Here is a 70,834-nt window from a genome sequence, read left to right on the forward strand (position 1 = left end):
GTTACCCAGGTAGGAGGTGGCGAGTCCCCTCAAGGTGAGCACTCAGGGGCAAGGAGAGCCACAGGGTCTGACAGGCTCCAAAAACACAAGCACAGTCGGGAGTCAGGAGGAGGCTGGGTGGTCAGGTTGTCTTCAAGTGGCTTTGCTGCAGGACGCCTCTGCTCTCCACCCGGGGTACCTAACTACTGTGATGGCTGAGCCGCCCGCGGGTTCTGCTTGCTTCCTCTGTGGCCCTCTCTTCCCCTGCCAGTTCCTGCTCAGTCACCGTGTGTCATGCTCTCCGGCTTCAGTCAGACTCACGCATCCACCATAGCCCTCTCCCAAGGTCTGACTGGCCTGGGAAGCTGGCGGGCTGCATGGATGCGAGGCCTCACAGTGGGCAGAGGTTGCCAGGCGTGAGAGACTCCCGAGCAGGACAAGGCATGCAGGTGCCAGGCTCCCTGAAGGGGGCAGCACAATGGGCAGAGACCTGGCCAGACCTTCCCAGCAGGACCAGCCACATCCCAGGACTGTGAACACCCTGTGACCCACAACCACAGTCCACTCCACTCAACTTTCCACTCCAACAGACCCCTGAGCTGAGAGGGGTGCTCAGCTCCTCACCTCCACAAGGAGGCCATGAGGCACAGCGGCCACTTTAGCTGTTAGAGATATCAAAACCAACTAGTTTTTGCTAGCGGCAGGACCAGACCAGACACCTGGCTCCCAGCTCTAGTTTTTTACCAGGCGTCACCATGCAAAGTTCCCCTTACAGCCAGCTCCATGCTCTGTGCCACTAAACTGTGAGCCAAGATCCCTACAGAGCCGGGCACTGTTCTTAGGGTCTCAGGTTTTGTTTGGGGTGATAGTGCAGATGCAAACAAAATAATCAGGAAGTGATAAAACAGTTCTACGGCCAGAGCTGGGCGACACAAATCAGGAGAAGCAAATAACATGCAGCTGTTTAGACTGCGCCGAGCTGTAGGTGGAAGACCCAGTGGCAGTTCAGAGACGGAGCCAGACCGCCTGGGCATCCTCAGCACAGATGTCCCTGTTTAAGTTTCTCCAGAAGTTTTCTGTGTGTGTTGCTTTCTGAATTTAGTGCAAAATCATCATTGGGGCTAGAGAATCCTTTTAAAATTTCATCCCCCCTTACTTACTCTTTCTACTCCCAAACCCCATAGCCATATCACTTATCTCTGAATAAAAAGACCCACAACAACAACAACAACAGCAACAAAAAACTACTGTTAGGGCTAAATTTTGCTTTTGAAATAAAGGAAACCGCAATGTCACTTTAACATCATGCACAGGAGAATTGTCTCCCACTCCTCCCCAAGTCATGGCAAGGAAGTTTTAAAATTTATTCTTTTTATTTTATTTTGTTATTTTGCGGTGCTGGGGATCGAACCCAGGGCCTCACTCATGCTAAGCAAGTGCTCTACTAGTGAGCTACACCCAGCCCCATTCCACCCCGCTAATGAATGAATGAATAAAACAAGGTCATCAATAAAGAACAAAAAAGTCAACACACTTCTCTAAGAAGATGGAAAGGGCCAGTAACAGCTGAGTTAGCAGTAGAGTCAACCTGCGGGAGGCCCATGTGGCAGCCCCAGGGCACCTGCAGTCAGAGACAGCCTGCACAGGCCAGGAGCAGAGGCACCAGGCGAGGCTGGAAGCACAGGTATGTGGTGTGTGAGACCAGAAAGCTGACCGTGATGCTCAGAAGGAGCAGCCCCAGGCCCAGCTCTCACTCTGCAGGACAGGACAACACCCTCTCCAGCCATGCAGCTTGTCAATCATCCTGGACCTTTGGGAGTGAAAGTAAGGGGCCTGGCTGTGGGCACATGTCCAGCCACCATACAGTGTCCTGAGCATGAGGTGCAAACTATGCTGCCCTTCCGTCAAGGCCAAGGGTGTGCAATGAGAACAAGCAACAACAAAAGGGACACTGGGAAAAGACCAGAGACAAAGGGTGATTTGATTTTGAGAATGGTAAGATTTGGAGAAGACAAAATTTTTGCTCCTTATATCTAAGAAGTCAAATTTCTTTAGTGAAACTTCAAATGGTGTCTATTTGCAGATTCTGGTGCTCAAGAGGAGCAGCCTGTATTTTCTGCCGCACATGAGGACTGAAGGTTAGAATGAAAGCCTGTTTCAGCTCTTGCCCTCTCTTGGGGAATTTTACCACTACATCAAATCTTTACATTTTGTGAAACTCTCCTTATTGCTAAGAACGACTTTGCTTTGGATGTAGTCACGGCTCTTTTGCACTAAGCCACTGAGCTGAAGGTGACAGGTACTACAGGGCAGTGGGGTGGGCAGTAGCCTTGGAAGTGTTCCCTTGCAGGGTGCCAGAAGACCCCAGGCATGGGCCAGCTCCTGACACGCCAGCCCCACCATTTCACCTGTGAATTCAGGTTCAGGATGGAAGTCCCCGCTGGTCTCCTATCATGGCAAAAGTGGATGGAAAATAGTCTTCATGTTCTTTGAGGGAGAATTTTATCATTATTTCTTTGATTGTGGTGAAACTACGCAACATATGATTTGCCTCCTGACCCTCTGAGTGCTCCTCCGTGGTGGTATTATTATACATCGTCCTGTGCAACAGGCCTCCACACCAGCTCCTCTCTAAAACTGAAATCCTGCACCCATGAACATCGGCTCTCCCTTCCCGCCCTCTCCCCAGACCCTGGCTGCCCTGTCCACTTTCTGTCTATAAAGTCAGCCAGTCGAGGTGTCTGCTCAAGAGCGTGATCGTGCAGCATTTGATCTTTTGAGACAGGCTTATCTCACTTATATAATGTCCTCAGGGTTCACCAATCCTGCAGTACGTGTCAGAACTGCTTTCCTTTTTGTGGCTGAATAATATTCCGTTGTATTTACATACTATATTTGTTTATCCATTCACCTGTGGATGGATTTGGGCTGTCTTCTCCTCTTAGCTACAGTGAACAGAGATGCTGTGAGCATGGGTGTGGAAACAGCTCTTACAGATCCTACTTGGGATGCTCTTGGGCGCGTATCCAGAGGTAGAATTGCTAGACCATATGGTAGCTCTATTTCTAACTGATTGAGCTGCCCCCCCCCATTGTTTTCCACGGAGGCTGAACCTTTTACAGTCCCACTAATGGCACAGGAGCACTAATGGCACAGGAGGTTCCAGTTCCCCCACACACTTGCCAACACTTGTTACCTTTATAGCAGGCAACCTAACGGTGTGAGGTGACATCTCATCTTGGTTTTGACTTATATTTCTCTAATGTGAGTGATGTTGGGCATTTTTTTTCATGTGCTTAGAGGCCATTTATCTTTGAAGAACTGTATCTATTTAATTCTTGTGCCCATTTTTTTTAATGGTGTTATTCAGATTTTTTTTTATGTTGTTGTATTGTGGGTTCTTTTTATATTGTGGGTATTAACCACTTATCAGATGTTTGATTTGAAAATGTTTTCCAATGTTACATAGATCGACTTTCTCTGTCCATTGTGCCCTTTAATGTTCAGCAGTTTTGAAGTTGGATAAGGTCCCAGGTGTTCATTTTGCTGCTTCTGCTTTTGGTATCATATCCAAGAAATCATTGCCAAACCCTGTGCTATAAAGCTTCCCCCATGTTCTTTTCTAGAGGTTTCACAGTTTCAAGTCTTACCTTTAGATCTCAACCCCTTTTTAAGGTAAATTTGAGGCATTCTGTAATGACGGGCATCAACCTCATTCTCGTGCATGTGGCCACCCAGCCTTCCCGAAACTGCTTGTTGAGAGGGCTGTTCTTCCTCCACTGAAGGTTCATGGCGCCTATATCAAGGGTCATTCCGTGAGTTCTGTTTTTTTTTTTTTTAGCTTCTTCACCTGATGTAAATTATTTACTGAGCCTCCCTAAGACTAAGGAGCAAAGAGCACTTTTCTAAAATGTCTTTCGAATTGGCTCAACAAATGTCTTTCTTCTTCAGTAGTTTTAAAGCAAACTCACACAAATATAAAAGACACATCTCGATGAGTTACACCCTTTAAAATTCATTTGGACCCTAATTAAATTCTTTTTAACTGAACTCAATGAAAAAATCTGGATTTCTACAGATGGAAAAACCAGTAATCGTCATTTGTCTTAATGAATCATCTGGACTTCCTTTTACACACCAGGGGTGTCAACGGGAAGGAGAATGCCTATGTTTGCAGTGTGTTCCGACTCTTTCACCCAGTGTGGCCGGCTGGGCACCAAGCGGTCACTGCTGGCCTGTGCTTAGGTGTACCAGACCCACGGTGGGTCTGCAGCTCTGTGCTTCTTTTCCGGGACTTGCCCTCCACATGCAGGGACAGAATGTTTGCCTTTGCCTCATTCCCAAGGGCCACTGCAGGTCCTGCCTGCTTCATTAACGACTTCGGTAAGTTCGTGGGATGCAATGACTATGCAAAGGCAACATGGGCACCTTTTAAAGGTCAGTGCGATCTCTGCACATGCTCTGGAAGCACAAAGTCCTTTCATAGATCCACCACATCTAGAGGCTCGGTGTCAATTTTCCTGAACCTGGCAGTATGTGTGTGACCAAAGCAATAACCATGACTGTCTTATGAAGCTACCACAGGAGGACCATGAAAACACTGAATTAGACTTCTAATTTCATTTCTTCTGATTTCTAAATTTTAATAACTACCTTAATAACTAAATTTTAATATCTACTTTAAGAAAATGAGATATTTCAGATGATAAATAATGACCATCATGCTCAACGTTTGATTTTGTAATAGTCACCCCGATTTATTCTTAAGAATGGTTACTTTAAAAGCTGGAGAAAAATTCCAGTTCTGTGCTGTACAGGCATCATGCCTGGGACTCGAGCTGTTTGCTTGGAGTGGGCCTCAGAGTCTTGCAGGAATGTGCCCATTCCTTCACCGCGTCCTCCTGACTCTGTCCAGGTGTCCAGCACAGAGAGGCAAACTAGCAGCATAAAGCTGAACCAGAAACGATCTCCCTGCTTGGGGGTGGACAGATTTGAGAGCGCAGAGAACATGAACAGAAAGAACAAAAAGCCTTCAGGACCTTGTGATACAGTGTCTTTCACGTACCATGCTTCATATTGCAGAATATATTGGGAGGTTGAGAGGGAAAAACTGCAAGGTACATAACATATTTACCAGGGTGTGAACTGCGGGAGATCCTGGGAGACAGGACACTCAGCCTCCTGGGCATCCTTACCCCAGAGAGCTCTCCAAGGCGCTCTGGTGGGGGGAGGGAGCTGGGGCTTTCAGCCGCTCTGCCTGGAGCCAGGTTGCTCAACCCATCTCCCACGCAGGGTCCAATGGTGGTTCTGCTGCAGTTTTCCCAGATGCTCTGCTGGGTTCCTATGGTGATTATAACTTCTTGCTGCCTTCCAGTTATTGTTTTTCCGGTTGCACTATAACTACTTCTGTGGAGTTTCTAATAATAGAAAAAGAACTGGGAATACAGTAACAGGTCATAATTCACATCTGGCACCATGTAAAAATCAAGAAACAGCATTCCAAGGTGTGATATCACGTCCTTCTAATGTCCCCAAAGCCAGTTTCCATCTATGAATTTGACAACTCAGACATGTATTGATACGAGTAATACCCGAGGGATGAGAAGCAAAGCCCTTCTATTGCACCTCTGGTCACGGCTGTGTTCAAGACTCCAGAAGATGAGCAAGCTGGGGTGTCGGTACGTGGAGAAGAGATTCTCTCACAGAGGAGAACAAATAGAGTGTGTGATTGCCTTCGTGGGCATCTGCAGAAAAGTAACATGGGACGGCACAATTTAATATAAATGCCTTCAGAGTCGCAGCCAGGCAATTTCCTCTGCAGGCAAACGTGGCTGTCGAAACCGACCATTCATTTTCTGCAGTTAAGAGGGAGGGAAATAATTTCAAGACAGAACAACAACTTTGAAGTTTAATTTCCTGGTTATAACATCAGACTAACTAAACATGCTTCCAATATTACCTTAGAGGCTCCTCATTTCCCAGATTCACCACAGAAAACAATTCAACAGAGATTTAGAAGATTCTAATCAAAGATACCCAAGAGGAAGGGAAGCCGTGGGGCGAGAAAGGGGGAAGGGAGAGAATAAAGGAACAATGAGGAGCCAAGGGCTTTAGAGGTCACCCCACTCCCTCACTGCCTCCATGAACAGTGGCCTTGATTAATAATTGCTGCTCTGTCTCTCCACCACAAGAGGAGCCAAGTGAGAGCGCCATGACATAAACATACCCCAAGCCTCCCCCCACCACTGCCCCATCTCAGAACGCGGAGCTGCTGATAATGGGTTCAAGCTTCAGAGCAGAGGCTTCCAGATTGTTCCATCTGATGCTGAAGTCTTCGTTTACAGTAATGGTTAACAACCCTCCTGTGCTAGTCTTACGCGTGCTACATCATGTCACATTACAACATCATAGTGTTTTACATATGATACAAGCATAATAAGTAAATAATTTGCTACATAACTATTTATCAAAGTGTATTACATATTATCATGTAATGTAGATTTTATGTTTGTATAGTTAATTTGTCCTGCATTAGATAATATTAGTCCGGTTTTAATGCTTAAGTAAACTATTTCCCTAAAGCTCTCAATAGGTTGCCTCCACTCTCTCAGAACAAGCCTAAGGGGTACAGGTGTGGTATTGTGGTACCCATTTTGCAGGTGAGGAAAGTCCAGGATAGAGGAATTGAAGTCAAGAAGTCAGTTGATGTCAAATCTGTTCTCTAAACCGCAGTAACCTGGGGGTCGCTCTCTAGTTATACCCAGGTTCTGGTCCCACCATCCAATACTGGATTCCAGAACACAAGAATGAAAAAGATGCATACATGAATTCAAAAAGACTTGAAAACAAATTTAGCTGTGAGAAGTCAGATTCATCTTTATTTAAAGTTTTCCATGGTGATTTGGCTTTTGTGGCCTCGGCTCCGACGGTGGATTCTCCTCACCCACCAGAGAAGTGCAGCTTGGCAACAGAGCGTGGTCATGAGTGGCAGACGTGGAGGCTCAGGGACAGTATTGGCATGTCCTCTGCAGGAGGGCCTTTCCTCGCACCCCCAGAACCTTCAAGCCCCGAGTATTCTAAGCCAGCCTGAGGGGCAGGAACCAGAGCTGGTGGCAGTCACGGCTCGGGCTCCCACAGCCACAGCATGCCCCAAACACTGTGGTGGAAGCAGGATGGGGAGTAGATTCCTAGGCAGGGGAGACGGAGCGAGGCCCAGGCAGGGCGGTGGATGGTGTGCCAGCTGCTTGGCAGGCTAGCCACAGGTAGAAGGTGCGGGACAGAGGTCACCGCTTCCCAGGAGCTCACCTCCTAATGTGAGGAGTGGGTAATGCATTTTCTAAAATTATGTAGACATGTACTGAAAAAACATTAAACCTGGACTTGGGTTTCATTTTCATATTTGGCAACTTGATCAGAATTTGGAAGGGTCTGCAGAGCCATCACATACAGCTGAGATGCTGTTTGTCCCATGGATTCCTAAAAAGACCAAAGCCATTAGAATAAGTAAAGGAGTGAGTTGATTCCTGTCTCCCTCTTTCATCTTTGTCTCTAAGGTTTTGTAGATAGTTTACCCCACAATTTAGCCCCCCAGTGTGGATCACACTGTATAAACTAGCTGAGAATCCTTTCTTCCAAAATGCATGGCCCTGGTTTCAGAGACCACGAAGCTGCTTTGGTGTCGATGACGGCAGGACCCTGAGCTTCGTCTCCCTCAGCAGGTGTTGGCCTGAGGTCCTTACAGCAAAGGTTGTTTCCAATTAATCTGAGCCTCCCACCCCCGTTGGTTAAATATTGTGAAGAGAAACACAGCTGTAGCGACTTCTCTTAGCATTTCTTTTCCTCTCCCAAAACTGACCCCCACCCATGTTGCGCTCTTCTGTCTCTTAAATAAAAACAAACATGATCCCCGATTCCAACTCAACTCTGTCTGGTATCGACCAAAGTCTCCCCTTTTCCTCCCTATACCTTCTTTTAAAATTGAGATATAGTTCACAAACCACAAAATTCATAAAAATCTGTTAGCATCTTCTCTCCAACACAGAGTGGAGGCAGGCGGGGACGCTAAATATAGACATTCCCATGCAAGGAGAGGAAAACTGCAAGGAAAAAGTCATCAGTCTCAAGCAGTTTCAGAATCCAGCTGTCCTGTGAGCAGCCTCCAGGTCCTCGGCTCTGCCTGGGACGGGGGCTGTACCCCGTGGGCCGTCAGCTCTGCTCTTGGGCTGCCCGCCTTGTCGTGGATCCTGGACATGCTGGTCTGACTTGCCCTTCTTCCCGCTGGTAGAACTCTGGAGTCCAGTGGCCTCTTTCCTTCCAAGTCTCCAGAACATGTGAGCACTGGTGTGTTAATGTGCACTCACCCTCTAGGTGAGGCTTGCCCACAGGCCTTTTCTGGGTGATTCCACATCTGCTTTGGCTTCTGCTGAGAAGGCTGAGTACACCTTGAGTCACACGTCCAACTCCTTCCAGGAGTCCCAAGTGACTGAATGCTATGATCTTTAATTTCCTCAGAGTCATGAGCAGAAGCTGCCCCGTGACTTTCTCTCCAGGACTCGCTTTCCTGTAACCCTACCATGAGCATTTCTTGCAATCTAGAATTTCCCAGACCAAGAGCTGATTTCTAGTGGTTAATTGTTCTTGCCTCAGTTTGTCTTTTTCTTCTTGCATTTTACAAACAAGACTGCCACTTCAACGCTGCTTGGAAATCTCCACTTAATGTCCAAGTACATAAGGTGCTAGTTCTGCTTTTCACGTGATTAGGGGACAAACGTCAACTGTGCAGTCAAGCTGTACCCAGGTTCTCTCCCAGCTCCCAGCAGAGCCAGCCTAGGTTCGGTTCTCTTGGCCAGGGCAGCTGGGCCCTGCGGGTGCGGGCTCCTTTTCCCAACGCGAGCCTCTTGTGACGCTGTGTGCTCTGCAGGGCTTGGTTGGGTCTCTCTCCCATCCCATCATTTCCTTCTGAGTCCTCACTAACAGAATTACTAACATGCACTATTTTTGAAAAGAATTTATTCCAGGAAGTTAAGGCTTTTTCTATCATTGTCCTCAAAATTCTTCCAGCCATCCCTCACTGCCCCAATGCAAAGCCTCTTCAACAGGTTTAGGAATCTGTTAGGGCAGCACGCCAGCGTGGGTCCAAAATGTGTGTGTTTCCTACAGCTGCTGTGAACAAACCCACCACAGACACATTGGTTTAAAAAGGCATAGATTTATCAGTGAAGAGTTCAAAGGTCAGAGTCCAAAATGAGGCTTTCAAGGTCCCACAGTATCGCTGCTCGGTGTTCTTCCTGGAGATTGTAGGAGACGTCAGTTCAGTCCCCTTCCTGACCTGTGGAGTTTGCTGGAGTCCTTGGCTCCTGGCTGCCTGTGTCCACGGTCAGAGCCAGCCATGCAGCATCCCGCCGGTCCTGCTTCTCCCCTCAGCACTAACCACGGCCTGGAAGATTCTGTGACTCCAAGGACCGTGGATCAGGTTGGGCCCACATGGATGATCTGAAAGAAGCTCCGGGTCTCAAAGTGCTCAACTCTAACACATCTGCAGTCCCTTATGCCAGGCGAAGATTGATTCTCCAGCTCGGGGGTTGGGACATGGCATCTATTCTGCCAATAACATCTTTCATTTCCTTCATGTCTATGCATCTGATGTTCTTTAATGCTACTGGGAATGTTTTTTAAATTTCAATTTTCAGTTATTTGTTTCTTCTCATTTTCTGAATTTTTATTTGTTGTTTTTAGTTATACATGAACAGTAGAATATATTTTGACTTATCATACATACATGGAGCATAACTTCCCATTCTTGTGGTTTGTGCAGGATGTGGAGTTACCTGGTCATGTCTTCATATAGGAACACAGGAGAGTTATGTCTGAGTCATTCCACTGTCTTTCCTTTTCCCACCCCTCTTTCCTTCATTCCCCTTTGTCTAATCCGATGAACTTCTATTCTTTCCCCACCCTGCCCTCAGTTATTTGTATTAAGTGAAAATTCAGTTGATGTTAGTGTGTGAAACTTGTAAGTAATGATCTTTTTACATTCATTTATTAGTTAGTTCAGGTTGATTCTGGATTTCTGTATCTTCTATGTACGAAGTTACATCACGTGAGTGCTGGCGGTTGTGAGGTTCATGAAGGGGTGAAGCTGACGTTCCTTTTTCTTTTCTGATTGTGCTTGCCAGGCCCTCTGGACCAACACCACGTGGAGGTGGTTGGTGGTGCCCATCTGCACTTCCCGGTAGGGAGGGAAGACTTGAGCCTTGGCTTCCTTAAGCCTGGACACTGTAGGAAGACGAGCTCCCAGGGCACCTGTCTGCCTGCTGCCTGTTATTTCTATTTTGCTCTAAATCCTCACCATGAAAGAGTGTCACTTTTTATAAAATACAGTCTGCATCTTTTGAAATGATTATACAGTATAAGCTTTTCCTTTATCCTGTTAATATGGCCAACAACATCGATTCTCTTACATCATCGATTCCTGGCACGAACCCACCTGAGCACATGGTTCTTTCTTGCACTGCTGGGTTTGATTTGCTGTGATTTTGCGGCTGTGTCCCTGAGGAATACTGGCATAATGGATTTTCTTGTTTGAAATGTCCTTGTCTGGTCTTGTGTGGAGTCATCTGGCAAAAGGGGCTGCGACGCGTTCCTCTGTCCTGGCTTCTCAGTCAGGCCCACAGGCTGGGGAGTAGCATCTCACTCTGGGCAGAGCTTGGGCAGCATCGGAACTGGGCTCCAGTTTCAGGGGACTCCATCCAGGTCAGGCTTGCCAGATAGGGCCTCCCAGGACTCGAAGTGAAAGCCCAGAAGCTGCACTTCCTGAGAACCACCCTTTGGATGGCTTAAAGCTGCCCTCTCTGTCTCCCGCTGTGCCCTGTCAAACCAGGCAGCTGCTTGAGGGGACAGAGTGGGAGCTAGTTCTGTTTTTCCATGTCCCAGGGGGACTTGGTTTCTTACACCCAGCAGGGGGAGATTCCATTCAGCTGCTCTGAATTAGGGCCTGCTTCCTGCAATGGATTTGGGAAAACCATGAGAATATGGGGGAAAAAAATAGCCTAGAATCCTATATCCTCCCCTGGTATCCAACCTGTGACACCCCCTTCAAGCGACTGCCAAGAGCCCTTCCCTACATCTTGTCCCTCTGCTAAATCTGATCCTTAGCCAGAGCCCAGGAATGGCAAATGCTGCCAGGGAAGAAAACAGCTAGCAGTCATCAGCTTGCCTAGAATGGGAGTTTCTCTCCTCAGAACATTAGTTCCCCTGATACTGTCTTTTCTGGCTCTCTCATGGCTTGAAAAGTTGATTCTTGAAATTTGCCCCTTTTTACTTAGTGTCGTAGGTGAAATATTGCCTTCCTGTCTTAGTCCATTTTGTATTGCTGTAACAAAATGCCTGAGACTGCGGACTTGCCAAAGAAAAGAAATTTACATAACTCACAGTTTTAACTGGAGAGCATGACAGCAGTATTCACTTTTGGTGAGGGCCTCGTGGCAGAGAAGATCACATGGCAGGGTGTGTGCCAAAGAGAAAGATCATGTGGCAAGAAAGGAAGCAAGAGAATGCACTGGGAAAGAAAACTCTCTTTATAACCTGCTTTCAAAGTAACCCATCCAGTCTGGGGAGGTCAAGCCCACTCCTGGAGGCGAGCATCAGCCCTTTCCAAGTGTGGCACCATCAGCCACCTGGTAACGCTGACGGGAGCACACATCAGCTCCATTTGGGGGGCAAAGCAATTTTGTAGTGTCCATTAAAGTATAAAATGTACACATCTGTCCAAACGGAGATTGCATTGACACAGCTACCTTCAAGACAGCCATCCTCGTAAACAAACGTTGGCTGCAGCATAGACAGCAATGAAAGAAGGACAGCTTAAGGATCCTCCATGCAGGGATGGTCACCCTGTGCTAGGTCAGCACACCAAAGTTAAGAAGAATGGCCGTGCTGATGCAGGGGCATGCCTGAAATCACAGGGACTCCAGAGGCTGAGGCAGGAGAATTACAAGGTCAAGGCCAACCTTAAAAACTTAGCAAGACCCTGTGTCAAATTAAAAAAAAAAAGGGGGGGGGGTCAGGGGTGGGATGTAGCTCAGTGGTAGAGTGCCACTGGGTTAAGTCCCCAGTACCTCAGAACGGATAAACAAATAAGCAAAATGAAGAAAGAAAAACAGACATGCTACACACTGGCAGAAATAGCTCTGTGGCCAAACGTGAGCCGCAGAAGCATGTGCACTATGACAGCATCAGAGAAAAACAGAGCCAGACAACAAATTCACAGGAGGACTAGGGGTGGAAACCACCAGGAGCAGAGTGAGAGGCACCACACCTGTGGTTTTCAGAAAGAGCAGTGGGGTGCCGCCTCCCTGGAGACCGTGCCCACCTGGTGGTGAGGGTGTGCATTGCAGAGGCCCTGGGGACCATGAGAGAGAGAGAGAGAAGGGAAGGAAGGAAAGATGCAGCAGAGAAAGGAAGTAAGAGGTGTAGAATTAACTCCCCTATGAGAGCAGGAGACCCCACACTGCCCATGAGAGCAGGGAGACCCACACTGTCCATGAGAACAGGAGACCCCACACTGTCCATGAGAACAGGAGACCCACACTGCCCCGTGAGAGCAGGAGACCCATACTTCCCATGAGAACAGGAGACCCACACTGTCCATGAGAACAGGAGACCCACACTGTCCATGAGAACAGGAGACCCACACTGTCCATGAGAGCAGAAGACCCACACTGTCCATGAGAACAGGAGACCCCACACTGTCCATGAGAGCAGGGAGCCCCCACACTGCCCATGAGAACAGGAGACCCCACACTGTCCATGAGAGCAGGGAGACCCACACTGTCCATGAGAACAGGAGACCCCACACTGTCCATGAGAACAGGAGACCCACACTGCCCCGTGAGAGCAGGAGACCCAAACTGCCCATGAGAACAGGAGACCCACACTGTCCATGAGAACAGGAGACCCACACTGTCCATGAGAACAGGAGACCCACACTGTCCATGAGAGCAGAAGACCTACACTGTCCATGAGAACAGGAGACCCCACACTGTCCATGAGAGCAGGGAGCCCCCACACTGCCCATGAGAATAGGAGACCCACACTGCCCACGAGAACAGGAGACCCACACTGCCCCGTGAGAGCAGGAGACCCAAACTGCCCATGAGAACAGGAGACCCACACTGTCCATGAGAACAGGAGACCCACACTTCCCATGAGAGCAGGGAGCCCCCACACTGTCCATGAGAACAGGAGACCCACACTTCCCATGAGAGCAGGGAGCCCCCACACTGCCCATGAGAACAGGGAGCCCCCACACTGTCCATGAGAGCAGGGAGCCCCCACACTGTCCATGAGAGCAGGGAGCCCCCACACTGTCCATGAGAGCAGGGAGCCCCCACACTGCCCATGAGAACAGGAGACCCACACTTCCCATGAGAGCAGGGAGCCCCCACACTGCCCATGAGAACAGGGAGCCCCCACACTGTCCATGAGAGCAGGGAGCCCCCACACTGCCCATGAGAACAGGAGACCCACACTTCCCATGAGAACAGGAGACCCCACACTGTCCATGAGAGCAGGGAGCCCCCACACTGTCCATGAGAGCAGGGAGCCCCCACACTGCCCATGAGAATAGGAGACCCCACACTGCCCCGTGAGAGCAGGAGACCCACACTGTCCATGAGAACAGGAGACCCACACTTCCCATGAGAGCAGGGAGCCCCCACACTTCCCATGAGAGCAGGGAGCCCCCACACTTCCCATGAGAGCAGGAGACCCACACTGTCCATGAGAACAGGAGACCCCACACTGTCCATGAGAACAGGAGCCCCCACACTGCCCATGAGAACAGGAGACCCACACTTCCCATGAGAGCAGGGAGCCCCCACACTTCCCATGAGAGCAGGGAGCCCCCACACTTCCCATGAGAGCAGGAGACCCCTCACTGGGTGCAAAGTTGGAGGCGTGGGAAAGACTCCGGGCCGAGGGAAGTGTTTAATGCAGCAAGCCATGTTGGGCCTGGTTGGCGGGTGTGCCATCCATCCTGCCCATGGCCAGGCCTGCTTGCTTCACCCTAGACCTGGTCCTGATGGGTAGAATGGCAGCTGAGAGGAGGGCCTCCAGATCACTGCCCTCCCCTTGCTTTGAGAGGTGAGGGAGAGAAGACAACTGGGCAGAGATACAGAGGCTGGGAGCTTAGTAAAGATCAGGGCCAGAAGCACAAGCCCCAGAGGGTTGGCCCTGAGGCCATTCTCGTGCCATGGGAGGTTGAGGTGGGGCGAGCACAGGCCTTGCTGTCTGGATGGACAGCTGGGGCAGTGCCAGGCTGACCCTGTGTCCAGGGGCACAGAGAGCTGCTCTGCTGGGGGAGTCAGCAGCCAGGATGGTCAGGCCAGAGTCAGACTGTGGCCTGTGATTTCACAAATAGCAAGGGGACACTGGTGAGCTGGCATGGAGGCTACCACGGCGGTGTCTTATCTTCCGGGGGGGTGGGGGGGGCCAGGCTGTGTGTGACCATTTTATGACATGGTCCAGTTAACCATGGGTGTGTTCATGGCATTCAAATTGCTAAAAGAAATTTCTCAACTGGGTACAGTATCATGGGGTGGAGGTTCACCCTTCACCTGAACAAGAGCATGGAAAGAAGGGCGGCCGGGTCATGCTTTTGATCACTGACATCGCCACGGGTGATGGACTGGTGGATTCAGGAGCCCTCAGACAGTGACCACCGGGCCTTCGGGTCTGATCTTTTCCTGTTCCCCCTGTGGGAGAGTCCCAGCGTTTCCTCTGGAGGCTCCTGGGAGGGCCTGGTCTGGATGTGAACAGGAGCGTCCCTTGGGGACTGAGCAAGACACGAAGCTGGGCCTCCTAAGATGCCTGTCTGGAAGAAAAAACAGGAGACCAAGAAGGAAAAGTGGGGGTTTTGAAGTTTCCATGGAGAGGTGTGTGTCCCAGAGTAGATCCTAGCCAGCTTATGTCTTAGAAAAATGTTATTTTAAACCACATGAAATGGTTTGCATTCAATCATCACTGTACCTGTGAAAATAGCGGTTTCATATGATCCAACTAAATATTGTAAAATGTCAGATACCAAAAAGCCCAAGTGCTGGATGTACGGGTTCATCATGCTTTCCGTGCCCAACCCCTGATTTGTGTCTCTGCTTAACCGCATGGGAGTTCTGGGCTCTGTCCTTCTCATCATTCTGGCCAAGCACATTTGAGTCAAAGACAACCAACTGCAAAACCCTCTCCTTCCCCGACTCCAAGCCTGAAAGAGCCAAGTGCACCAGAGGAGCGGTTCGTGGGGAGGTTTCTACTGGCTTATTCTCTGAACTGGAGGTGGCGACCCAGAGACTCAGAGCCGCTGACCGAGGCCCATCTGTGCCACGCGATGGTCACAGATGCCGAGGGTGCTCCTTGCCCAAGAGCAGCCCCCTTTCCCTCATCCTCATTGCCGGTCACTTCTGACTTCCACTGGTATCCAGGTGGTTTTCAGCAAACAGCAAACACCTTTCTCCGAGGTGTGAGAGTCCTTGAAAGAGGAGGAGGGGACAGCAGCAGGAAGTCATTACCAAGTCCTTGGGTTTCACTTTTAAATCCATCGCCAAGTGCACCTCTACATCTGTAAGCAAGCTTCATGGCCCTGTCACTTGCTCTGTGACCTTGCGGCTCCACGGACTGGCTCCTCTGTGACAATGAAAGCGCGTTGAACCAGGATGCCCTTGACAAAGACTTCCCCAAGGCTTGGGCCACTGGGCTGTGGGAAGCGACTCACAATGCCTGGCCCGGTTCCGCGGTGATCATGGTGAGATTGCTCCAGTGAGTCCATCTCATGAACGATGTGTATGGAAATCACCCACCAACTTCAAAGTACCAAATAAAAGTGAAACTAGTGATAGGAAAGGGAAGAGGGAAAACATTTAAAGGAAAAAGAAGGTCTCTGAGCAATGGGCTCACCGAGGATGGAGACTCCCAAGCACCCCTCCTCAGGGTCGGGGATACCATCCTGCCCACCCTGGTGTTTGGTGTACAGTATTTTCGAAGCTGGAGGTGAACGTGTTTGGATTTTTGGACCTAGTGAGGAGTGGGGGTAGGTGGGCTGAGGGGAGCCAGTGTTCAATGTGGGTCCTGCAGGTGCAGAGCTACCCCTGCTGGCCAGTTGGACAGCGGCCAGGACCGTCTGAGTCTCAGTGCCACCTGCCCCCATGCTGCTGCCTGGCTCCGTTGCCTTGGGCATCTCCAGACCAGGGGGTTCTGCCCTGCAGGACTGGCCACAGTGCAAGTGGAAGGCAGACCACGGCGGAAAGCCCCTCACCGAGGGAATGCCAGGAATGCACTGGGAAGACAAGGCCTGGAGGAATCAGAGGGGAGGTATTAGAATAAAGAAGTAGATGGGTTGGCTCTGACCAGAGGGTGCCAAAGGATAGATGGAAGCTCTTCACAGGAGAGGAGCCATGGAAACCCCAGTTCCAGGAGAGGAAGGCAAGGGGTCCCTGGGCGGGGGCTTTCCACTGCGTTTCTCTGAGGATCAAGGTTGCATTCGTGATTTCTGAAGTGGCAGAGCCCTTCTCACGGCATCCATTAGCCTGCCTGAGTTGCAAATGGGGCGTTGGCTCAGGCCTCTGCCCATCCTTTGCTGGATAGCTCGGGTTCTGATTGGCTCAGGTTTCCCTAGTAAGTTGGTTTTGTTCCACTTACCACTTCATATCTAACACCGACATTCACCTCCTGCTTAAACCTCCCCCTTCTCCTCCCACCCACCCGACCCCTCCTTTGCTCTCTCTCCCCATCACCACGAGGTGCTCACAAGACTGGGGTCCCACCAGCTTGCCCCTTGCCCCCTCAGGGATTCCTGTCCTATCTAAGGTGGAGTGAACTGTAAACCCCGTCTAACAGTGACTGGTGTTCGGCAGCTGGTTTTCTCTGAAGTAAGTGTTCTCATGTTGAGGACAGCCCTCCACATATTCCTCTTAGACTTACCTACGCATGTAGCGTTTTCTGTCCTACACCTTTATTTCTATAGATCCCCAAATCCCATGACATTTCTATTCAGCCTGAAGGACATAATTTAGCTTGTCTTGAATACAACTCTGCTGGTAATCAGTTTTCATTGATCCAAACATGTCTATTTTTATCCCTCTTTAAAAGATCATTTTCACTGGACATGGACTTCTAGGTTGGCAGTTATTTTTTTTCCCTAGCATTTTAAAGGTGCCCAATGTCTCTGGCCTGTTGTTGATCCCTGGATACAGTGTCCTTTATTCCTGCTACTTTTAAGATTCCCTTTTTACTTTTTTTTTTTTTCATTAGTTGAACTATGGTGTGCCCAGGTGTGGTTCTCTGCATTTGTATTTCCTGGATTTATAGAGCTTTTTGGACTTAGGCAGTGTTTCCCAGTTATTCTATAAGAAAGAGCCATTCCTTCCTTGTGAATGGTTCTGAACTTATGAAGATTTGGCTAATATATTTTTTCAGATATTTTTACATCCTCTTCTTTCTCTCTCTTTTCCTTCAGGGGCTCCAATTCCTTACATGTCAGACTGCTTACATGTCAGATCCACAGCTATCTGAATCTGTTTATTTTTTTCAATCCTTTTTAAAATCATTTTTTCTTCTTATTCTTCAGATCATACAATTCCCATCTCAACTTCACAGACTCTTCCTTTCATTCTCTTCACATGTTTATAACCAGCTGCTTTAAATATATGTATTTTTTTGACCAAGTCAAATGTCCCTGCTGCCCTGGGCTCAGTCTCCACTGAGTGCTTTCCTCACAATTCTGCTCAGCGCCTGCCCGTGTGGTCAGCAGCTCTTCTGTTGCATATGGATGTTGTCAGTAGTAGTTGCAGAGACTCCAGAGTCTGTTTTCTGTTTCCTGTGGGTGCTGAGTCCTGTTTTAGGGCTCAGCTCGACCCCCCCGGGAGCTGTGTCTGGTGAGTCTGGGGGCACACGAGCCCAGGCAGTCACAAGACTTTATCTGGTGAGAATCGAGCTCCAAACTCTGCCTCCCACGTGTCTTCTCAGGATTCCTCCCAGCTTCTTTGGGCCAGCTAAATCAGGTGACTCCAGGTCTCCCCGTGTTTCTGCAGCTGCCGAGGGCACTGGGAAGATGATCCTCCAGAGAGGCTGGGACTCTGCGTTGACCAGCACCGTGCCTCCCCAGCACTGCCCTCCCTCAACCATCCATGTTTCCCTCTCAGCCCTGGGGTGGCTGCCCTGCTGTGTATGTGTGTGGCAAGCCCTGGGTGACAGGTTCACAGATGATGCCCCCAGGCCCCTGTCTCCAGCCACGTCCCCGCTCTGAGCTCTCACCCCCTACTCAGTGAACTACTGTGATTATACTGTGTGTCCCCTCTCCCAGGGAGGTTGCCCGTGCAGTGGATCATCCAGTTTCCCAGCTGCTTTGTGTGGAAGGTCACTCTGGTGCCAGTTGTTCCTTCAGAACTGGGAGTCGAGTGGCCCTGCTGAGCTGAGGAGCTAGCCGGGGGACGTGAACACAGCGAAGCTCTAGAGCGGTGGAGAACGGCAGCGAGGCCTCATCTCATGTGAGAAAACAAAGTCCCAGAAACTAATCCAGATGTTCAGGCACTCGGTAACTTGAGCCAAAGGTAGCTGGGAAGGGAGCCGGGAGGGTGAGGGCTCAGGCTGGTTCTCCTTCCCCACCTCTGAACTCATTGTAAAAGGGTCTCTCAGTAGGTGGCAGCTCAGGAACCCTGGCCGGTTCTTCTGTTTCATCCTCAGATTCTGGAGTTTCATGGCTAACGTGTTTTAAAGCTCCTACTGACATAAGCATCTGCTCTGGACCTTCCTGGGCTGCCTCTCCTTCCAGGATGGCTGCTCCCAGTGGGAAGTGTGTGAGCCATGGGGGGCACCAGCCAGTGCCTGGTGTGAACGTGGCTCTTCTGTCTTGGCTGAGGACCCCCCACACACACCGTGATCTCATGCTGTCAGGAGCTCTGTGCTAGTCCCTGGGGAAGCTGTGAAGGGAGGAGAGGCACTTTCCCTGTCCACCGAAGACTCGACGGGAGCCGACTTGTCATAAGGGCAAGCAGAAGCCTGCAAAGCCACAGAGTGTTGATTCCAAAGTCTCAAACCCTTGAGATGAGCTGAATCCATGAGGGTGTTCCTGAGCTTCATTTTGTTGTCTATAAAAGAAGATTAGGCAGCAAAGAGAGGGGGAAAGTCAGAAAAGAATTAGACAGGAAATGTGAATGAAAGGACAACGAAGGCAAAGAATTCCAGTGTGTGACTACACAAAGAGGAGGTGCAGATCTACAGACATGTGTTTCTATGTCATCTGTGAAATAGACAGGGACAGGCCCTGGCTGCTCCACCTGGAGGAGCAGGCCTCTCTGACTTTGTGAACCTGCTGGGGCTTTAAATGAGACAAAATGGGAGCTGCTTGGCCCAGCGTCTACCCTTACGTAAGCAATCAGCGTATCATTGCTACGGTGTGCTTGCTTCCTGCTCTACGTCTAGCTCATCGGAGGGCTGGATTTGGGCCAGCAGCTGGCCCGTCCTGACTCACCCAGTGCACTGTGTTGTTAATGCTCCCAAGTTCTGGGCAGGTCTGAAAGAATCTAACCTTTTCCCCAGTTAGGATTATGTCTGGTGAGCCGAGCGCACCTGGTTCAGTCCAGGTGTACAATATCCCTGGAGAGACCCTTGCAAAAGTAGAAGCTCCTTAAAGAAGCAGGAAGAATAAGAAGTGAAAAACCTTCTTTCCCTGTTAAGTAATTCTAGGAGGCACAGCGAGCCAACCCTCCTTAGTGAGAGCCAGTAGCTCCACAGCACTGCATTTAGCAAGTATTTGCACATTATCTTACTTAAGCTCCCCCCCGCCCCCCGGCACCTCTCACCCTGTGCAGTTTGTCAATGCCATCCTGATTTCCATCTGAGGACACAGGCCCAGAGGGGCCACACGATGTCCTCCACTGCAGCACTGCCCAGTACTCCTGTGGCTGGGCCCAGTGTTTAAACTCAACACTCATCTGGACCCCAATACATCCTAATTGTCCTAGTTTTCTATCCATGCCATGAAAAATTACCACGAGCTTAGTGGCTTAAGACCATGCAGAGTTATTATCTCATAATCACTAAGGGTCAGGAGTCTGGGCACCATGAGGCCACGGCCCAACCCAGGTGTGGGCAGGGCTGCCTCCCTCTCTGGAGGCTCTGGAGGCGGACTCTCTTGCACAGTCACTTGACAGGTGGCAGAAGCCGCTCCTGTGTGGTTTGAGGACTCAGATCCCTGTTTCCCTGCTGGCTGTGGACAGGGCTTGTTTTCCAGCTTCTGTATTCCTGGCTTCTGTACGGCTCTGCTCCAAGTCAGCAGCAGAGGGCTGAGTCCCTCTCCTGCTTCAGATCTCTCTAAACTTCCCTTCTGCCTCCTCACTTATTCATCAATCAATCAAAGATATTTATGGTGCAGACATCATGTGACAGAATGCTGAAGAAAATACAAAGAACTATAGAGATGCCAGGTTTCCTCCTAAGAGTGTGCAATCTAATGGGTACATGTTCAAGACCTGGAGATGTACACAGAAACTGCATGCAGCATGAATTCAGAGGTAGGAGAGGGGGCTTCCATGGGCTCAGATGGTTGAAGATGTCTACCTGCAGGGCCATCTGCCTGGGGTCCTGAAAGACAGGAGAAAGTTCAAGTGACAGTGGCACAAGCCAGGCCAGGGATTGGGCTATTCTGGGGTCCAGAGGGTGCACTCAATTAGCAGCCTCAGAGCACTTGGAGTGCAGCTTACAGACGTTCCCTGGAGTCCTCATCCCAGAGGTCAGAGGGATAAGTGGGGAATCGTAGGGTCCTGGGACCTGAGCATGTCCTCTCTGAATAGGTCAGTCCTTGGAAGGGCAAGGTGCCGACCTTCAGCCACACTCTGCTGGGGAGCTCCCCGAGTGCCACCCAATGCCCTGCAGCCACCCTGCTGGGGTGTTGCAGCTGCAGAGTGCATGGTGTGCTGTCAAGGAGCTAGCTGCCTCAGGCTGCCCCAGGTGTTGGGAGGACTCCAGAGCACTGGTGAGGGCATCCAGGTCAAGTACTCCTGGGGCAAGAGGATGTGGCCCCCTCTTGTTTTCTCTCTTCGGGCACCAGGACCACGGGCTAAAGTCCTGGGAGCAGCAAGCCTGGGGGAGCCTTTCTAAGCTGCTGGACACTGGCCTGTTTGGTGGGGTGGCTGAGTGGATAATGAGGTGGCTGCCACCTTCACAGGTCGGCACTGGAGCAAGCTGAGCCCTCTGAACCCCAGAGGGTGGCAGGGGACAGCAGGTTCTCGGCTCCTCCCCCTTCTTCACTTGCTTTCAGGAAAGCCCTTCCTGCTTTTCTTTCCCCTTCTTATCCTTTGCAGGGGTGGAGGGTGTTTCCACTGAGAGGTGAGAAGATTCAGTTATGTTTCCTCACTCACAGGCAAGGTGCAATTGGTCAGGAGGTGTGGCTAAGAGCCAGTGATGTGTCAGAGGCATTATATGCATCACCTAGGCCAGCTGTGACCAGCTGCCAGGACCTGCATGGGCTGGAGGACCTCAGGGGAGGCATCTGCCATTGGCTAATCCCCAACAGACCCCGTCCAGAGGCCCAGACCTGAGTCAACTCCCCAGAGGACCGGAAGAAAGGAGGGTGGCAACACCTCAGCTAACCGTGACAGGCTGAGAGTCGGCAAGGTGTGGGCCCCAACACCTGGGCATGGCACCACCTGGGAGTTGGGGACCTGGGCATCCTGCGCATCCCTGCTCAGGAGTCCACCATCCTCAGGGACCCCAACCTCATATAGACACTGGAACAGAAAACCTCCCATCTGAATAACAAGGCCGGCATGCCGTGTCCTGTCTTCCCAGTCTGTGGTGGCTGCCCTGGGCTTCAATGCTCGTGAGAGAGCTGGAAGCACTCCCCAGTTCTGTGACATGGCACAACTGCCATGCTATGCCACCATCACCAGCACCATCTCTTGGTCTCTGTTCATCTTGTAAGACGGACACTCAGTACCCACTGATGTCACTCCCGAGGCCTCCCCTGCTGCAGTGGTCACCGCTCTAATCTCTGTCCCTGTGACCTTGACTCCTCCCCACACCCCACACAAATGCACTGGCACGGTGCTTGCCCTGTGTCGTGCTGATGCCACCTATTGTCCTAAAGCTTCCTCTGTCTTGTAGCACGTGTCAGAATCTCCCCTTTCTTCTTGAGATGGCCTAGTCCTCAATCGTATGCATGGCTGTATATGGTTTATCCACTCATCTGTGGATGGACACTAGGGTCACTTCCACCTTTTAACCATTGTGAAGGATGTGGCTGTCAACAGGGGTGTGTGAATACCTGTTCAAACCCCTGCTTCCAATTCTTTTGGGTCAGTACCTGGAAGTGGAACTACAACACCGAGGTTCTGTAGGGGTTGCTGATGGACTGTTCCCAACCTCGTTTGTGAATTTCATTTTTGGACCCCAAGAGAAATGGGTTCGTGTAGAGCCAGCATCTACCTTCTTCTCCTGGACAAACTGTTGAGGCAGCTGGGCCCCTTTACACCTCATGTCATCCTGCAGCACAGCAGTGATTCTTTGCAGCACTGATTCTGGCCTAGGTTTGTTTCTCATGACGCATGACCACTGTCCACAAGTTAGGTCCTGGGAGGGACATGAGGCAGTGGGCAGAGCACGGCATCCCTCACACTCCTTATGTCCCATCCTGCCAGTGCTGCCCTCTCAGGAATCCTGGGGCTCTTCTGGGTTTCCTTGCATATCCCCATCCTCTTGAAAGGAGGATGCGCTATTGCCCCTGAATCCCTGCTGGAAAGAGGGTGGGGGGAGGAGCCAGTCAGCAGCAAGGCCTGTATGAACCTTGGGGCCAAGGTTCCAGTGCAGGACACCTGACTCCCTTGAGTCTGCTAACTCCCCTGACAACAGTGCATCTGGCCAGGAAGAGGAAGGGAGACGCCACACTGTGCCCCCAGGGTTCACAGCATCTCTCACAGCCAGAGCTACAGAAGGCTCTGTGGACTGACCTACCTGGGGACAGGATCTGAGCCCCCACAGGACCACTCCCAGGAGGTTTCTGGTGTCTACCTGTAGTCCAAGGGTAGCACATCTTGCAAGAGTGTGACGGCTTGTATCTTAAGTGTCCCCCCAAAGCTCATGTGCTGAAGACTTGGTCCCCTGCAGAAGGCCCTGGGGGGTAGTGGAAATGTCAGAAAGGCCATCTCTGTGATGTGCATTTCAGAGGACAATGATGGGACCACACCTTTACACACAGGGCTCTGGTGCCACAGACTGGCCCCTGAAGGCTCAGGTGGTTTTGGACATGGGGCTGTGCCCTGGAAGGGTACAAGGGAACTCAGCCCTTTCCTCTTGCTCTCTCTGGCCACCATGAGGCGATCAGCTTTATTCCCTCAAGGACTCCCCCTGATTCCTGCTGGCCATGGACTGAAGGTTCCGACACCCAGGGCCAACCTGGCCCTTTCCTCCTTTGGTTGATCTCAGGTATTTCGTCATGGTGACCACAGAAAAAAGTATCTGGCATCCTTGGCCTGGTTGTAATGTAGAACTGGGACAGTGTCTCAGCCAGAGAAGGAGGAGGGGAGGGAGGGCAAGTGTCCAGTGATGGCTTTCAAAGTTCAGTGCAGGCCAAAGGCATGTCATCTGGTTGGCTCTCTTGGCACAGGCAGCCAGTCCCAAACCCACTGGCTAAAAACAACAGTCAACATAGTTCCTGGTTCAAGCAGGCAGAGCTCCGCCAGGAGATGCAAGTCACCAGGTGGCCAAGCTAGCAGGACTGAAGAAAGCCATGCTCCTATGTCTGAAGTCTCACTGAGGATGGGCAGAAGGCTGGGCGCAATGGAACGGTCATCTGGAACACCTCCATGAGGTCCTCCCAAGGTGGCTCAGGACACCAGGGCAAGGCATTCCAGTGAACAAGGTAAACAGCTCCTGTGCTTTCATGACCCAGTCTTGGAAACCACCACGTATCCCATCTGATGCATTCTATGGTTGACGCAGTCACGAGTCACCCAGCCTAAGCAGAGAGGACACAGACCCTCCTTCTGATCTGCAGCTGTGTTCCCATCTCTGTGAATGTGCATTTGAGAGGACAATGACATTACCATGCCTGCACACACGGTGACATTAGTGCCAGAGACTGTGGCACACGAGGGGTTGTGTGGTTTGGGAGGAGCAGAATTCACATCTTGCTGGGTGCCAGACTTCATGGATGAGATACGACATTCAAGCCAGGCCCTGAAGGACAGGACCCCTACTATGGCAAAGAAGGAGAAGGTGTGTCCCAGCAGGAGGACCCCTGTGAGCAGAGACACAGGAGAAGAGGCAGGCAAGGGCAGGAGGACTCTGACCGTGCTGCAGGAAGAGGGGGCCTCAGGAACAAAGTGGACCCAGAAAGGTCACACCAGCAAAGATCAGGATAGGGTAGGAGGAGCATGGCTTAAAGAACCCACAGAGGACAGGATAGGGTGGGGACCTGAGAGGATTTGTAGGAGTCAGGAGAGGAGGGACTCAGGCTCCTGAAGAGCTGAGAACTAACTGGCTGATGGTGACTACTCAGGAGCCTGGAGGACTTGGAGGGCTGGGGTGATGGCTTCACCTTGAGAATAAGGAGGCCTGTTCTTCCTCAGGGGTGGGAGCAAGGGAAAGAAATGGGTTACTGATGAGCTTCTGAAGTACAGAGAAGTAAAGCAAAGGATGACCTCAATCCTCTGGTTAAGCAGGGAGGGATTATTTACTGAGAGTTAAGAACCACTGGTGAGTATGTTAGACACTTACAAAATGTGATTTTCTTATTCTAAATAATTGTTCAAGTCACTTTTACTTATTTTAATGCTTTTCCTGATTACAAAAACACAGCTACTGTAGAAAACTTTAAAAATATTTTAAAACACAAGAAATGAAAGTCACCTATATCCTCCACTGACACCTATGGGCAAGGGGTAGAAGCTGGTTTTATTTTCATGCAATCTATTATGCAGAAATAATTCGACTTTACAATGCAGAATGCAAATATTTTATATATTTGAGATTCTGTAGGATTTTGTATATGCTTCAGCATTCTGAACACATCTGTGGAAGCAGTCCCTCTCTTGAGATACCATAATTTTTCTGCTTTGGAACATCCAGAATACTCCCGATTGGCTGCTATTTTATCTGTGTATGGTAGACATCCAGATGTTGTGTGCATGTGACAGAGATGCTTCAGGCCAGCCTCTCTGTACTTTCCTTAGCACACACACACTTCTTCAAGACTCTTGAGGCCTGCGGCTAAGTTACCTTTCCAGAAAGGGCCATGGTTTTTTTACCCTTGCCATAAGGCAGCCCACGGACGCCCCTCAACATCTCCATCCCTGAGAAGAAGGACTTGAGAAGCTGCTGCTTCTGGTAGTTGGCACCTGGGTTCTCAGTTTAGCATGAAGCTTGAGGTCCTGTTCTAAAGATCAAGAGCTCAGAAACAGGGCCCTGTAAACGCTTCCTTCCCCGGGAGCCTTCGTGAGGGGTGTGTGGGTCCGAGGGGACTTGAAGGTGCTTTTCCGCCGGCGGTTCTGGTGCTTCGCCACCACCGCCGGCTCCAGATGGACCAACTGTCTGGCCAATAAGAAGAGAAGGACAGAATCAGGCGCTCGCTATTTTTTGATGGTGGCTTTTACTAGGCGGAAATACGCGGGGGCAGGAGTCGCGGGGAGGGCAGCGCTTTGCCCTGAAGTGGCCCTGCCGCGCTCACCCACCCGGCGGGGGCCGACGGCGGGCGCTGGGCAGGGGCGCCGCCGAGAGGCGCAGGAGGCCGGGCGGGGGGTCGGGGACCGCCGCGGGCTGGGAGCGCGCCGCGGGCGGGGTGTCCCGGGGCCGCGCCCGCCCCGCGCTCCGCCAAGTTTGCGCGCGGTCTCCGCCGACTCCGGGTTACCTGAGCCGGCGCCCACGTCACTGCCACATCATCTGGGCCTTTTATATTGCAAGGAAACAGGAAAGAGGGAAGAAAAGCGTCGCCGGAGCGAGCCAATCCGCGGGCGGGCGGCGGCGGGAGGAGGCGCGGGCCGGAGCGGAGCCCGAGCCGAGGGGCGGCGGCCGCTCCGGCCGGTCTGCGGCGCTGTCCTGGCGGCGGGAAGATGCTGCAGTCCCTGGCTGGCAGCTCCTGTGTGCGCCTGGTGGAGCGGCACCGCTCGGCCTGGTGCTTCGGCTTCCTGGTGCTCGGCTACCTGCTCTACCTGGTGTTCGGCGCGGTGGTCTTCTCCTCGGTGGAGCTGCCCTACGAGGACCTGCTGCGCCAGGAGCTGCGCAAGCTGAAGCGCCGCTTCCTGGAGGAGCACGAGTGCTTGTCGGAGCCGCAGCTCGAGCAGTTCCTGGGCCGCGTGCTGGAGGCCAGCAACTACGGCGTGTCGGTGCTCAGCAACGCCTCGGGCAACTGGAATTGGGACTTCACCTCTGCGCTCTTCTTCGCCAGCACAGTGCTGTCCACCACAGGTAGCAGGCCGCGGCCACCTCGCGCCACCCACGCGGCGCCCGCGCCTCTCCATCCCCCGCCCCCAGCGTCTGACCCTCGCTGGCCCCTTCTGCGGCCCGCGAGGGCGCGCGCCGCAGCGAGGTAGCCTCAGCGTGACTTGGTGCGACCGCCAGTAACTCCAGGGGAGTGGTCCTTAAGTAACTCCTGGGGAGTGATCCCTAACCTAGGGCCTGAGTGGCTGCAGGGGCTACATCCCCCACGCTGTCTCTCGGAATACCCTAAGCTAGATCTCCAGGTGAACCGGTAGCATCCTGGCCGCCCAGCGGCTAGGGGGTGCGCCTGGTGCGGTCACCTTCCTCCTGACCTGCTCCCAGAAGGCGGAGGCCGCAGAATCTAGTAATGATAAGTCTGCAGGCACCTTCAGGACTGTGCCTTCTCTTTTGATAACCATGCATAGATATTTAGGCTCTTAGTACCGGGAGGCAGTTTCGGCGTAGCTGAGTGACATCACTCTGCTTTTGCAGGTGACCTCTAACAGGCCGATCTGGTTTCCTTCAGAGTAGGAGGAGGGTGAGGGAGAGGAAAGCAAGTGTCCGATTGCCCATGAGCCGACAAAATGGGGCACCCTGATTCAGCAGTTATTTCAACTTTAGGTATGAGAGGTTCCTGGTCAACTTCAAAGCACCACCTCCTGCAGGGCTCAGGAATGGAGCAGGTCCTCAGGTGCACGGGGTGGGGTGGGGGGGTGGGGCACAGGCCCCAGTGCCATCGCTGGGCTGCATTAGATCCAGGAAGGCTGTTTCCCCAGCCTTGGCCAGTGGGGTGCACAGCGGTGGCTGAGGTAGAGATAAGTGTCTGCCCTCTGTCCAGAACCTCACAGGGCTCCAGCACAGCCCCTTCTCATTGAGATCAGCCTGTGAAGCAACCCGTTTTTTGTGAGCACAAGGTCACCACACACTTTCTAGTTCCCAGTGTAGCTTGGAATGGGGGTGGGGGTGGGGCGTTGTGATTCCTCCCACTTTGTAATCTCCGCCTCCAACCTTTACAGGTGGATCCCCTTGGGTGTGACCTCCTACCTCGCTGGACCTCCCAGCCTGTTTGTTCATAAACCCCACCCCCACCCCTGGGGCTATACCCAGTTGGTGGTTTTGGCAATTACTTATAAAGTGATAAATAACACTGTCCATGAAGAGCATGTAAAACAATTATTCAGAAGTCTGGGGTGAATTATTAAGCTGACTTAAATTTATCCTGAAATAGACAGAAGTAGGTGTCTAGCTTGTGTTATGGGATATTAAAAACATAGCCTTAAATAAGACAAACCTGTGTCTCCCTTTCTGAAGGTGGCCACTGCCCTAGAGACTCTTTAATTTTTATTTCATCAAATGCTGCCTCCACTATACTTACCAGCTCTGTCCCTCTGCGCAGGCAAAATTCACCTTGCCTTTCTGTTTAGATTACACTTGCGCTAGAGCAAGATCCCTCATTCTCTACAGAAGTCAGTATTTCCACAAGGCATACAGAAGTTCACAATGGGGTCATGATGCTGGGTACACATGCTGAGAAGGGTGACAGCTCTTACTGTGTACCTTGCAGACATGACAGGAATGAGGATGCCAGGTGGAAAAGAACCCACTTGCTTTTCCTCAGGGGGAGGGTTGCCCCTGAGTGGTGAAGCTCATGTATAAGCTCAATATCATACGCCCTTAACAAAATGTCCAAAGTTAGTGTATATCTTACTTCCTCTGGGAAATTCTTGTCTATTTAAGATGTGAGCCATTCTCACACTTTTTAATTAGTAAAAAAAATTGCAGCTCCTGTAGAAAAGGCGCTAGGGACAGATGTCTTATCATTGGTATTCAGATGGCATTGGGGTTCCTAAGAAAGTCTGGATTCATGCAAAACAAGGGTTCATTTAGGAAAACAGTGCAAGGGGCACTTAGGGACAAACCCAGTGAAAAAGGTGCCTCTTGGTTTGGAAAATTAGCAGGTCAATGAACTCTGTCGTGAGTACAGCCACTCTGAGTCCAAGGTCCTCCTCTGTTGGTTTTGCACTGAGCCCCTTGTTGGACACAATTGACTGGATTTGTGGCAGAGGGTCAGATCACTTTTAGATTAAAGCTGGTATACTTCATTACTAGGAGAATCTTCTCTGGCAGAGAGCCAGGCAGCTCAGGGGAGCCGGAACTGCTCCTCTCTCAGGGCACATGCTTGTCCTTGTCCCTCTCATCCTTACAGCCCTGTCAGCTGCCAGCTGCTGCATAGGCACAGCCCATCCTTGTCTTTTGTAGTGACTGGCATCTCAAAGATGCTGTCCTCAGTCAGCCATCGCTATAATACAGGTCCGTCAGTGCCTTTGGGTCCCAGTCACCTCATCCCCCAAATTCTGAGGTTCCATTTCTGGAAGGAACTGGGTGAAGTCTGCATGGTCTATTTGGAAGAAGCCTTAGCTTGGCCAGATACAGCAGTGTTTTTCTTCATTCTTTGCCAAGGATTCAGAGTATTTCTAATAATCAGTTTAATACCTCTTTACTTCCCCCTGTTGAGGGGAGAAGACTTTCTCCTCCATTGCCAGGTTCATGGCTGAGGCACGAATAATGAAGGACAGGCCGACAAGAGACATCTGTTTCAGTTTTACATGGCACCGGAACCTTGGGTGATGGATAAGGAAGTTCTTTTCTTCTGGACTTGGGGTGGGTGGCCCTACATGAGTGTCATCCTTGGCAGAAGGTCTGACAAACCTTGCATTGCCTGCTTCAGGGGAGAAGAGGGAGGAGGAGGAGGAGTTGGTGAGGGCAGCCTTCCTGCCCTCTCGGGTGCCATGGTGCCGTGTTTTGGAGTGGCATGTGTTGATACCCACCACCCTTAATCCAAAAAAGACACAAAGAAGTTTCTGGAGGGAAGAGGGGCTTGAAAGCTGCCGCAGTCTCTGGCTGGGCACAAATCACGAGTCTCCACACAGCTTGTAGATTCAAACAGCAATTCTTTATTCCCGAACTCACACCGGCCGTCTACAAACACGTTCTGGGGAAATCCACGTTCTCTGCCCAAATCCACACCTCCACTGGGCTTCTGTCTCCCAAAATATACTGTCTGACCCTAAGAAGTCAAGAGGAACTCAGGCAGCAGGATACGCCCTATTCTAAATGGGGAACGCCCTAATCTAGTATTATGCGGAACACCCTAAACCCGGATCCGCCCTGGTCCTTGAGCAAGGTCACCTTACGTGCAATGTAGCTGCAAAATGTCCTATTTCCATGAGTCCTTCCACTAAAGAAACATGGGGGTACGCTGGCAAGGAAATTGTCATACCTACTTGGCTGATGGCTCCCAGCATCAAGCCAGAGGAGAAGACAGTATTCCCACCTGACTCACACTGTAATCTCTCCCGAGGATCAAGGACACATCGTCTAGGTGATATTTGGGGAGTCAGATGTCATTTTATTAAACTCTTCTTTAGTAGCCACGTAAGACTTTGAGCTGCATGGTTCATTCTTTATCATTCTATTTTCTATTTGTTCTTTTCAGATATACATGACAGCAGAGTGTATTTTGATATATCATACACATGGGGAGTATCGCTTCCCATCTTGTGGCTATACATGATGTGGAGTTTCACTGGTCGTGCATCATGTGTGCACATAGGAAAGTGATGTCTGATTCGGTCTACCGAGTACATCATTCATTCTTAAGAACCACATGTTGTGTTGGTTTGCCACAAGTGTGCTTCTTGACTCACCCCCACCCTGCTAAACGGCCACATCCCGATGAGGGATGCTGGGTAAGATGGTGTTTTATTCCTACGCTCTCTAAGCGGTGGCTACCTTCTGCTGAAGGGGGATCCACAGGACACCCAGTCCATTTCTGTATTTGTAGCCATGGCTCCTTTCTGCAGGAGGCTCTCTGGTCCCTGTTTGTGAAGAGATATTTCAAAACTCTTAAACATGTGTCCAGTAAAGGAGCTTGTTTGAGTTTGTTTGGAGTGGTCTCTGATGTAACCAGATAGGGGGCTACCAAAACAGGAGTGGTTTTCAAAAAAGATGTGAGGAAAGGTAAAAGCGGGTGTGGTGCGCAGGATGGATGCATGGTGTTTGAACTGTTAGTTAGAAATGCGTTTTCCCACCAACACAGATTTCTGGAGCTATTAGAGTAGAGCAGGGCTGAGCCAACCACAGCTCAGCTCCTGGGCCTGACCTGTCCCCACTGCCTGTGTTTGTGTGGCCTGAGCCAAGAATGGCTTCTGTGCTTTCAAATGATTGGGAAAATGTCAAAGGAGCAGTAATATTTCCTGGCATGTTAAAGTTTTATGACAATTAAATTTCATGGCCCATAAGAAGTTTTATTGGCCTGCATCACACCCGTGCATTTGTGTCATTTGTGGCTGCCTTCCGGCTACTGTGGCAGAGGTGAGTAGTTGTGATGGAGACCAGGTGGCCTCAAGACTCAGGACACGTCCTGAGTGGGCGTTGGCAGACCCAGCGTGCTCCACTGGGTTCGAAGCTCCTGGGAGCCCTAGGGTTGTTCAGCCCACGTGTCGCTCCCTTTGGCACCTCCTGCAGACAGTGCTGCTTCTCCAGCTTCCTGGCATGCTCAGGTGGGGTGCAGCACCTGAACTGTGGGTCCCCACCAACAATGGCTTCCAGAAACGGGGTGGTTATTACAAGTGTCACTGATTTGGGGGCAGATCTGTGACACTGTCTTTTCTGTGGGCAATAAAGCTGTGTTGGCATGGATGATCTTACCTAAAATGTGGAGAAAAAGGACAGTGAAGAAGGCTGAGTAGAGTCCACCTGAGCCAGGAGGGACGGGAAATGGTGAGCGCAGCTTCTGGCCTTTCCCCCAGGAGAGCCTGGGCCTGGATGTGCCTTCACGTTTACTTCCACATGTTGCCCTGCGTGGGTTTCAAGCCCATGGATGACTCAAGAGGAAAAGCACAGCCTCGGGGTGCAGGTGACAGGTGGTGGGGACAGGCAGTTTGGCATCCACACAACTAAACAACGTAAGACATATTCTTTGCCCCTCTCGGGTGTCAGACTGCAAGTGCCTGCATTGTCTTCCAGGTGTGCAAGGAGCCAGTGAGGTGTGGCCTCCACTGTCCTCCCCTCTCAGGGGTGGAAACACAGACCTGGTCTCCATGACCCCTGACAGACTGAGCTGGCATTGGCTGTGTTTCCAGCAAGTTCATGGCTTGAAGGCCTGACCCCATATGGCAGACCATGACTGTATTTGAAGGCAGGGATTTTAAAGAGGAGATTGACTGAGAATGAGGACCATGTTCAAAGGCAGCCTTCTGCAAGTTTGAAACAGGCCTCTGAAGGAACTCAACCTGCCCACACCTCTACCTCCGACTTCCATCCTCCAGAACTAGGAGAAAATAAATTTCTATTGTTTAGCCACCCCATTATGGTGTTTTGTTATGACAGATCTAGGGAATGAAGCAAGAGGGGCTCAGCTATTTTTAATGGTATGAAAAAAAAAAGATATAGGAGCACAAGAAACAGAAATTTTAAGTCTTTTTACTATTACAAGTTTCATGTACTGTACATAAGTAGGATGTCACCACGGCAGAGCCAATGGTTGTCGATGTCCTTGACCCATTAAGAAAAGGCTTCAGCATGCTTCTGCTTAAGTCATAGAAGTGTGCAATACACTCTGGAAGCATTTCCACCCAGTGATGGTAAGAGCGAGCGGATTCAGTGCTTGAATGTATAAACCCATACTTGTCTATGTAAAAGCAGTTCTTGAATACTTTGAAGAGCTTTTTATCCCCCAAACTACAAACTACTGTGTTCTCTACACCTGTTTTATAGCACCTGGAACATGCTGTAACAATTATGGATGGTTATACCTTGAAATAAACTAGGCCTTTGCTTTTAATGGCCTGACTGTAAGTCTTATTAAGAACAGAATCTTCCAATGTGCAGTGAACCTAGCCAGGCCCTCAGGACACCCTGTCCTTGAATGGTGGTGTGGGCAAAACATCTATGGGCTACGAGTAGCACACACATGTAAGGTCAGAGCATATGAAATTGCTCATACTCAGCGTGACCCATAAAAAGGGCAACTCCAGATGGCCTGGCCGACTGTGAGGGTGGTTTCAGGGACAGATGCCGGCTGCATCGAATGCTCTTTTTGGCATGGTTAGAGTTGCAGCTGGCTAGATTTTATTATTGAGAGACACCCACTGATTCAGTTACAGACATCTACGGAGCCTGTTTTGTGTTCCCATTGCTTGTTCCTGACAGGAGATAAAGGCCTTGTTAGAGAGCATGCAGCTTTGAGGTGTTTTCTCAACTCCCATGACGCTGCTGTCCCTGGACTCAGTTTGGCTCTGACTTCCTGTGGTCTTTCTCTGTAGTTCCTAGAGAATTGGTGTTCTCTAGGTCGGCAGCAGGTGCAGGCTCTGGCCCTGACCTGACAGTGGAAGTGAGGCAGAAGAGGGATTCAGAGCCACATAGCTTTTCAGGGACATGGACTTTCTGTTCCTGAAGCACTGCGTGGCCCTCATGCTGGTTGCTTCTCAGTGGCGTCCGGGTTCCCTCTCTTCCATCTGCAGAGCAGACTTGGTTGCTATATGGATGAAGACTAATTGGCTTCTCTTGGACACTGGCAGGTTTTAACTTGGTGCTGTCTGATCTCAGATCAGAGTCTACCTTTCTGCAATTGCATCTCTGACTGGAGCTGACTTCTTAGTGCAAGGAGAGCCTGCCTTCCCACGCCTCCACAGGTGTGCTTATAGCACTGGTACCAATTGAAGGGTTCTCTTGTTCAGATCTTATAGAAATCCAAACTGGCACTCCCTGAACCATCAAAGCCCTGCACTCAAGTGCCAGGGACTCTCAGCTCTTTGTGTGCTCCTATGGCCCGAGCATCAGCAGTTCCCAGCAACTAGTGTCAACAGCTCTCCCAGCCATTTCCTGGAACTCAAGGCCCCCCCTCCCCTGAGCAGCTTCCGTCCAGTTCCCTGATACTCTCAGGCTGTGGGGCATTCTCAGTAATAGTAGCCCTTGGTGCTACCAGCTCAGGGCAACCAGTTCAGCCTGCTCTTTCCAGGATAAAGATCACAGCACCTGTGGAACTCATCTGAGCCAGGCTTTGCTGTGGATTGCTGTGACACAGGAAGGCAGTACCTAAGACGGGGTCCCAGCCTGGCGCAAGACTGAGGAGTGTGCTCTTTTTATAGCCAGCAGTGGTGGGTCTAGGCATGTGCACAGCCTCCTCAGGCTGTCTGCCAAGTCATGGCTCTGTACTGCTCCTTGTGGACCAGATTGGGAACGGTCAAGGAAGAGGGAGGCATCCAGAGAGGCTGCAGGGAGGGGTCCTCAGGGATTGCCACAGGTCTCTCCAGAGGTGCTGCAGCCAGCCAAAGTGAAGTTCCCTGGAGCCATTACAGGGCACAGGACATGGTCATGGCTGACTAGAAGGCATCGGGTGCAGCCATAGCTGTTAAAGGTGGAAGTAGGAATGGGCCCTTCTCTCTTGTCTCTATACTGTGGGGGCTTTAGGTGGAACGTTCACCAGGCTCTCAGAGACCCAGGTACTGCAGAGTTGGTGGAATCATGGCTGGATTCAGAAAGAAAGCCAAGATACGTGCAGACCTGAGGCCCGAGTGTGCACATGGAGATCAGTTGGAGGCTCCTCCTGATATGAGCCAAAGCTCCAGGGCCTCACATATGACCCAAACTGTACCAACTGGCTCAGGATTCTTCTCAACTCAGGCAGAAATCACAAATGGGTCGAGTGTAGCTCCTTAGTGTCAGCAGCTCCAAGCAACAGCAACTCTCAGCTAGCGTTAACAGCCCTTCCCAGCCAGCAGCTGTGGGATGCTTACAGAAGCCAGAGCTAATCCCTACTGTTCCCCAGCTGCTGGCCTCCCTATTACCAGCCCTAGGTGGTGGTCAGCTACCTCAAGAGTTCCCAGCTCAGAGCAGCCAGCTCAAATGCTCTGAGAAACCAATCAAGGTGGAAATCAAGAATAGGCAAAATACAGCCTCCAACAGAGGCCTCCTTAGTACCTAGGTTGCGGTGTACAACAGAAAGCAGCACACACGCTGCTCTGACGGGAAGGGAGGCTGCTTCTGGAGACAAAAAGTCTCATGCAATGGACTGCGCACGTGCAATGCGGCTGCCCACCCCCAACTTTTGCTTAGTCATGGGGAGGGAGGGGGTCCTCACAGAAGGGATTGGATGCAGCTGAAGGGCTGCAGAGGGCAGAGGGGCAAGTCGTCTGGGATGGACACATGACCAAAGTGGCTGCAGACATTCATGACAGCTGTGGCTGTGAAGATGGACAATGTGAAAGATGCAAATACCACTTGGGAGCCGCAGACCCCTCTCTTCAGTCTCAGCTGAGCAGTTTACTCAAGTTGAGGCCTCTGTCCCTTTTCTGCTCACTTTGATGAGGCTTCTTGAGGTTTATTCTGGCCTAGTTTCGTTGTTGGTCTGTAGTCCACTTGCCAGTGGAGCAGGGAGCAGGAGAGGCCATCTCCAGGAAGAGCTGCCCACGGGGCCTGCTGCAGTAGGGGTGCAGGACCCTGCCCAGGGCCTTCCCCAGGCCCCTTCCCAGTTCTATTTGCCCTTTCTCCCAAGCACTCAGTCTTCTGCCTGCTGGTTCCCTCACTTCTTGAATGCCACCCTGTGTGGAAGTCACCCGCCTTCTGAGGACATTTCTTCCCTCGTCTGAGATTGTCTTGTAACATGAAGAAGGCTCTAAAGGAGTTGTTCATCTGTAATGTCATTGCCTTGCTGAGGAAATAGGCCCAAGTTGCTGAGATGACTGAAGTATTCACCTGTGGTATGTGAAGGCCTCATGACTGTGCCCAGCATGGGAGGCCCTCCAGGGTCTGCGGGGCAGAGGCCCTCTTCCCTCCTGCACATCTAAGGAGCACGTGGGCTCCCAGGCCCTGAGCTGGGCCCTGGGTTGTGTCGCAGTGAATGAGAGGAATGGTGCTTGCTCTCCTGGGAGGGGCGTCTGGTGGGAGGGAGATGCTGCCAAGGAGAGAGCCCATGGCTGGCACAGTAAGTTAGCCCTGGGGACGGGAGCCAGGGAGAGTGTGCTTGGGGCAGGGGTGGGCACTGGCATTGCAGCTTGTGATGACCCCAGGGGTCTGCATGGCCTCTGTGGCTCCATGCCCCTTCCTACTGAGGAGAAGGCAGGTGAGAAGAGGGAAGGAGGGACATGCTTGGTACAGTTGTCTGGGGAGCTGTGCACGAGGACGAAGGCCTGACTGGACAGCCCAACCAGAAAGCCATCACCACCAGCGGCTGAGCAAGAGCGCCAAGAAGCTGGGTGTCAACATCCCAGGCCTTGCAACGCAGGTGGCTTTCCAGAATGAGGCGGGAAGCAACAGCAGGTCTGAGGGTCGAGGGGATCCAGCCAGTTGCTCTAACAGGTGGGCCCTGGCAGGTGTAGGAGGGACTAACAGAGGAACACAGGAACCCAGATGAGCCTGGGACGTGGGAGCCAGCTGATCGCAGAACCTGCAGGGTGGGCGGATGGAGTGGGTGTGAGCTGTCAGCAGGAGTCTAATCAAGAATGACACCGCAGGCAGAGTGCTCTCCACAGAGTGCCCTGGCAGTAGAAGAGCCTGGTGATCATCCTGGACCTGTTGGACTCCGTCCCTCTGGAGTGGGCCTGGGTTACCTTGGGGGCACACGCAGCTCAGAGGGGTGTTGTGAGGGCCACGCTTGGACGGTGACAGTGACTTCTGCTGAACAGTGTGCTGTGGGCTCGCAGTAGGTCACATGTCTCAATTGTCAGTGCGCAGACTCTGAAGGCCTTGGGGGGATGATGGGTAAGTGGTGAAGAAGGATTTCAGGTGCAGGACGTGAGGTCTCTGGGCTACCTGCCTGGGTTGGAAGCATTTATGATAGTGTTAAATACTTCAACTTGTATGCTAAGGAAGAGTAGCTAAATGGTGCTATTAATTTCTAATGTAGTATGACATAAGGCTTTGTAAGAAACTGAAACAACAAAGAGCGTAAGTATTTGCTTCATATTTTATAAGTTTACCAGTGGAATATTCAGTGTTCATGCAGGGATTCAGTATAAAATATACATTATAGAGTGTGCAAAGGATGACAGTAGACATCTCCAGCACATTTCCTTATCTTAATTTTTTTAGTGTTTTTTTTTTTTTTTTTTTTTTTTGGAACTGGGGAATCATACCCAGGGCTTTGTGAATGTGAGGCAAACACTTTGCCACTGAGCTACATCCCAGCCCTCCAGGACACTTTTTGGGAGTAGCTGATATATTAAATAAAGTCAAATGGAAAGAACCTACGTGGTTTCTGTTTTTAGGAAGTCAATAAGGCAAACATCAATCTCTTTTTCACAAGAGGTGCCATGGGGGACGGTGTGGGAGGGTGTCCGCTCCAGACAAGCACATTTTCTGTTTCAGATTCTGTCACTGGTGGGAGGTCATCTTGTGTCTCCAGGGAGAGTGCCTGCCGCTGTTCCTGTCTCCTTGTGCTGCTTAACTTGAAGGTTTGCAGACGCGGCTCCCTCCCATCCCTGATGATCTTATGATCTGAGCACCCTCTTTTTTTTTTTTTTTTTCTCAAATACTGTGTTCTAGATGCAGCCTCAGCTTGTGACGAACCAAGGAGAGGGAAAGTGAAAGATTTTGAGCTAGAATTAGAAGGTTCAAGCATTCTTGCCAGTGCAATTCTTCAAGTGCTTGAACACCGGTCACCAAGGCACTCAATTATTTAGAGACCAGGGTTAGGTGGCTTAAATTAATTAAAGAAGCTGGAGAGGCTGCTCCAGCCTGCCTCCTTTTGGGTGTTGGAGTCAGATGGCTCCTGTGGTATTCTGAGTGGCTGAGGGCCCCCTCACCTCCCACCTGCCGCCCAGAGCTCTACTGGTGCCTTCCCAGAAGAGCCTGTCTCCCGCCCACAGGAGGCTCCCGAGGTGCCTGCCCTGGGCATGGGCGGATGTGGTCCCCAGCAGCAGGGGAGGAGCTGTGGGTGGGTGAGCAGCCTGCCACCACGCCACCACGCCAGCCCACTCACTCCTGGTGCTGCACACAGAGCTGGAGGAAAGAAAATCACTAAAATTAACCCCCCCCCCCCACACACACACACAGCAAAAGCAGGGGGCCTGTTTGCACCTGCCCATGTGGTTTCCTCTTGTGCTAGGTTTTGTGGTGGGTTTGTGTGGCCTGTCTCTCCTTGTTCCCAGGCTGTCCCCTGACCCAGTGCAGGTGGACTCTGTCTGTGGAGTTTCCTCTGCCACCTGGCCTGTCCTTGCTGTCAGTCACTCCGGGGAGGCAGAGTGAAGTCAGATGGACATGACTGAGTCGCCCTGAAGGGACACTCTCAGAAGTCCAGCCTGGTGTCCTGAAGTGAGATTCGTGGGTTGCTTTTAGGGAAAATGTATAGTTCGGCTGTTCTGAGTGTCCTGTAGGCCAAGTGAGAGACCGCAAGTATGGAGCACTGAGCTGGGCCTGGGCCAGCTCTCTCGGGCAAGTCATCCTCAACCCAAGCCCATCGGCAGTATCTGGACCAGGCGGGGCCGGGTCAGATCCTTGTCCAGCTTGAGCACTCCTGATCCCGGGTTTTGGGAGAGCATCCCAAGGTCAGCCCTGCTCTTTCCAGCAGGTGAGGCTACAGAAGAAAATGCCATGCAGGGTGACCCTGGGCCTTGGACACCTCACCAGTGGCCAGGGACCAGGTGAAGAAGGGCACTCTTGGACAGCTGTGGGGGTGCCTGGGCCTCTTTGTGGAATTGTGTGGGTCCCTGGCAGCCTTGGCAGGACTTGGAGGCAGGGGGTGTGAGCTGTAGTGCTCGGGGAGGCTTCACGGAGGAGGCAGACTGAGGGGACCAGCAATAAGGCTGAGTTTGGGCGGGGTGGAGAGGCGGGCAGAGGCAAGTGAGCACAGGGGCATCACTTGGCACAAACTCCCACAGTGGAAATGGGCTCGTCTGAGGAGAGAGTGAGGGTGCCCGTCTCAAGAGCCACCAGGGCAGGCAGTGGCCAGGACAGTGTTGGTGGAGGCGGTGTGTGCAGCATGTTGGCGCTTGACCCCGCAGGCCACAGGGGGCCATAAGGGCTTCCCCGGCTGCACTGTGACACGTGGCCTGGACTGGGTCCCTTCATCGCCAGGCTTCTGCAGCCATTCGGACTTGAGGGGCTTGCACCAACAACAGCTCTACCTGGCTGAAGGACCTCGAGGAGGTGAGGACAGGGTTGTGGGAATGGAGGAGCTGTGAGCAGACTGCCCGCCAGAGCCCTTGGTGGACCTCAAGGGGACCTGCAATGTAGGCCCAGGACACAGTGGACAGGAGTTTCACGGCCAGTGGTGTGGGCGGCAGTAGAGCGTCTCTCAAGGCCTTTGCCCTGTGGTGTTCCCTCACCTTCCCACGCCCGGCCATGGGCCAGACCCCAGGCTCTGGGTCTTCTGGGGCACCTATAAGGAGGTTGTGTAGGGAGTGGGTCACTACCAGAAAACCCCACAATCCAGCCATGGGGTGAAGAGGGGCTCGTGGGTGATGAGGGGCTGATGGGGTGATAAAGGGCTATGGGTGGGGCCTGAGGGAGCCATATTGCCAGCTAACTGTTTCTTGGCTGTAAGTAATTTATTTTTGTCACAGTGAAACCTCAACTAACAGTAAGACCTCAGCTCAGCCCCCTAACTTGGTAGCTGAGATATGACTTAATTGAGCGCTCTTTTTCTCCCGTCTGTAGAAGCAGCACAGTGCTCTGAACACAGACCTTGCACCTTGTGATTGCCCAAGATGGTTTCGCAGTGTGGGACTGAGAGCCAGGATGCTTAGCGTCACCTTGGCTGGGGACACTGGACCCCGTGGGTCTTGTTCAACAAAGGTGCTGTACAATCGAGGAAAAGGCACTGCTCAAGATGTACCTTTACATTTACAGTCTTTGTCTTTTTCCTCATTGGGGGTGAAACGTTTTAAAAACGGCTCCATGATCACATTTGTAAAGTCTCCTTTTCTTCTTGCTACTTTATTTGAGAGGTATGACCTCAGTGAATGAGTCCCGTGTTGAACTTGCTTATGTACGGGCTGCCCGTGCACCAAGGCCTGAGAGGTACTGGTGTGGGGACATGTTTGCAGAGCAGAGTGAAGCTGACAAGACTTGAATTTCTTCAAGAGCTGCCTGGGAGCTCTGGGACTCTCCAGGAGCATCTGCATCGGATACACTCACATGCTGCGTGTCTGACTTTATGACATGGTCTTTTTGCACATGTGCCCTCTGAGCAGTCAGAGCACTATAGACCCTCGGTACAGCACACGAGAGGTGGAGTGGCGGCATTTCCAGAAGACTTACCTAAACTAGAGTTGGCTGCAGTTGTCCCTATGACGGTGTCACGGTGGCTTGCACCCTAGTTCTGCTCTCCTGGAAAGGGAAGGTCCAGGCCCGGCCTCTGTCCCTGAGCACCATGCCCAGTGACCGCCTGCCCTGCCTGTATGGCACTCACTCAGCTGATGCTCAGCGCTCCCTTTGCTGCCTCATGCAGGGCACTGAGAACGTGAGGGTTTCCCGTGGGAGGCGCCACTTGCTGAAGGGGTGAGGTCTGTGCAGCTGTGAAGGGAAGGATGGGAGCCCCTGCTCGGGAAGATGCTGGTCCTGGGCAGGAGCGCAGCAGGGCTCTCCCTGCTTGGGGAGAGGGAGGTTGGAAAGCCACGGTGCCCTCCATCTCCACTGCTGTGGAGTTGGCCTTCCTGCTCTGCCCCCTTCTGTGTGTCTGGGAAGGTCACATGTACCAAGACACCCAGCCAGAGAATTTGTTTGATTTTGAGCTTTTCCTACCCCCCCCTTCTGTCCTCATCTGGATACGAGGCTGGGCTGGGCTCAACCTGTGCTCCCAAAGAAACGTGTCCACCACCCCTGGTCCTCAGGCTTGTCCTTTATGGCCCCCAAATAACACCAGGTCTGCTTTTCCCGGGTAGGTGATTCTCCATGTCCCATTAAATGCAGAGATAGGGGGACATATGTCAGCCAGAAACTTCAGGAATGAGGCTGTCTTCTACTTTGGTCCCCTGTGGCCCAGGCCAAGGCCAGAACCTTACTAATTCCAATGGAGGTCTCACAGCTCAGCCCAGCTGCAGTGGGAACCAGACGTGTCCACCCACGATGCCTGACCAGGTGCACCTGCTGGGCTCTGCCTCTCCTGTGCTGCTATGCTAGTTGGAGAAGCCCTGCTTCGGGCTTTGTGTCCTCTCAGTGGGCAGGAGGCAGCTGGCCCCAGAGCTTCCTAGTGTGGGTGAATGTGTGCTCTGTCCGCCAGCTCTGGGACTCTTGCTGTACCCAGAGGGCTGCTGCCCGACCTCACAATCTCTCTGATGTGTCCTGTATGAGTTCACTTTTACACAGATACAGTTGTCCTATTTTCTTTTTTTCCTCTAAAGATATTGACTCTAATTTGAAGCTAATAAGTTATGAAGTGCAAACAACCGAATTGCTTGATGATACCAGTGAGAATATGTTATGAGTGAGTTTGGTCAGGTGGGATGACCACGTTAATTAATGGATGAGAGACCTTTGGGGTCCTTGTTTGGTTACCCCAGTAGCCCTGGCTTTCATTCACTCGGTTTTTATCAGCTGGTGGTCACTGTTGAGGTCCAGCGTGGACACTGCTGCTGGTTCTCCTGTGGGGGACATCCTGCCTGCTGCTCAGAATTCAAAAGGAATCTGGTTAATGACTCCAGGAATCACTGCCCCTTGCTGGCCATGGCTGCAGGCCCCTCCCTGGCCATGGCTGCTCTTCCTTCCTGGGATGGGGGCTCACTGGCTCGTGGGGATCGGCACTCTGGTGCGTCGTGGTGGGGTCCGTGCCTCCTTTCCCGAGCCCGGCCTGCAGCTGTGCTCTCTCTGCTTTCCTTCCTCATCAGGTATCTGTGATGCAGTCCTTGGAGCTTAGTCTTGGGAGCTTCCCATCCTGTACGCCATGGTTCCATGTACTGACGTGGTTGGGAGAGCGTCCTCCCCACCCTCGGAGCCTGCGTCTGCCCATCGCTCTGCGCCAGGACACCCCCCTTGGCCTTTCAGAGGCAGACTGCCAGGACTCCCTCCTTGGCTACCTTGGGCGTGATTCCTCGTGTCATGATCAATCAATCAGCCACACTGTGTGGATGCTGGCGAGGGACCGCACACACCCGCAGTTGACCCATGGGCGGAGAGGAGGTTATAGGCAATCCTGCTCTCTTCTGTGACCCTAAGAAACCTAGTCCTGTGTTAGAGGAACTTGACACATGCCTCATTCTGATAGGTGTACGACAAAGTCTAAAAACCTATGTATTCATAGTAGTGACTGCCGGAGAACTTTGCCTCTGAGTGTGCAGGGAGTTCTTCCTGGGGCATTTCCATGAGGTCAGCACCTCAGCAGAAGCCCCGTTGACGTGACATTGTTGGGAAACGTTGGTAGCCCAATAAAAATGCCTGTTTTTCTGAGGGATTCAAGAACTATTGTCAAATCTAAGAATGTTGGCCTTATGACTCTCTGAGAGTGGCTAACTTTGTAAGGTGGAATCTGCAGCGCTACTGTCAAGCAGGATGTTCTGTTGAGAAAGAGAACCGTGTTGCTGGTTTGTCTGACATCTAGGCTAACCCCCTGTAAGTGTTGGGTTCAGAGACAGTCTGAGGACCGGGGGAGTCTTGGTGGTTGTGTCTTGTCCAGGTTCTTGGGAACAGCTCTGTTGTTGTCCAGGCTAGGCTATTAATGGAGGCCATGCAGAGCCCTGACTGGATAGGAAGCCCTGTGCTGGCCCACGGTCAGTGCCAGGCGGGAACCACTTCCTCCTTCAGCGTGAGGAGGGGAGCTGAGGCTGTTCCAGGTCCTCGGGGAGGCCATCTTTCCAGTGATTCATTTATCATCACCTGGTGGTGAGCAACTGTGGAGGCAGGTGCTTGGCAGTGGCAGTGAACAGGAATGGACCCGCCCCATCAGACTTCCGGGTGCCCAATGGCTCTTGCTCACATTCCCTCCTCTGATTGTGACTGCAATCATGGCGGGCAGACCCTCATCATCTTGTTTTCCAAGTGTCATGTCTGTTCTAATTAGAGGCGTTGGAAGTGGCAGGATTGGGACTCCACCCCTGTGCTCACAGGCTGGGCACTTGGAGTCCCAGGTTTGGTGGCTGCTGTAGTTGGGTCTGGAGTGCCCCAGAGCCCGTGTGTGCAAGCCCTGGTGCCCAGCTTAGTGCTGCTGGGAGGGGGGCCTCAGGAGGTCTGCAGGCAGGTCATGGGGACTCCAGTCTCTTTCTTTCTCCTTTGCTCCATGGGCACAAGGAAGGCAGCTTGCCCTGCCTTGTGCTGGCACTGGCCCAAAAACAACAAGGCCAGCTCGCCATGGACTGAAAGCTCCAAAGCTGTGAGCCAAAGTAAACCTTCGAACTTGGTAAGTTGGTCACCTCTGGGTTTCTCATAGTGTCAGAGTGCCGGAGAACAATGGCCGTGTGAAGGAGAAGCAGGCTTGTGGGGCGACTGCACCATGGAAGCAGTCGGTCACTCTGCTTGGTTAAGTGCTCACCAGAGAAGTGTCTGTCACAAAGGACCAGGGTTGCACTCCCTGAGAGCCGGTAAGGAGGAGTCCAGGGAACCCGCTGATGTCCTGAGAGGAGGCAGATGCGGAGACCTGTCTGCCCGCTGCCCGTGGAGGCACAGGGCCTAGTGTGGCCATTCTGCCACACACGTGACTGCTTCTCTCCAAAGACAGGACACTCTGCCACACACGTGACTGCTTCTCTCCAAAGCTCAATGGATATGTTATCAGCCTGACTGTGCACAAGGCCTCTACCCTTGGCCCAAGTCCAAAAGAAGAAAGAATGTTGAACTTTGAATCATTCTCTGGTGCAAACTGCCCGTTGTTTAGGCCAGCTTTTTAAAATGGTGTTCTCATCATAGCTAAAGTAGTGAGTACCCATATTTCCTTCCTTTTTAGGAGCTACTTTAATATTTTGTTAATAGCAGTTATCAGTTTGTGAATGGAAAATGTATAATCATTTCCATGTGAATCTTTTGAGTGTGAAGAACCTGCTTGGATGGGAGAATCGCTGAGGGTGTGTCTCCCTAGCATGGCTCAGTTAACAATGGTGTTAACTGTGAACCAAAAGCCACACCTCAAGTCCCCTCTGCGCCAGTCTGTTGGGCCATGAGAGGGAGGAGAGCAGGCACCATCCTGGTCCACAGGAGCCCCAAGTCTGTTCCAGGACAGTTTTTGCTGCTTGTACTTTGTGGTTGAACGAAGGCAGAAGGCTTAAGCCAGCAGGGACCACGGCTGTTTTTACGTGACGTCATGATGCTTTACATATGAGTTGTGGATGAGCTCATGCACTCTGCCAACATCTTTGCATAGCACACCCTGGGGTACCTGCCATGTGCTGGGCCTGTCTACAGCTGTTGAGAAGCAGCAGGACACAGTGTGGACTAAAGCTCTCACTATGGAACATTCATTCTAGAAGGAGGAAAGATCCTGACCAACACAAGTAAAGAGGATATAAAATACATCACATCGAGTGACTGCTTGCAGAAAGGTGGAGCAAGGCAGGGAGACAGGCCTCCACTCGGGGCATGTCCTATGCCAGGAGGTGCTCCGTGTGCCCCTCTGAGCTGAGGGCATTTGAATCAAGACCTGAAGTTGGGAGAAAGCCAGCCGGGTGCGTGGGTAAGGCTGACCCTTCTAGGAAGGGTGGTGGCCTGAGCAAAGACTCTGAGGCAGGTGGGTGTGGCATGGAGGCCGCTTCTGCTAGTTTTCCTAGATCCCTTCTGTAGGTCCTGGAGCAGGTGGAATATCTCAGAAAGTAGAAAGTCCCATCCGAGTTGCCAAAATGAAGGGGAGAAAAACAGTTTTCCTCAACAGTCATGGGTTTGCAGCTGAGAGAGATTCCTGCAACAATAAAAAGATCAGCAAGAGAAAATTAGCAAGCTTACTGAATGCACAGCACACACCCTAACAGAAACGTCACTCCATGCTGTGGCTTAGGGCCTGCCTTAGGCAGTATTTCAACAAAGAACAATGCCTTTAGGGAAGTGGAAGGACAAAGGAGAGCTGTCCCAGGCTTCAGAGGCAGGAAAATGAGGGAAAGTACATTCCCGGCAGATGCGTCTGGCCCCATCTCCAGCTGACAGGGAGGACCTGCCCCCAGTCCTCAGGCAGGGGGCACAGAGGAAGGTGGAAAGGCCTTTTGTCCTTGTGAATCTCTGGGGATTAAATAGAGGGCAGAGAGTTCCCTGGCATTTGATTAGCATCAGTGCAAGGAACCTTTATTTTTCAAGGAGAAATATTTTGATTTCTGTTAATCAGCTTCTTGTTAGTGTAACAAAATACCTGCAGTAATCAACCTATGAGGAGGAAAGGTTTATTTATATATTGGGTACTAGTGGCACTTAACCATTGAGACACATCCCCAGCCCTTTTGATTTATTTACTTTTTAAATTTTGAGACAGGGTCTCACTAAGTTGCTTAGGACCTAAGTCACTGAGGCTGGCTTTGAACTTGTGATCTTCCTGCTTCAGCCTCCCTAGCCTCTGGGAGTACAGTGTGCACCACTATTCCCAGCAGGAAAGGTCTGTTTTTGGCTCAGGCTGTGGGAGTTTCAATGCATGGCCACTGGGCCCCTTGCTTTGGGCCTATGAGGCTGCACATCCTGCAGAGAGTGGAGACGGAGCTCTCTCCTCAGGGCTAGGAACCAATGGGAGGGGAAGAGAGGAAGGCTCCAGGGCACGCCTCCCAGGACCAGGACCCTCCACTGGGCCCTACCTCTTGAAAGCCCCACCTCCCAAGAGCGCCTCACCGGGCACTAAGCCTCTGACACGAGGGCTCTGGGTACTGTAAAAACCCAGACTGTAGCAGTTTCCTTCCAAACGGACACAGTGGGAATTCTCCATCTGGACACAGTGTGTCAGAATGCAACGTGGCTTTGGAGACTTCTGGATTAAGGGTAAATCCAATTCAATCATTGCAGAAGCAAGAAATTCAATTTAAACGGTTCTATTAGATTGATGGGCCTTGGTACTTAAAACCCTAATGGTGTGATTCTCAGTGAGAAGGGCAGGAGGGGGACATGCGGCTGGAATAGTAAGTACCAGGCATGGTGGCAGTGCCATCCAGGTGCCTTCACACCTGCTCCCTGGTGTGGAGGGCGCAGTGTCCCGGAGACCTCAGCTAGGGTGCCTGCTGCTTGGTGCTGTTCTCTGGGGTGACATCGTCCCCCACCTCTGGGCTTGCTGCCCACCAGGCCCTGCCCTGGGGTTGCTGAGATCCAGAGGTGAATGGGGTACAGTGCCAGTAACCAGGCAGCTTGGATCTCAGAGAAATGCGTACTGGTAACCATGGTGCAGGTCACTGATAATGTAGATGATGTTCAGCTGCAATAAACAAAATCCCAGCTCACAGTGGCTTAGGCCAGGGGAGGGCTCTGTGGTTTTCTCCCATCATGGAGCTGGAGCTGGTGGTCAGCAGCTGCAGGTGTCGAGATCACTTCCTGCCTCTGCCCCTTCCTGGTGCTGGCCTTGTCCTCATGGCAGCCTTACATGGCTACTCAGCTGCGGACCTGCTGTGGTAAAGGCGTGAAGGGACCAAGTCTCCCACACTCTGGCTCCCTAGCAGCTCTGCACGACCCTCTCTTTACCTCTGGGTCATGGCCACTCTTCCCTTCTGGGGAGACCAGAGAAGAACAGTGTGGATACCCGGCTCTGTGGTAGAGACCAGTGAGGGGAAGGTATCATGGGCCGCGGGCGTGTGAGCATGGGGTCTGGGTCTGGGGGCCAGGTTGGGAGGACAACGTGGGCAGCCTCTGGGACATGAGTCCCCTGTCCTTTTCCTTTGCTAGCAAAGCAATGAAACTTTTTTCCTTTTTCTCCTTATTGGATTGCATTGGGGACAAGGACCAGGCTTCCAGCAACAATCTGGCTGTGAAACCTGTCCTACCTGTTTACAGAAGGCGGGAGAGGAAGGATGGGGTGGGTGTGGGCTGCCCCTGGCGCCTCGGATCCAAATGGCAGAAGCAGCTAAAAACTCTCTAGCCCTTGCCCCCTGTGCAGAAGCTCTATGTGGCTGGATTTGTAGCATCAGGACTTGTGACCCTTCCAGGCAAAGCATCTGCAGCTGCCTGGTCCCCCAGTCCTGAGATGAGGGAGGTCAAGGGAGATGCAGTTGGGGCCGAGGCTAAGGGAGAACTCTTCTATCTAGGAGATTATGAAATCACAACCAATCTGAGGATTTAGAATTGAGTAGTCACCCTGGCTTTATCCATAGTGCCTCTGCTCCGCTTTCAGTCTAGATGTGGGAAAGTACACTTCTAGAACCGTCTGTACAAAAGCAGGACTTCAAACATCAAAGAAAGTCTCGCATTTCCTATTAGAGGAAATGAAAAGCTCTCCTGCATCTGCATTTCATAGTTTAGCAGTTTTGACCCCACTGGGCTCTTTTTATTGGGAACAGTGATTTCCGAACATACTGGAATTCCTGAGGAGAGCAGCTCCATGCTGAGCAGCTCCATGATGCATAGACACAGTTCCAGGCTGTGACCGCCCCGAGCTGCTCCAACTTGTGGAGCCATGTGCCATGAGCTCTCAACTCTGAGTTAAGGTCTGAGGTGGAAGGGCTCTGTACCTTGTTTGCACAAGTAAACAACCGCCATCTGCCTAGCACAACCTCAAGGCACAAACTGATAAAGAAATTCATCTTTAAAAGTGACCATCTGTGAACTTAGTGAGTTAATCAGAAGCGCATGGATGCCTGGGTGTACGGAACTCAGATGGCAGAAACCAGACCCGTGAGCTTATTGAACACCCCGGACCACTGAATGAAGCTCTCCCATACCTGAGACCCATCACAAGAGGAGCACCCTGAGACTCCTACCCTGTCGACTGCTCATTCATCACCAGCCTTGCCCAGGAAAATTGCCACCGTGAGGAGCACCTGAATCTCTGTCCTTGGGGTTCAGAAGAATTCAGCTTCTCCTACCCATGATGTCCATGCACAGCCCATTCCAAGCTGACATCTCAGGCTGACACTCCAAGCTGATACTCTGAAACTGCCATCTGTTCAGACCCTGGTCTAAAATATCTTCCTGCTCTTTGACAGCTCTGTCCCCTGAGCAAGTTCTCATCTGACCACCTATAGTGACTCTGAGCCACACTTGCTCTCTGCCTTTGCTCTCAGTTCAGCCTCCTGGACCCCTGTGGCCACTTAACCCTTTCTCAGCCTAGATAGAGATAGAGATATACAGATCTCTCTATTATTTATGTGTATATATAATTTGTGTGTGTAAAGTGTGATGCGTGACTTGAGTGTTACAAGTATTAGTAATTAAGGTTGTGTTTGAACTTGTGTTTGCCCAGCTTATGACTAGCAGGGGATCCACAAGTACTCAATGACCCACCTCCACCCACAGTGGAGCAGCCTGGGAATTTATTGTTATTTAGTAAATTCCAATGTTTGGAAAGACACAAATATGTTTGGTCTGCCCGAATATGTCTCACTCACAACAGTCCACCTTATTGAAGTACCTAAGCGTGTGAAGCTCCTACATTTACCACAGGGGGCTTGATACTCGTGCCCTTTTCCACCTAGCAGAGACATTTCAGAAGAGACCTCTAGCTCTCACACCTCTTTTGTCATGGGAATCTGCTGTTGTCCACTCTGGATATGTGGTTTGTGGTGGATGGCCTCCATATTGGGTCAGTTTACAATGCGGGGAGTAGGACCTAGAGAGGAAGAATTTGGATTTAATTTTTGGAGGGGGATCATTAGTGTCCTTTTAAACTACAGTCAAAGTCCTTATATCAGTCTTATGTATCAGCTTATTGCCAAGCATTTTTTGTGACCAAAGGAAACCGTAAATAAACCCTCCAGCTTCACTTGCCTGGAAATGACTTTAAAAATCAGATTCTAGTGGTTGTGCACTGAGCGAGATTAGTCTCCCACTAGCTGAGCTGTAGATGACACTTCTGATGGAGGCCACCTGACAGGTTCAACCTGTTGTCTTCTGCCATCCCCCCTATTCTCTAGGCACAGATGTCTTTTGTATCTTAATGATTAACTGCAAGGTTAGCTATTCCTGGTAAAAGGAACTAAAAAAAAAAACAAAAAACTCATCATAAACCTTCTAATCAGTAACTTTTCTCTAGATTTACAGGGTGGGGGGAAACATATGATAGTCTTCAGATAACATCAAAGTATGGGCCAAAGATTTGCTAATCCTGTTGCTTAACATGAAATGATGTTTAGCTTGCAGGGAAATATGTTTATCTGAAGAATTATAGAGACTGGCCCAGGAGATGAAATCAACTGTTATCGCAAGGATAGTCTAGCAAAAGAGAAAGAAACACAGGCCCTTGTCAATGAGGAGTCTGTTCACCTTCCTGCTCATTGTCCCCTGCTCCCCTTTTCCCACTTTATAAAAGCTGTGTGTGCTCCCTACAGTGGAGCTTTGAGGATGATAGCCTCTTCATCTTCTCAGGACTGGCTATTGAATAAATCTGACTTTCTTCTCACCAATTCTCATCTCTCAAGTACTGGCTTTTGAGTGGTGAGCAGGTGGACTTGAATCCAGTAACGTCATTAGGCCTTTAATTGTGTCAAACCAAAGAAAGCTCTTGAGACTAAGGGACCTCTGACAACAAAGGATTTATCCAGCCATTACAGATGCTAACCAGAAAGAAAGGACTAAGTCCTGGGACAGGTTCCCACGTCTACCAGTAGCAGGGCGAAGCAGTATTGGGAAATGTCCCCCAGTATGGAGCTGAGAACGTTTGCATGAAGTCTGAGGAAGGAAAGCAGTGAACCTACCTTGGCTGTAGGCAAGCTGGGCGGGTAATGTTGAAGACAGAACAAAGGACAGGCAGTTCCTGTAGGTGAGGGAAGATGGAGGCTGAATTGGGTCTGGGAAGATAGAGACTGCCTCTAGGACACCTCCGGAGCCCTTCCCCCTCCCCCCCCCCACCTGCTACCACGGTTACCTGCCTACAGGGAACTATTCCCCCAAAAGGTTGCTACTGAAGCACTTTCTGGGCAGCCCTTCCCCTGTTTGGGCAGACAAGGAGAGGCACCACTGGAGGGCTTCCTTCTTATCTTTCGGCTCATCTCCTGGCCACTGGTCACTTAGTAGGATGGGGAGAGGAGAGGGGCCAGATAAAGGGAGAAGGAGGGCAGGAGAATAAAGGGATTCTAAAATGTATAAAAGGGGCAAGACACCCCACTTCTTTGGATACCAGCTCTAGGGCCCCCTTCTCTGCAGAGGAGTTATCTCTGTTCTATCTTTAAATAAAACTTGCTTTCTACTTGGTGTTTCTTGGGTGGTCAGTCTTAACATCTGTGGAAACAACTTGGCCCTGACTGATTTTCATCCCCGGTGGTGTCCGTGTGAAGCAGGAGGCCTGACAGGAGGGTAGCTCGTGAGGAGAAGCTGCCATCGCTCCTGGATTTGTTGAAGTTATTAGTCATGAAACATTAAATCAGGGTGTAGTGGCACTGGTGGTAACAATTATGGGGTTCAAATTGAGGTTTCAACATAAATACTCTCCATTGGTTCCACCTGCAGCTAACTAACTCTCATCTCTTCCACCCTCCAGCATTTCAGGTGAAATTGAAGATTTCTCGGGATTTTTCTTTATAAATTTTTTTAATTTTTGTAGTTGTAGGTAGACAGCATGCCTTTATTTTATTTGTCTGTTTTTTATGTGGTGCTGAGGATCGAACTCAGTGCCTTACACGTGCAAGGCAGGTGCTCTGCCACTGAGCTACAGCCCCAGCCCTTCTTTATCAATTTTTATCAGACACTGTTTTCATATCTTCTAGCCATCACTGTAGACTATGTCTTGAAAGGCTTGGGAAAAACTGAACTGTGTTCAGAGAAGAGATGGGAGCATGCTGATGGCATCTAACTAGCATGTCCAGAGCCGGTGGCCGAGCTGGAAGAACCTCCTTTAGCTACCCATCTGCAGCCTCCGTGGAAGCCTTTACCTTCCTGACACACCACAGGCACTGTGGCTACACTCACTGCCACACCTGGACCACTCTCTTTGGTCCTCAGAACCCCTGCACGAGGCATGCTACTAGACCCATGTCCATCTGTTGACCACTCAACTTGGGAGACGCGAGGGGGTGGGAAGGAAGTCAGGTGTTTTGAAGGTAGCCCTGAGAAGAGAGAGAGGCTGCCATCCCTCAAACAAAGACCGCCTCAGGTACCCAAGGGCTTTCCTGGGAGGAAAGAAGATGCAGGGAATGATGGGCAGGAGGCTGTGTGCTGAGTGGGGTCATCAGGGCCTGGCCAATCCCTCTAATTCTCTAGATGAGCATTTTATTCCCCTACAAGTTCAACATCATTTTATTTTTAATTAGAAAGCAAGATTAGCAAGTCCTTGGCTCACGCTTGGATGTTATCTGAAGAACGTCATCTGCTTCGGGCTCTGAAAACCTGAAGAAGGATTAGTGATGAGGGGGCTTGGGCTCAGTGTTTCTCTTGTTTCTCTTCCTGCAGTATTTGACTCCAGCAGTCAGTGTGCCAGTCATCCCAAGGTAGTTTTCTTTGAAATTCACAACAATGGAAGGAAGAGAAGGGGTAATGTCATCAGGGGTGACTTCCAAAGCCGACTAACCTCAGATGGGGTGTCTAAGACACAATGGGACGCTGTGCCTGCTGTTCCAGTCATGTTCCCCAGGATGATCCTCGGGCCACACAGCTAGTAAGAGGCAGAGTCCAGACTCAAGTTTAGGAAATGTGGTTCTCCTGGGAGGCCACTGGGCTGGGGCGGCTCTGCACTTTAAGTGCCCTCTTGGATAACAGACTAGCCAGGAACAGACTGACCGCCAACTAGGAACCTGCTTCTCTGACCGGTCAGAAGTGTTCCCTGTCCTGCTGCTGCAAACCCTTCATAGACGCCCCCCTCGTCCTCTGGAGGAGAGCGGCCACTAGCTGAGTGGTGCTGCCCGGGTGAACTACTGGAAGCTCAAACCAGCACTTCAAAACGTAAACGTGCTTGGTTTGTCTTTTCTCATCAGCCCGTTTCCTCCATGTGCAGCCTTACATGTCCTTTGTTCCAGGAGCCTCTGCCTCCAAAAGGTGTGGAGGTGTAGGTGCTGCTGACCGCGTTTCCTCCCAGGAGCCTGATTCCCTGTGGGTGGAGGCATACAGCTGCCCTCTGAGTCCTGGGGCAACTGACAGCTTTTGTCAAGACTGGGCTCTGGCCCCACACAGCAGCCCATGTGTGGAGAGGAGAGCTGGTGGGAGGGAATGGGGTTCCACTGCAAGTCAGCTGATGCCAAGATGGCCAGAGTTTTGTCCTAATGACCACTTCCAAAGAATTCAGGAGTGCAGAAGGGTTTGCTGAGGAGGAGAGGAGGGTGGAGGTGGATGGGCAGGAAAGATGTATGCTGGCTGAGCTGGGCATCCAGCCGCGCTGTAGCTCTGTGTCACCCAGGGGATGTATTCCCTGCTTTTCCATCAGAAGGTTCCTGGTTCCTGTGATTAGTGATGACTTTCATCTCCTGCACAGGTTGCAATCCTTCAATACACACATTATTTTCATGCAAGTTAAGTGCTATTCTTCTTTTAATGAGAGAACAGTATTAGCAGGTTCTTGGCCCACACTTCATGTTACTTGAAGACCACCAGGTGTTCCAGTTTCTGAAAAATGAAAGATTACTGATTAGAAGGTCTGGGGACAAATGTTTTTCCTCTTTGTCTCCTTTTCCTGGAATAACTGACTCTTAACATTTCGACTATTGAAAGTGGGTTTCCTTAGAAGTTGTATCACTGGGCAAAGGAATAAAACAGAAAAACTTTACAAGGGACAATTTTGCAAAGTGAAGCTCATCTTCTACATGGTGGCATAAAACAAATGGAGTAGTCATTATCACTGTCACACCTTTACATGACATGAGAGTTGAGGATGCTTAACCTTCTGGTCTAAAGTTGAGCCTTGCGGTCATCACAAGAACTGTGTCAGCTATTTGAAGGTTTGGCAGGAGATGAGTGGGAACGGCGCAGTGGAAATTTAGCAAATAGTACGTGATGCCGTCATGTCTTCCATATTTGTTATTGACTTTGGAGCTGCTTATGTTCCCAGGGGAAGAGAAGTTTCAACCCTGAGTTGTCAGTTTCTCCATGCCTGGGAAATTCCGGCTGTCTCTGCTTGGGGAAATGCCTGCAGCCTCTGTGCCTGGGGGAAATGCCTTCTTCAAGAATATCCCTACTCTTAAAGCACCTCTGGGAAGACTTTACCATAGAATAGCTTTTAAACCTTAGGGTCCTGATAGCTGCATAATGAGTCAAACCTGAAGGCAAACCTGGAGGGTGCATGGCAGCAGATGGAGGAAACCGGCTGCTTTGCTTAGTAGGTCAAGAGGCCTATTTCAAATATGGGGCTTTAGGAAAACTAGATCTTTTGTCTGTTGACTTCTTCAACATTGCTTCATTCTTATCTTGTTCCTAAAATTTTTGCATGGTCAAGAAGGAGTGAGAGGGAAAATACTTTTTAAAGAATAAAAAGGGCAAAATAGAATAAAATGCAATTCTTCCTCAGCCGTGCTGGCTTCTGCAATAATCAGGCTTAGCGGCAGATTCTAACTCTTTCTCCCAATGTCCCAGGGTAGAAAGTGGCTCTCTGGGTGACAGACACACGGTGGGACCATGGGCATTGCCATGTGCCCACAGACCCCAGGGTGGGCTGAGGTGCCACTGACAGCAGTTGCTGATGCCAGAGGCCGGGTCGAGGACCTCACCTGCAGCAGAAACCAAGAGCTGTGTGTAGGCGATAGCCCAATCCACCAAGCTATGCCATGAGCAAAGGACGCGTTTATCCTCGAGTAAGAATTGCGATTCAGGACACACCAGGAGTGAGCCCAAGGTGTGTTCTCAGAAGGGGCAGAGGAGGGGCATTTTCAGAAGGGTGGCCTTGACCTTCATCCCTGTTTCAAAGCTTTGTTGGCTGATAGGGCTGCAGGTGGGAGCTGGAAGCGTTGGTCTGCCTCCTGGCACTCAGAGGTGGTCTGGTGATGGGGACCCTGGAGAGCCTGCAGTGCCCCTCTCGCATACTCAGTCAACTTACCTTTCAAGGTGAATTGGAGAGACAGGTGGGTGCCTGTCTGGCTTAGGCAAGTTCCACACCTTTGTGAAGCTGGACTGTGAGCCTTCTCCTCCCTTCAGTGTGGGTGCTCATGGCTCTCAGGTCTGTGGACTCCAAGGCTCACAGCACCAGGGTCACCGCTTGCTGAAGATGGAACCCTAGGAGCTTTGAAGTGGAGGAGCACCTGGTCTCCCTCCAGGAAGACCACTGATGTCCCCTTGGCAAAGCCAAGTCTGTTTAGAGACAAGAGCATTGTGCCTGTCCCATCAGGGTGGACTTCAGAGGCTGAGACTCTTCTCTCGTTTATTTGTTTGTTGTTTTTATTTAGCCTGTATAAAACTAACTTAATGAAGAATATATTCAGGTTCCACATCATAATTAATGCAAGACAATGAGAGTATTATATGGCCAAGGTCATAGGCCATGGTCAACTGCACGTCTCAAAAGCATCTGATACAGGTGAAGAAACTGCAGATCGGTGACTTGCTCTGATGCACCAGAGGAGCCACAGAGGTCCTCTGCCTTGGACCTCCTCAGGACTTGGTACCAGAACAACCAGAAGGCCCGTGCCTGGTGTGACCTAATTGGGTTGGAGATCAGTGTTAGGGAGCAGAGTATCAGCTTCTGGGTTTAGAGCCACATTGCACAGGAGAGGGCCGTCCACACACCCACCCCATACAGCCCTCCTATGTGGCCCCCAGGGGTGTAGCAGCTGGGGAGCAGGAGGTGAAACCACAAGAACATGGACTTTGTGGGAGTTTCACCCCAGGACCTAATTGAGGTCTTGAAATAAGTTTCAGCCAACTTTGTTATACACAGTTTTGGGGCCCCAAATTATGTGACTAGCCTTAGAAAAATTGAATGAACCCCAATGTGCCAAGTTTATTAAATCTTGCTAAATTTTCATCATTTGTAATGGATTTTAGTATGATTATAAGATTTTAAAGCTGTGAGCTTTGCTTCATGATTTATTTGGATATTCCGCGAGCTGAGCTTGAGTGGGCTCCTGAGTGTCCAGTAGGCTGAGAGCTTCCAGCAGGGACACTGAGGGGTCTGTTGAAAACCAGTTGCTGTGTGGGCAGGCCAAAGGATGTTTTCCCAGTGTGGCCTGCACTCGAAGTGTGGGCAACTCAGAGGAGAGGTACCTTTTACATTTACTTTCCTTTAACAAACATGATTTATGTAAACATCAGGAGGAGAGAAACCGCCTCAGTGAAGGTCTGCACCTGGCCATGGCTAGTCTCCTAGCAGGACTCTATCACCGGTACAAAAATGTCATCATGCAGAGAGCCTGGAGTCCTGTCGTGATTATCTTTGCTGCTCAGAGACAGAATTTGAGTCAATGAGATTTAGTTAACATTCTCATAAAATGACCTCTCAAATTTTGAGAGTAAATCATACCCTTACTTTTTATCCCCTGCTAGGATCATGTCATTTATTGGGACAGATGTTAGGAAGAGGTGGGCTGTGTGGCATAGGTGTGTCACACTTTTTCAAAAAATGCTGCCAAAGAAAAATGGAATCAAATCACGGTCTTAAAGCCTTTTGCCAACAGACTCAGCGACTCCTGTGCTTCCTCTACAAAATCCCTGCCAAGCCAAGTTCCTCCTTGCTGCCTGCCACCCTCTAGTTGTCAGAGACCGTGACCTCCTCCTGCTTTGGGTCTCAGGCTTGGAACAAACGGGTGAATTGCCTTCCGGCTGGCTTTAGGTGCTGGCTAGATAGAATTCCATTTTAGAGTTATTTCTATGCACCTCTGATCATCGGAATATCCTTCCTCAATGCCCAACTGGAACCATAACTTCCGCTGGCCCGAGTTTCGGTGACGTGGGTGGTTTTGCTTATAACAAGTCTCCTTCCTTTTTTTTGCAAAACTAAACATTTACATTTTCCTGCTTCCTTATGCTGCTGCATGTATGTTACTTAGCAGACTGTCACCATCACTCATGTGATTCTGTGTGTTACCATCACGCATGTGATTCTGTGTGTGCTGCCAGGGTTTGGATGTGAGGTGTGCCCCGAAAGCTCCCACTGATGCAGGTGTACTCAGAGGTGAGGTGATTGGACTGTGAGCTGTGACCTAATCAGGCCACCCTCCTTTGAATGGCTGGGTGGTAACTGAAGACAGGTCGGGGGTGGCTGGAGGAGGTGGGCCCCTGGGGCTGCCCAGGAAGGGTGTACCCATCCTGGGTTCCTTTGCACCTCTCTCTCTCTACTTCCTGACCCTGCCATGAGCTGGGTAGCTCTCCTGCCCCGGGCCTTTCCCCCATGATGTGCTGCCCCACTCGGGCCCAGAGCCACAGAGCTGGCCATCTGTAGATTGAGATCTCTGAAACTGTGAGCTCCAACTAAACCTTTCCTCCGCTGAGCTGTTCTTGTGGTCACAGAGAGGCAAAAGCATGCTAACTCACTGCACCAGCCTCTTTCCCTCTCTGAATGCCAGGCATGAAGTTAGCCAGGGCATCCCTGGCGCTGCTGGGAGTGTGTGGACAAGATGGCTTCAGACACTGAGGCTCGGAGCAGTGGTTCCTGACTCCTGGGGGACACAGTCCTCCTTTGAGAATCTAAGCTCTGGAATCTCCACACAAAAATGCTCAAGTTGGAGGATGAACATGTTTGCATATGATTCCAGTGGACAGGAGGACCTGCTGTAGTTCACTCACAAACTGTGCCTGGGGGCAGCGTATGAAGAATAATCCAGGAAGAGGCTGGGTGGGTGTGGTGTTCCATGTCTAGAACCCTGGTGACCAAGACAAGAGGATCACAGGTTTGAAGCCAGCCAGGGCAACTTACCTCTGTTTTAAAATGTAAAATAAAAAAGACTAGGCGTGTAAGTGGTAAAGCATCCCTGGTATTAGTCCCTAGGACCTAACGATAATAATGATAATCAAAGAATAACTACCTAGACCTTTGCTTCATATCAGGCATGAAGCAAAGAATTTGCACATGTAGTGGAGCAAAACACATTTTCAAGATTCAATTTTGAAACCACTTTTCAATTATATTCACAGATCAGTTTTTTCAGAATCCAATTTCATTTTTTAAAATATGCACTTAGTTGGCAAAGTGTCCTGAGCTGCCTCTTTGGACAGGTTGGGGCTTTCCCATGAAGTGCCCTTGAGCTCCTAGAACCCTGGGAGCCTCGGGCCTGGCCAGGTTCCCTCCTGCTGGCTTTGGTTGGATGAAGAGTCGCTTGTGTGGCCATGTGGGAATGATTGAGATTGTCCAGAAGTGAAACAGGCATCTGTTGTGACCGCTGCCCCTAATGGAATTGTCTTGATGCTTCTTTGGGAACTGATGGCATCTTTGAATGTGTGGAAGTGACAAGGGGGAAGGGGCAGGTGTCTGAGTGTTCCCTGGGGCCAGGTGACAGGGCGGGATACTTTAGAAGCAATGCTGGCCCATGACCACGAGCTTTGGCCTCATTTCTGCCCTCCCGTTCCCTATCTTAGTGGAGTCCACCCCTCCCACTGCCTCCTGAGGGCCGCTTCTCCACACACACCTTTATTTGTCACTCATTCTGGTCACAATGTCCGGTGAGTCATGTGTTTTGGAAGTGGGTGGATTGGGTGTGATACTATGAGTGTCCTTGGGAGCAGAGGTTGTGTCATGCTGGGCAAGGGGGTCCCACGCTGAGCTTTCCTCCTGCTTTGCAGCTCAGTATGCTCTTCCTGTTCAGCCAGACAGCAAGTCTCAGACCAGGGGCAGGTTGTGGGACCATCTGGTCAGGTTACAGAGTGGTGGGCCTCCCAGGAGTCTGGCCTCCACGGATGGATCCTACTGACCTAATGGCACCAGACCTAGAGTCTCTTGATTCTCTTCTGTTTGAGGGATGAGGGGGACATAGACACATGTCACTTAAAAACATTTTATCTTCTGGGCCTGGAAGTCGCTCAGTGGAAGAGCATGTGCAAGGTCCTAGGTTCCATCCTCAGCACCAAAACCCAAAGCACAACCCGTTTCCCGCTCCCCGGCTTCAGCTCACCTGTCACCCTTTCTTTCCCCTTGCAGGTTATGGCCACACCGTGCCCCTGTCTGATGGGGGCAAGGCCTTCTGCATCATCTACTCCGTCATAGGCATCCCGTTCACCCTCCTGTTCCTGACGGCCGTGGTCCAGCGTGTCACCGTGCATGTCACCCGCAGACCTGTCCTCTACTTCCACATCCGCTGGGGCTTCTCCAAGCAGATGGTGGCTATCGTCCACGCTGTCCTCCTCGGGTTCATCACTGTGTCCTGCTTCTTCTTCATCCCGGCCGCGGTCTTCTCCGTCCTGGAGGATGACTGGAACTTCCTGGAATCTTTCTATTTTTGTTTCATCTCCCTGAGCACCATCGGCCTCGGGGACTACGTTCCTGGAGAGGGCTACAACCAGAAATTCAGAGAGCTCTACAAGATCGGGATCACCTGTGAGTATCACACCCAGGCTGCCCCTCAGGTCGGTCTTACCACCTGCACTCCACCCCCCAGTAGTCACCCATAAGCGCCCGGGGTGCTTCCTCGTGGGTTAGCTGGTCTTCCACTTTTGCCACCTTCTCAGGCTATTTGCTTTCATGATTCCCATAAAAATTCTTTCTGCAGAACACTTATTACCTATTTATTTTCCCCTGGCACCTTACAACTACTGATCAATAACGTCTAGGCCTTACACAGTGCTGTATTAAAACAAGCCACACAGGACATGCTTGATGCCCAACTTTTAATGAAGCAGGTTGCTCTACTCTGTTAAGGGAGCACAAGGGAGTGAGGCCTCGGGTAGAGCCCACCACTGTTTGCCAGGAATTTCTTAAAATGGTCATTTATCTCCTTTGTCCATCTGGTTCTTTTTGAAGGAATGTTTCCAGAATATTATATGGAGAAAATAAAATAGGCATGAAAATTCAAATGGCCAGTGACTCATAATTTTTTAAATAATTTCAGTTTTAAATTTTATGTAATATCTGGGAAAATGTAGTCACCCACTTGGAGAAGCTGCTTGCTGCGCGGCCTTCCCTGTCTCCCAGGATGCACACTTGTGCAGTCGTGATGGACATGCAGTTCCCATTTCTGCCCCTTCCAGGATCTTCCCATTTGTGACTCGCTCAGCCCATGTCCTCTAGGAGATCAGAGTGGAAACTCCGGCACTCATGTGCGCCTGTCCTGTCATCTCAGTGCCACAAATGCTTAGTTGAACTGTGTCTGTATTAACAATTACATTAAACTGTGGGCTCACCAAGAATAGGGATGTCACTCAAGAATCCGCAGAGCTTCCAGCAGTGCCAGGCCACATGCAGCTCAGCAGGCACGGGCCCATGGTTCCCCATCCCCTAAGTGTTGTTTGTGGCATCTGTGATCCACCACAGGGCCATGCCATCATCTCTCCATGTCTCTGTTGTTGATTATTTAGGTGGCTTCTAATTTGGGAGTATTATAGATAACATTACAGAAGACACTTTTTAAAATACTTTTTGAACGTTCATGTATTTCCAAGAAGTGGCATTGCTGGCCCAACAGGAATATGCTTTTCTGTGGCTCAGAACATATTGTTCCGGGTTCTCCGAATGGTGTTATGGGTCCGACACACAGTCACCGACTCTATCTGAGCCCAATGGTTTCAGTCCTCTTGGGGCGGCCGTGGCCAGTAGAGTTATAGTGGTGTTTTTTCTGTATGTGAATTTGATAGCAAAATAAACATTATCTTAACTTTTTTTCATGTAACAGATAATTATCTAACTTTTTTTTTCATGACTTAGGGAAGTACAATATTTCTGATCATACTTACCAGCTACACTCTTTTCTTGGATGAATTGTCTTCTCAGTTTGCCAACAGTTTCTCTTCTTCCGTTTTTCATGTAGTACCAAATCCTTGCATAACAATTATCTCTTGTTACAACGTGGACATGTTTTTTAGGTAATCTACTAGTTTATGGAATCTTAATTTAGCTTAAGAAGTAATTGCTGTTACTAAACTTCTTATTCTGTAGTGGAAATAATGATAAGGATATTGCATGCTTTAAAAAGGTGCCCATGGTAAGTTGCAAGCATTCCTAACATGCCTCAGGCTTTGTGAGCCGGAGTTAGGGCAGAGGTGGAGCTCTCCTGCTGGGAGGCCACACTTGGAGGGGCCCCATTAGCGCCAATATTTTTTTATTTTTTTCCCCTCAAAAATTGCAGCCTGTGATTTGAATAATTCCAGCTGGTAGAAGGGTAAACCCCTCTTCACCTCCTTTTCTGTGCAGTTCCTCTTTGAGCCATGGTCTTCAAACTTTCCTAGAAACAAATCACCCCGTGCTGTAGCTTCTCTGTGGCAGGGATGGGAGGCAGGTCGGCACGAGTTCGGGGCTCGCCTGTGACTGAGCTGCACTCAGATGCTGTCCTTCTCACGCAGGCTACCTGCTGCTGGGCCTCATTGCCATGTTGGTGGTTCTGGAAACCTTCTGTGAGCTCCACGAGCTGAAGAAATTCAGAAAAATGTTCTACGTGAAGAAAGACAAGGACGAAGATCAGGTGCACATTATGGAGCATGACCAGCTGTCTTTTTCCTCCATCACAGACCAGGCAGCCGGCTTGAAGGAGGATCAGAAGCAAAATGAGCCTTTTGTGGCCACTCCGTCTGCCTGTGCAGATGGCTCTGCAGGCCACTGAGCTTGGGCTGGGTGGGTCCTCCTGCAGCAGCAGGCCGGGTGTGAGGGGCGGCTTAATCGTGTCCACTTCCAGGAAAATGGAAAGTCAAGATGAGGCCTTCTTAAGGGCACCTACAGTTTGCAATATTTTAAAAATGTGGAGCAAAAGTAGCTTTGACTCTGGAGGGGTGTCTGATATCTGGGGAGACCGAGCATACACCTGTATTTCACATACCACAAAACCATCTAGACCTGAGTAACAGGAGAAGAACACTAGAAGCCGTGTGCCGCATTGGGTAGAAGCAGATTTTATACTTTTAATTGGGGACTTTGGGGTTTGCATTTAAATCATTGAGTTGATGGCTAAATAGCAACATTTATATTTAAAACAAAAAAAATGCCTTTTATAAATAGGTTTAAGTGTACCAGTTTGCATGTGCCCATCCAAAATGATTATTTTTATAGTATCTAAGTTAAACTTACTATTTATAATGACTAGGTTACCATTAACTATGTACAGCTAAAGTACAAATAGATTTATATCTTGTATATACAGTTAGGTCACCAGGTCCCAGTGGACTTCTTAACCCCAGAATGTAGATAGTTTTGCTCTTGATTCTCTTTATACTAAAGAATCCAGAATTGCCGCACTAAGATGAGGGAGATAGTAAGTATAAGAGTGAATGCCCATAGCATCTGTCACTCTGAATGTGCTGCTTTCGTAGGAGTGTGACCTCAAATGTCCAGGAGGTTTGCCAACACTTCTGTGGACGAGATCAAGCAAGAAAAAGCAGGATTCATCAAAAGGATGAGAGGTTTTGTTTTGTGGCCTGTTGTGATTCACAGCCACCAGGTCTAAAGCACAGAACTTGGACATGAAGACCCCAGATACTCACTTATGTCACACTAATCTGAGGATTTTACATTTAAAAGCTAAAATAAATAAAAATCTCTGCTGTTCGCAATCCTGTGCATTAATATATCCAATACTTCCTTTTGTGTATATAAAATATATGTGTGTGAGTGCATATGTGTGAGGGTGTGTGTGTGTGAGAGGGTGTGTGTGAGTGTGTTATGTTAGGGCAAGTGTGAGTATGTGTGGGTGAGTGTGTGTATGAGTGCATGTGTGTGTGTGTGTGTGAGGGCGCATGTGAGGATGTGTGTGTGAGTTTGTGTGCGGGTGAGGGCATGTGTGAGTGTGTGTGTGTGAGTGTGCATGTGTGAGTGCGAGTGTATGCTTCTCTACAGAATCCATAGAGGTGGCTGGTAAATGAGGTACCCAGGACACTGTGAAAAGTCACAGAAGGGACGATTAGGAAGCCCTGCGTGATAACAAATGTCCAGTGCCCGCTAAGCGAGTCCTCAGGGTCCTGCTTGCTGCCCCAGAGGTGTTCCTAGGCCCTGCTGATGAGCAATCATGCCTTCTGCTCCTCAGTGATCACCCTCTGCACTGTGCGCCTCCATGAGCAAGCCGTTGTGTGTCATCCTCCGGGGGTGTCCCCGACTCCCAGCAGAGCCCTGTTTGGGATAACAGCAGTCACCTCCACCCCACAGCCTCAGTGCCACTCCATGTCATCAGCAGGACTTCCCTGTGCTGCGGATCTGGGTCGTGCTGCCTCGTGGGCACTTCTCTCCCGTCCTGGCCATGACTCCATGGGGAAGGGGTCTCAGGGCAGATGGGAGTGGAGGAGAGCCGGGTGCCTCCTGGGAGAACAGAAGCAGGAGTGGTGGCCTGGCTGGGCCTGAGAGGGCAAGGGTGGTGCAGAGGCAGCCCTGAGGTCTGCACAGTGCCGCACAGGGGCCCTGGATGACCGTGGAGGGCGTCCTGCATTGGGCAGTGCGGGAGGAAATGGCTAGTTCGCCACAGTTGCCCAGCTTTAAGGCAGAAGGGAGGCCAAAGTTCGGAGAATGAGGAACACAGGCAGGATGACTTCAGGGTCCAGGTGCCGTTGGTCAGTGAGTCCGGGGCCCTTCTGGCATGAACGTGCAGAGAATGCGTGGAACCTTGGTGTCCTTCAGCGGCTTGCTCCTGATGTGAAGAGTGAGCCACAAGGTTGAAGCAAGCTCCGCCCCGATGGGTGGGAAATGCTGGGAGGGCATCTGCCCAGCTGGACAGGTACTGACCTTGGTCCCCAGGCAGAAGTGAGCTGGGTCAGCAGGAGGAGCACCATCGGCTTCTCACAGAACAGAAACCAGGCTGCTGGGACGTGGGAGGGGTGGGTGGTGGCAGTGCAGTGCCTCCCTCTAGCCAGAGGTGAGGGTAATGTCAGCATGGGAGCTTTCTGGACTCTGAGCATAAGCTGGATTCAGGGTCCCCTGCAGAGTGCCAGTGTCCAGATGGAGTGACCAGGATCCCACCAGTGCCTCAGTATGGAAATGCGGCAAATCCACTGTCCTGAGGGGGACGCTTCCCCACATGCATCAGGAGGCCATGCATGCTGCAGGGATGCAGATTTTGAAGTTGCACAAGCACCGCATGTGGAAGAGAACAGAGTATCTCAGCATGTGTGACCTCAGCCTCCCAGAAACCCACAAGTTGGGTATAGACCAAGGGATGCACGCAGTCTCTGCAAGAATCTGGTAAGAACGATTGACCAGGCCCACAGCCTGTGAGCAGATGTGTCTCAATTATGAGCTGCTGTGTCTCAATCCATTTTGTGTTGCTGTAACAAAACACCTGAGTCTCAATTATATACAAGAAAAAAAATTTACTTGGTTCACAATTATTTGCCTGGAAGGTCCAAAGAGTGCAGGGCTGGAGTCCTGGCACAGGGCCTCTTGTCTGCATCATGATGAGGTTGAGAAGCAGAAGGGAAATGGTTATGTGCAAGCAGGGGGCGTGGCCTCAGGCCTCTCAGGTCAGCCTGAGATGTGCATGGGAATGCTCACCTGTGGCAGGAATGGACCCCTCTGCTGCACATGTGCTGGGCAATCACTTCTGATGCCTACAGGAAGGACAGCATTATGGTTTGATCTGAAACATCCCAGTAATCATGAGCTGAAACCTCTGAGACAGTGATCCAAAGTAAATATTTACTCTTTTAAATTATTTACCTCAGGCATTTTGTCACAGCCACACAAAGCTGACTCACACATACAGAAACCTGACAGGGCAGAACCAGGCATTAGACTAGCCTGAGGGCAGCACATTTATTTTAGTGTTATTTCCATAGTTTCCATAACAAGTTAAACTGCCTCATGTCCTCTGCTTAAGGAGATATTGTAAGAAAAGATTTGAGGGATACATTCCAAGACCCCGGTGTCTCTCCCACCTCCCTTGCGGGCCGTTGAATTGGGGTTCTCCTTGGTGGCATGGGATGGCTGAGAAATAAAAGCCAGGAAAAACAGAACAACGAAAAAAAACACAGGATGCAGAAAGTAGTTTCAAAAGTGGGGGAGGCACGGGCAAGCCGACCAGGCGACTCTAGCTTCTGGACTCTGGCAAAATGAAGCCCTCGCCTGATTTACCCAGAACATCAAGGCCTTCCACTGAATGTTGTTCACCAAAAAGGGCTAATGGTGGGCTGTCCAGTTCCTAGTGCACGCCTGTCTCCAGAGCTACTTGGAGGGTTCTTCTGGCAGAGGGGAGATCAAGTCATGTGCATGGGCAATCTGTTGCCACGGAGAGTCCACAGTGCCAACCCTGAATCTCCCTGGCCTCCATACCGAGAAGAGACCCTCATAATTCACGGGTGGCTTCCTGCAGTGGTAGATGCCTGGAACCACAGATGGCGGGTCCCCTGGGCGCGGGGTGTGCTGTCCTGGGCTTGCATGCCCCGCCAAGGAACAGGTGAAGTGCAGCGCAGTGGCAGTGCCAGATGTTGACACCTGTGGCCCCAGCAGTGACTGGCTCTCTGAGAAGGGCACTGGCTTCAAGGACAAGCTGGCAGCTGGCCTGTGGGAATGCAGCTGCACCGCCAGATCTCGGTGGAGGGACTCACTCAAAGACAAGAGCCTAACAACCTTGGCCCGTTTCTCACTCCCAGGTGACCTGCACCTGTCAATGACCTCGGGCGTCCTTGACAATGCCCCAGGAAGGGAGAAGCAAGTGGCTGTGTGAGCTGCCAAGTACCCAGCCGCAGAGGGCAGGGTGGCTCCCCCATTGCCAGAGGTCGGACCCCGTCTGCTCGTTTCCCCCAGAACGGGACACCCCAGAGCTCAGGGTCACTACAGGCCACCCAGAGCCACTCAGACCCTGGGAAGCGCTGGACGTGCACATGCTTTTCCTGACTGCTCCATGCGTGAGCTGAAGACAGAGGTGCCACTGGTTGGGGGAAGAGGACAGAGGCCCCTGGGGAGGTGATGCTCCGTCTGCGGAAAAGAAAACAGATCCCATCTCAGCCTCCAAACTCCGATCAAAGCCTCAGCCTCCCTAACTGTCTTCATTCTAAGCAGTGCCTGGCTCCGGAGAACCGCTGCCTTTTTAGGTGAACAGGTGGGGAGAAGATCAAATCCCACATCGTGTGCACACTTAAGTTTTGACCTGTCCCTCCCAGTTCCTTTGGGTACCTCCATGACCCCACGCCTCCTGGAACATACACAGGACCCCATCAGCAGGCAGGGGTGGTGAAGGGTCGCCTCAGAAGCTGCAGCCCTGTGCTTCAAAGTCCGAACCAGTCAACTATCAAAGGGTTTGGTCCTCGTGAAACCCAAGCCCACTGCATGTGTCAGAGGTCAGGTGTGACAAGAAGAGGGACTTCCCAAGTCAGTAGATGAGATGAGAAATGCAGAGAAATCTGAGGAGACTGGGCTGGGCAGACACCTCCCCTCCACCAGCTGCTGTCGAGGAGAATAAACCCGACCCAACTAGCAGCACAAGGTCGGTCAATTCCAGGGCTGACCTTGTCCTGCAGTGTCAGCAAAACAAGGACGACTTCACAAGAAGACGAGGGCCTTCAATGTTGGGATGGAGAGGAAAGGTTTGGGGGGCAGCTGATCCTTGGAGGTCATGTCAGCTTTCTGTCACTGTGACCTGAATACCTGACATGCACAGAGCAGGAAGATTTATTTTGGTTCGTAGTTTCAGTTTGTGGTGGGCTGGTTCGTGCTGTGGGAAGAAAACTGCTCACTTCATGGCAGCTGATGAGAGAGAAAGAGAGAGAGAGAGAGGGCGGGGAGGGAGAGAGAGAAGGAGAGAGGGAGGGAGGGATAGAGGGAGAGAGAGAGAGAGGGAGAGGGAGAGAGAGGGAGAGAGAGAGAAGGAGAGAGGGCGGGGAGGGATAGAGGGAGAGAGGGGGAGAGAGAGGTAGGAAGAGAGAGGGAGAGAGGGAGAGAGAGAGAGAGGGAGAGAGGGAGAGAGAGAGAGGGAGGAAGAGAGAGGGAGAGAGGGCAGGGAGGGAGGGAGAGAAGGAGAGAGAGGGAGGGAGGGAGAGAGGGAGAGAGAGAGGGAGAGGGAGAGAGAGGGAGAGAGAGGAGAGAGGGAGGGGAGGGATAGAGGGAGAGAGGGGGAGAGAGAGGTAGGAAGAGAGAGGGAGAGAGGGAGAGAGAGAGAGAGGGAGGAAGAGAGAGGGAGAGAGGGCAGGGAGGGAGGGAGAGAAGGAGAGAGAGGGAGGGAGGGATAGAGGGGGAGAGAGAGAGGGAGAGGGAGAGAGAGGGAGAGAGGGAGAGAGAGAGAGGGAGAAGAGAGAGGGAGAGAGGGAGAGAGAGGGGGCAGGGAGGGAGAGAGAGAAGGAGAGAGGGCGGGGAGGGATAGAGGGAGAGAGGAGGAGAGAAAGAGGGAGGAAGAGAGAGGGAGAGAGGGAGGAAGAGAGAGGGAGAGAGAGAAAGGGAGAGAGGGAGAGGGAGGGAGAGAAGGAGAGAGGGCGGGGAGGGAGAGAGGGAGAGAGAGAAGGAGAGAGAGGGAGGGAGAGAAGGAGAGAGGGAGAGAGAGGGGGGGGAGAGGGAGGGAGTGGGGGGAAGGGGCTGGGGTGAGATCTACCCCCCCCCAGAGAAGGCCCCAGTGGCCTACAGCCTCCCACTAGGCCCCACCTACTGCAGCTCCCAACACACCATCAGGTTATCAATCCACCCAGGTTAGCCCGTGACGAGGCCAGAGCCCCAGGGTCCAGTGGCTTCAGAGCCCCACCTCGACCTGCTGCACTGGGGACCAAGCCCTCAGGACGTGAGCCTTTGGGGGCATCTGAGACCCAAACCACAATGGGCAGAAGGAGACCAGCACAGGACAAGGTGAAGGCCACAGCTGGGCACCGGCAGAGCGGGGACCTGGGTCTGATGCCTGGGCCTTGCTCTGGTTGTGGGGCCTCTGTCAAGCTTCTCTGCTTCCTCTTCCCCATGATCCCCCTGGGTGCAGGTCTTAGTGATATGCAGAAAAGCAATTAGCACAGGCCCTGGCTCCGCACGCATCATAACAAAATCCAGCTGCCAGGGTTGTGTAAAAACCACTCTGAGTGTAGAAATTAGAGCATTTACGCATTCGGTAATGATAATATTGGCAACCAAAGTACCAATAGAGTGTCGATATAGTAGTGGAAAAAAACCCCATTTGTTAGGACGACCAAGAAGGGATGGCAAATGTGCTTTGCTGTGTTGGCATAATGAAGACCTTCACAAAGATGGAAGGAGATCACGTGGACAAAGCACCTCACACAGAGCCTGACGATCGGAAGAAAAGTGTTCACAGGGCTGATGTAAAGGACCTTGAATCCCACTCTGAGAGGACCTTGTGCTCAGTGAACACCCAGCCTGAATGGGGAGACCAGGGGAGGCTGCCAGGGTGGGCACCGAACCAAGGAACCTTAGTGCTTGGAGCAGAGGGGCCTGGCAGATGCCCCAGCAGTGTGATTGAACATCAGGTGCAAAAGGCATCCGTCTCCTTGACCTTCTGACAGATTTGGCCATAATCTGAATATATTTGCATCCTGCCTGAAATCCAGGGCTGTGCGCGCGTGTGCGCGCACACACACACACACACACACACACACGCACCCCTAATGTCATTCTACCACATGATTATGTGGTCAGGGTCTTAGTTTCAGAAGGGTAATTTGGTGAACGTTTTTGGCTGATTGCAGAGCCAATTCTGCGTTTGGATGTTTATTATATTTATTCTATCTCATTTAACTGGAGAAGTTACTTGCCAAATGTATCTATGTCTAAAAATTTCTGTCCATCCAAACCACCCTGCACACTGACGTGAGGCTGGCTGGCCTTGCTGCAATCCCAGGCTTCAGGCGGTGGCCCCGAGCCTGCAGAGAGAGCGGCCTCCTCCGTCTGGGGCAGGACCTGAGCAGAGTGAAGCTCATTTTCAATCACTTGCCCCAGGAGATTCTTGCCCTGCAGAGTGCTAAGCCAACACCTTCTTGTGTTTCGTCACTATTTAAATGCTGTCCCTTAACAACAACACATATCCAGGTAATGACAAACGAGCCATAAACGAGGAATTGACTTTTGCTGGCCCCTGCTGCTCAGTGATAATTAGTGTCCACAGCATCCCAGGGGGCTGAGCAGGAGGCCTGAGTGCCCTGTGATTCATCAAAGAAGGATGAATCATATCCAGTGGGCCGTGGTTCTGCATGGACCTCACCACACACGAGTTCTTTCATAATGAGCAGACTTAGTTACTCTACGAAATTCACACAGCATTTCCCAAATTTGTCTACCTAAAATCATAGTGCAAACTGTGCTAAGGAGAACGTTCCTTCAAGGTGCTTGAGAATGCTTCAGAACCATGGTGTGCGGCTCTTTTTGAGGCTGTCCTTCTGGGGGGATGTCCCTAGCTGGAGGACAATTGTTTCCATCCATATATGCACCAAGAAGCCCAGAGGCGTCCACCTGTGCTCTCAGCAAGTCCAGCTCTGTGTGCTGGGCGATGCCACACAGGCTCTCACCTCTTCAGCATGTTGGGCTCATCTTCCTTGGATTAGAACAAATACAACCTTCTCCACTTCTTGAGGGACTTCAATCATCTACAGCCTTAGAGGTTCCAGTCCATTACCTGCTGGCCCCATTGCTTTGGCCCTCGGCAGGATAGCACATCATGGCAGGAGTGGACGGGTAGAGCCACTCCTGCGGCTTCATGGGCCAGGGGGCAAAGAGAGAGAAGAGAGCAGGGTCCCACAGTCCCCTTTGAGGGCACACCCCAGTGACCTAAAGACCTCTCTCTAGGCCCTCAGGCTCCACCTCCCTCCAATGGTGCCATCCCAGTCCTTAACACTTGTGCCTTTGGGGGACATTCCACTGGGCAGCAACATGAGCACAAGCCCTCTCTCTGCAATAGAGTTCCAAGTGCTTGTGGGAGCCTCGGAGCCATGAAGTGAGCATGCTCTCTGTCCCATTGCTAAAATGATGAGGTTTATGCCATATGTATCTTATCACCACAAAAATGTCTTCTACAACTCCTGAGGGAGCTCAGCAAAGTCACAGGTCACAAGATAAACACACAAAAATCACCTGTATTCTATGTGTTAGCAAGTAACACCTAAGTTAAAATTTAAAAAATGGCATGCAGTTTTTAAAAATAAAAATGCAATATGCAATACGAGGTATAAATCTAACAAAACATGGGCGGGACTTGTATGCTGAAAAGTTAAAAAAGCTGTTGAAGTAAACAAGTCAATAAAAATAAACGGAGAGTTTGCCCTGTTTGTGAACTGGGAAATCAGCATGGTGAAGATTTCACCTCTCCCCCAAATGGATACACAAGGTTAAAAGCTTTCAAAACACAGCAAAATATTTTGTAAACATAGGTAGGATTCAGGTGAATGGAAATGAACTAGAATGGCTTTAGTTTTTTGAAGGAGAATCAACAGAAAGGAATCAGTCTACCAAATGGCAAGATTTATCGTAGAGCCAATCAAGATAGTATGTATTGGTAAAAAGATAGACACACTGAGGTGCAGGACAGAGAAGTGAACCCAGCCATAAAGTGTAGAAATGATTCGAGGGGGAGAGAGATGGCCTTTCTAACACACAATGCTGAGCAATTGGCACCCACAGACAAGAACCAAGCCTTGACCTTGATCTTGGTTTTATGTGTTACAAAGAAATTAACTACACATGGATCCTGGACTTTGGGGTGTAACTTTCAGTTACAATAATTTAGAAAGAAATTCTTATGATCTAGGACCAGGCAAAGAGTTCTTAAGCTCCACATCAAAAGCATGAGCCAAAAAGGGAAGAATTGATAAATTGGATTCCATCAAAATGAAAATTTTTGCTCTTGGAAGACTCTGCAAAACGGCTTCTTTTCCTTCACCTAAAACCTTGTAAGGAAAAGTGGAATCCCTGTGTATAAAGAGAGCAGGCATTGTGGGCGGGTGTTTGGATCCTGGAAATAAGTGTGGGGTTTCAGGAAAGGAGCCCTCTGCTTACTGTACACCCAGCTGGCCCTGGAGTTCCAGGAGGAGACTCTAGGAGTTCGAAGACCCTAGGAAGAACAGGCGAAAACCACGTGGAGTGTGGAGAGAGGTAAATTGTGTGGGCAGAGGGAGGATTGCCCAAGTACCACAGAAGAAGAGGTATTTCAAGATGGGCGTGGTCCTAGGGAAGTGACAGGCTGGTTCCACTGTTTACTCACATCAGTTCTGCAGAGTGGGGAATACTCCTCCGGGCACATCTGCAGACCCCAGGGAGCACAATTCCTGGCAGCCTGAGTTAAAGTGTCACTGAGTGGCTGCTGTGGTTCAGATCTGGAAAGTTCCCCAAGCTCACATGCGGGGCTTTTAAGAAATAACAGCATCATGAGGGCTCTGGCCTCACGTGAATCAACCCATCGACGCTGAGTGGACTCCTGGGAGGTGCCACCTAACTGGAGGAAGTAGGTCACTGGGTGCATGCCCTGGAAGGGGTTGTCTTCCCCCTGACCTCCCCTTTTCGCTCTCAGGGTCCCATTGCCACGAGCTGAGCAGCTGTCCTCTGCCACACCCTTCCGTCATGATGTCCTGCCTCACCCAGGGCCCAGTGCCGTGGAGCCATGCAGCCATGGACTGAAATCTCTGACACTGAGCCACACTAACCCGTTCCTCCTCTGCATTATTATGGCCTGGCGTTTTGGGCAGAGGGGGAAGAGCCACTGCAAGCGAGCCTTGGAAGTTAGAGATTGGGCACTTCTCTGGAGGCATTTGAAATCTTATCCCCTGGAGCCTTCTGCAAGGGACATTCCTCTAGTCTCTCCAGAGTTCCTCTCCTTCTCCCTGCCCTCAGGCCCCAGAGACAGGGAAGGCAGCTGTGCCAACCACCTGTGTGAGCTCAGAGTCTCCCAATGTGTTCCCCTTCTGAGTGCCCCTGCATACGTGATCCTCTGGCCTCCTCGGGTCATCCCTTGGGGAACCGGGGCCTGAGGTTCAGTGCTGCCTGGCTGCTTCAGGAGCAGTGGGCTGTTTGGTCCAGAAGCCTCACATTTCTTGTCTGGTTAATGTGTCGATGTAGCCGGTAAAACTTACCGTACAGGTTCTGTGCGGCAAGTCTTTCCTCTGACAGCAATGTCATGATTTATATTTTCTTTCAATGTTAAAGGTGAGTGATCAAAGTCTCCACCAGTTTGCAGTTCCCACAGGTCATGTGCTGACTGGAGTCTGGCTCCTCACTGTTTCCTGGGGCATCTGCACACTCATCTCTGACCCAACCACTCAACAGATCCGTACCTCGAGGGGCGAGTCGACCTCTCCAGGGTCCTGTGTTCCTTTACAAACTGCTTAGTGTCTGACGTCTGGGAAGGATCATATTCTGCAAGTCTTCTATTGCTTATTCTTTCAAGGTATTTAGGGGAAATGCAGCAGGCCGTGGAAGTGGGAAGAACCTCCACACGCAGCCTTCCACCCCATCTTACCAACTGAGCGGGTTCCATGACGGTGC

At 50.9% G+C, this 70,834-nt stretch overlaps 1 protein-coding gene across 1 annotated transcript; it reads left to right on the plus strand.

Annotated features, from left to right (window-relative positions):
- The first annotated feature begins 26,072 nt into the window (after positions 1-26,072).
- On the plus strand, positions 26,073-60,065 carry Kcnk1 (potassium two pore domain channel subfamily K member 1). The gene is made up of 3 exons (XM_076832097.1): positions 26,073-26,427; positions 57,455-57,850; positions 59,809-60,065. Exons 1-3 carry the CDS (start codon positions 26,073-26,075, stop codon positions 60,063-60,065), a joined length of 1,008 nt encoding a protein of 335 aa, XP_076688212.1.
- Positions 60,066-70,834: the final 10,769 nt, after the last annotated feature.

The sequence above is a fragment of the Callospermophilus lateralis genome, chromosome 13 (genome assembly GCF_048772815.1).
Source record: "Callospermophilus lateralis isolate mCalLat2 chromosome 13, mCalLat2.hap1, whole genome shotgun sequence".
NCBI lineage: Eukaryota > Metazoa > Chordata > Mammalia > Rodentia > Sciuridae > Callospermophilus > Callospermophilus lateralis.

Excerpts from the sequence above, each read along its gene's own strand:
- Kcnk1 (XM_076832097.1), top strand. The coding sequence starts at position 26,073 with ATGCTGCAGTCCCTGGCTGGCAGCTCCTGTGTGCGCCTGGTGGAGCGG. Across the intron at positions 26,428-57,454 it reads CACAGTGCTGTCCACCACAG|GTTATGGCCACACCGTGCCC; the intron begins GTAGCAGGCCGC and ends TTCCCCTTGCAG. Across the intron at positions 57,851-59,808 it reads CTACAAGATCGGGATCACCT|GCTACCTGCTGCTGGGCCTC; the intron begins GTGAGTATCACA and ends CTTCTCACGCAG.